We start from the raw sequence: 72,089 nt of genomic DNA, 5'->3' as shown, positions 1-72,089 counted from the left end.
TCTGCTCGATTGCCGACAACCATCATCACCGCCATCACCCTCGTTCTTCTCCTTCTCTTCTTCTTCTTCTTCTCCGCGCCGCGCTATCGTCTCGCCGAGCCTCCACTGCGTGCGCTCCGGGCCGAGGAAACACAGCGCCGCCGAGCCCCCGACGTCGCCATCGCCACCTCCCACTCGTCTCTTCCCTCTCTCGCCTTCGCGCGTCACCGATCGCTGAGCTACCGCGCGCGCGTAGACCGAGCGACACACCGCCGCCGCGAGCTCGCCGTGACCGCCGCCGAGGAAGTAGACGCCGGGAACACACAATCGAGCGACGAGGACACCGAATTCGTGAGAATCTCGGTAAGAATAAGCTAAACCAAATTGATTTTTTTTTCTAAGAAATTAGGGTTTGAAATTCCAAATTGGGGATTTTCGAATCCGAGTTGATTTCGGTTAAATTGATTGGTTTTTATCGTTCATTGAACTTGATTGATGTTGTATATAACCTGAATTTGAAGTGTTGATTTCGGATTTCTTGTTTTGGACTCAATTTGGCCGAAAATGATGAACTAGGGTTTGAATTGGGGCTTTTGATTTCTGCGAGTTAATTGGTGTTTCTGGATATGTGAATCTGATTGTTGTTAGTATTTGAGGCTTTGATGATGACTCGTTATGAATTTTGAATATTTTGGTTGGATTTGATGCTTGGCCGTGAGTAGTTTTTGGCCGTGAGAATGGAATTTGGCTGTGTGATTCTTGAGACTGATTTGAATTGTTGATGTTCTGATTGTATTGAGGCTGTAATGAGAAAAATTGAGAATCCGGATGTTTTGGTTTGGTTATATGCTTGACCGTGAGTTTGTTGGTTATGTTTTTGGCCGTGTGAATTTCTGCTTGTGTATTGGTTGGCTAGGTGATTCATTTGTGGTCGTTTGGTATTAGAACGTTTCTGGATAATTGGATTTCGGATTAAGTGTACTTAATTTGGTGTTGGGTTCGGGATTTTTGAAATCGGGATTTGGATTATGAAACTGATAAGAGTTGGAATTTAAGATGTTAACTCGTCGTTGGGTTCCAGGTTTGAATTACAGATCTTGACGGACGGACGGGAACCAGACGAGTCAAGGGCAACGAGATCAGTTTCTGAAGATATCAAGTGAAAGAGTTATCGAAATAAAGCTCGATTAACTCGTGAGTTTTAAATCGCTTATAGCGTTTAAATACTCTTAAATATGTACTTTCAGTATTTAAATAAATAATTTATAACTATTTATTTAATAATGGTTATGAATTTAATTTAATTATTCGTTTGGAATTCTCGGTTATTTTTAATTTCGGATTATTTGATTTATTTAAGACTCGTGATTACTCGTTGAACATTATCTCGTATCACTCTCGATATGAGGATACGCGAGTCTTGAATAAACCTCCGAAAAACCGGGGAATAATAAATTAAATTCTCGAATTCCGAACCGACTCTAATCCCGAAAACGAACCCTATTATCTTTAAGTAAACTCGAATCCAATAACTAGCGGATGTTCAACTCCGGATGCTAGTTCTCTCGACGTCTCGACAAGTGTCTCGAAGAACGTGAGAAGCAGGACATCTTCAGGAATCGTCGAGCTTTCTGTCAAACAATTCCAGGTAAGTGAGGAGACATAAGTCAACTACTTACCAAGGGTATAACCCTGTTTGTTTGTGCATTTGCTTGCTAGTAAACAAGAGTAGGTAAAAGCCTAAAATGAATAAACTCGAAAGCTAAGGCTTCGGCCACTCTTGCTTGAAAACTTAGTTCGGGTACGCCCGTTAGGTTCAAACGCTAACTTGAACCATCCATGTTTGCTTGTGTATAGTTAGACTCTCTTCTAACTCTAGGAAGTAGGTTAGAATCGAGAGGACGGAAGAGCGATAGACTCTCGAATTCAATCGGGAGTAGAGAGTTCGAAAGTCACATTTCGAGCTTTCAACCTAAAACACTTAACGAGTTTCAAAGGGAAATAATAATTTCTTTCGGGGTTTATCCCGTTACGCTCTTCCGTATATAAGTTTAACGTGTACGCTGCTAGCTGCAGGGTACCCAAACTTTAATTAAACTCGTGTCGGTGGTACCCACAAGTCAACGACTTGTGTTTGTGGCAGACCTAGGTGGTCTGTATGGCGCTGAGTACTCAAAACTGGGGAGAACCCAACGGTAACGGGCAGACGCCACGAGCGAACCCGATGGTAATGGGCAGTCGCCTAGAGTGAACCCATTCAACAATGAGCAGTCGCCTCGAGTGAACTCATTGTCGTGCCAAGGGGGCACACATGCGCCGACGTCAGATGAAGATGGTACCACTAGTGGATCCCAGACAATCTTAAAACACCCAAGCCGCCGTAAGACTGCTGCTCGAGGTCTGAGGCTGGCTTATTGTCGTTGTGGAGATCGTAGCAGAAGTGGATGTACGATCTTGCTGAACGACAAGTGAATAGATAGAGTGTGATATCACGCGTCAGTCATGCTCTAATGTTATGTTCTAGTTATATCTAGCAATCATTCTGCATGTTTGTGTATTTGTTTGCACGTCACATGGCATTAGTCGTTTTACTTTATAGATAGACTCCCACTTACTGAGTCAATCGACTCATAGTTTTATGACCCTTGGTAATGTAGATAAGGGAAAAGCTGGTAAGCGGGAAACGAGATTGAAGACCGAGACCGAGCGCGTATTGCCTTGACCTATGGGCTATGGGGTTTCTTGATCGGGGGTTAGTGTCTTCTGTTAAAACGTTCCGGAACATATTTGTATAGGAGTCGCTATAAGACTCTAAGTTATAAAAGCGAGAAATTTCCCCGAATTTTCGCAAACTATTTTATTATGTTTAATATATGTGTTTATATTATGAGTTATGTACAGATTTGAGTTGATCAGTCGCGGTTCGTGGGCGAGCTATCGCTTGCGGGTCGTGACAGAGGCATTCACCTGTCTCGCTGCACAAAAGCGCAAAGTAAAAAATTACTACAACTCCAAGATCAAGAGGTGAACCTTTGCAATCGGAAGCCTTGTACTCAGGCAAGTGTTTCAAAACACCCAAGTACAAAGGCACTAGTGTCCTCGGTCCAAACTGGGAAGGACCCTACAGAGTCCGCAGAGTCATACACGATGGGACCTACTACATCGAGTACATGGACTAGACACCGATCCGTCACCCATGGAATGCGGAACACTTGAGGCAGTATTAACAATAGCCAGCGCTTCAAAATTCACCTTATCAAAGTTTTCGATCCTCAAGATAGCACTTGTAAATCCAAAAACTTGGGGGGCTAGTGACATAGGCAACGCGTAAGAAAATCCTCAAGAAAACATGATCCACCAAAGAAAATCCTTAAGTTTCAATCCGAACACAAACGGGAATAACGACTTAAGTCACCATACATGGTGCACCCTAAGACGCCTCTGCGGCACGCCGTAAGATATCCAAGAGATGCAGGCTAAAGTTGCCATACCACGATGCACCTAAAGTCACCATACACGGTGCACCCTAAGACACCTCCGCGGCGCGCCGTAAGACATCCAAAAGATGCCGGCTAAAGCCACCATACATGGTGCACCCAAAGACGCCTCCGCGGCGCGCTGTAAAACATCCCAAAGGTGCAGGCTAAAGCCCCCATACACGGTGCACCCTAAGATGCCTCTGCGACACGCCGTAAGACATCTAAGAGATGTAGGCTAAAGTCACCATAAGGAGCATCCAAAGTCGTCTAACCACGACGGACCTAAAGTGACCATACACGGTGCATCCTAAGACACCTCTGCGGCGCGCCATAAAACATCCAAGAGATGCAGGCTAAAGTCATCTAAACATGACGCACAATAGCCGCCATAAGGCGCACAAAAGCCGTCTAACCACGATGAACCTAAGCCACCATAAGGCGTACCAAAGTCATCTAACCACGATGGACCTAAGCGGCCATAAGGCGCACCAAAGCCGTCTAACCATGACAAACTCAAAGCCGCCATAAGGCGTACTTAAACCATCTAAGCACGACGTACTTAAAGCCGCCATAAGCCGCACATAAGCTGCCATAAGGTGCACTTAAGTCGTCTAACCACGACGCACTCAAAGTCGCCATAAGGCGCACCTAAGGCGCCATAAGTTGCACTTAAGCCAACTAACCACGACGCACTCGAAGCCGCCATAAGGCGCACCTAAGTCGCCATACTAGGCGCAACTTAAGCCGTCTCACACGACGCACCAAGTCGCCAAATGCGACGCAGTCAAAGATGCCAAACACGACGCGCTCATGTCATCACGACATTGCGACAGACTCGTCCCAACTCAAAGAAGCGACAGGTTCGCTCGGGAACAAGGACGCAAACCATACAGTGATTCGCATGCCTCAGGCCAAACCCCCGCAAAGGAAAACATGCCAACACGATTGCTAAGGGAATGAGAGCCAAATCTTGGCAAGGCAGAAGACTTGTCGAAACAATCGACAAAGACAACATACCTGCCAAAATACACCATGGCTAATCGGAATGGGAGCGCGGACTACCAATAAAAATTAGTAGACTTGTTCAAAAGATCAGAAAAAGAAAGCATTCAAACTCGAAAGAAAAATATATTTTATATAAAGGAGCAACTGCTTCGAAATTCCTACAAGAGTAAGCGCTAATGCAAGTGCGCCGAAAAGGAGAAAATCCTAAAAAGCAAGCGCTGAGACAAGTGCGCTGAAAAAGGAAACTCTTAAGGAAAGCAATGCGCTAACCACTTGCGCGGAAAATAAATAACTACTCGAAATTGACATGGTCGTCTCCGCCACTAGGAGGCTCGACCCCATCGAACGGCGGGAATAAAGAATCGAAGAGGGCGAAAGTGACCCCCCGAGAGATACCTCGGCCGTTGTAGCTTCCCGACACTCCACCGCTGCGGCACGCCTTGCCTCCTCAACCCCGACATTGAAGTCATCTTACAAGTCAGACCCAAGTTGCTTCGGTGCGGTCTGCTCCGCATTTAGTCGAGCAACCTCCCCCGCCAAAGGGTCGCGCTCGCGCTCCGCCCGACGTAGACAGCCTCACTGGACGCAAGCTGGCCCTGTATGATGTTCACCTCATCCGTCAGAGTGTCCAACTAGCGTACCCCCAATCACGCGAGGAGCGGCTGGACATGGGCTAATAGGGCAATTGCAGCCCGCATTGGAGACTCGCCACGGTCACCGTGGCAAACCCCACCGCGGGAAGAACGATCGATCATCCGCTAAAGGGCGGAGAAGCACCACGGACATCAGAATGGCGTATGCCTCCCTAAGATCGACGTACGCTACGGAGGTGATCAAGCTCGGAGCATCGATCCTCGAAAAGTCGAAGCCCTCTGGAGTAGCAAAGCCTTCCACGGGATACCACTCCTTCCTCTCCAAAGACTTCGTCGACACATTCGAATCCATGTCTGAGACCTCGGACCTAGCACACCTTGGCCCCGTAGGAGAGCCTTCGGACCTCAAAACGGCTGAAGCAATCACCATCACCTTCCTCGGGCGCTCTGCGGTACAACCTGCCCCCTTCCCCTCGGGACAAGTCTTTGAGTCGCAGCCAAGATCATCCGATTCCGGCACAAAGACGTCCATACAGTGGATTTCATCGAGAACCAACTCTGGCAGGCAAAGCCAGCAAGGCGGCATCAACACCTTCCTCCGACACGCCCTGAGCATTCAAGCTAGACACTCAGCCCATGGCGCCAGACTTTGGCACGTCGCCCCCTCCCCCTCCCTAGTCAACCAGGTTGATCACGAGGCGGGGCGTAACATCTCCCGGCATACCACGCCGACCGGCTCTCTCATCCTCGCCGCACCAAGTCAGCGCGCTCACCTCCTCCCGCTCCATAGGCTGAGTGACGGACGCAGTCGCGCCCACCTCGCGCACTTTGAGCCACTGCTCGACTCTACTTGGATCCTTCTCCACGTGCATGGGAATCTTCTCCAATCTCGAAAATAGATCGCTCTCTACATGCTTAGAGTCCTGAAGCAAGTGAGAAAAATCCACCTCGGGATCCTCGGTTGAGAGGGGAATGGAATTTCCATTATGCAGTAGTATAGAGAGACAAAAAAGTGAGAAAAAGCACGTGTAGTTATGAAAAATATGTAGAGTTGTGCTCTTATTTATAGGCACATAAGGGCTTGGAAAATTTTGATTCCAAAAGTAGGAATCCTAATCCTACTCCAACAAAGGAGGGAAAAGGAAGCAAGAAAAAGGAAAAAAAATCATCCTTGGGCCGACCATGCCAGGCGCTACGAGGCCACCTACGCGGCGCCATGCCAGTCCGACGCGCAGCGCACCCCCTAAAAAAAAAAGCTTCGCGACGGCAAAGCTCATGGAAATCAGTTTTCCAACAACCAGCGTAAAACAACTAAAGTTTATCGCCCGGGTCTCCCGAAAAACGAACTTGGGGGGCTAATGTTGTCGGTCGTTCTCGAAAAATCTGAAACATTAAATTTCGTGCGACATGCGCAAAATCCCAAACTATAAACGCCCAACGAGTCGGGTCGCTGAAAAACGCCCACAACGGCTAAGACCTATTCAAACGGCCTAAAAGTCCAAGCCCAAACTCGCAACGGAGCAGGGTTCACCATTGCGCGCTCCTCGAAAGGAGCGCGCACTTGGCGCACTCCTCAAAAGGATACGCGTGCGGCGTGTAGAACACTTGGCGCATCGCGCCACCTAACCGACGCGCCGCGCATTGCTCCCGCCCATTGCGTGCGTGCCCCGAAACCATCTCGCGCGCTCGAAACCCGCTTCCCACTCCCCGAGCTGCATCAAGAGGCCTTCCTAGGTCTCCTCATTCACTATAAATTCCTCATCTCAGTGAGGGGGGAGACACATTTATTCCCTCCAAGATTACTCGCTCTAAGAGTTTTGAAACGCTGCCGGAGACTTTCTACGCACAATTTCCTCTGATCGAGCTCTTAATCTAGCGTACAACCTGCGCCTAGGGTGTTCTACTAAAAATCCCCTACATCTCCCACGCACAAGCTGCGACCGCAATTTACTACTGAAAATCCCCTACGTGTCCAATGCACAAAACTGCGTCCGGAATTCTCCTTTGAGAATCGCCTACGTCTCCAAAGAGAGAAAACACACATTCTCTCTCGGATCACTCGATTCTAGAGTCCCGAGATGTTGCCGAAGAATCCTCTACGCTCCGTGTCTTCTGTCGAGGATACCCTCCAGGCTCCGCGCCTAACACAGAGTATATACCTGCCTTGAACTACATTCTGACTTGATCCCGCAACGAGGGTACGTAGGCAGCTCACAACAAGCGCAATTACACCCCTCATTCACCCCATTCTCTCCTAAGAGAACACCTTTGACTGGAGAAACCTCAGCTTGAGACTTTTGATTTCATACCCTTGACGCGGGTGCGGCCACTTGGTCCGACTTTGGGTCGAACCGCCCGAAGCTTTAAATCGTTGTTCATTTTTGTGCGACAACAGATATTACAAAAGAATCATATTTTCCTTCATTTCTCTTTAGAATATGAAGAAAATCACTATTCAAGTCATTTTCTCGCACATTCACTCATATGCACATTTTGGCACCACAAATGCCTTATTATCAACCTTCTTAAAGTGTTTAGAAGTTTTTTTGACACCATATTCACAAGCTGCTCATTTTACATATAGGAAGATCCATTATTGTCCCATATTTTCCTAATTCTTCACTTGATTTAGGAAAAGGAGCAAGAAGGAGCCAAGCCATCCGATCCATGGAAGGAAGCCATTCGGAGGTTCCTTGCCGCCCAGAACCACTAACCAAAGGACCCTATGAGATCTTGGCCTTTCGGGCTTGTCCCCATCCGCCTGGATCTCTTTGTGGCTGAGGGATGTTGTCCCTAGCATCACAGACTCCCTTCTCGAATAACCTTGAAATTTGGTATATTGCGGTTCCTACCCCTCGATACCATTAATTTTTCTAGAACCTAAGGAAAGAGATCTCCATCTCACGACGTGTGTAGCCGGACTTCTCCGTGATATGCACGTCGCATGTTGTGTGAAAAACCGCATTAACAGGCCCTTTTCATGAGCTCATCGCCAATATCGTATCTCTCAAGTACGTCCTCGCACAGAGTATATTGTCCTAGTGCCTTCTTGCTCATGTTACTTCTTGTAATGGGCAAGGTCCAAGGCCCTCTCCTTGGATACAGGATGCCTTCCTAAGCCTCTGAGGTCATATAAATACTCACTCAAACCAAGGTTTAAGGTAATGTACTTATATCTTAGAGAAACTATGCAAAATCTATCTCTCTCTCTCTCTCACTTTAAGAATGAGACTAAGATCTCTCCCTAACTTATATTCCAGACTAGTGCAAAGCATCAGAGCGCACGTTAGAGGAAATCCATATGCGCTCTCTCAACTTAATTTTTTTTTCTCCTATCTAGATGAAATAGATCTAAAACTAACTTCATGAAGAGAAGCTCAAGACTAATAACCGATTCCTCACTTTTTGTTGACCTTTGAAAGAATCTTTAGAGGCGGTGCGTTATCGTGTCTGTGATGAGTGCATTTTATACGTGCAAATCTATTGTTCCCGAGCATGAACTTAGCGAGTTCTCAAGTGTATCTGAGGTTATTTGGAGTTTTCAGAGAGAATTTCAGGTTTTAGGTGTTTAATTGAGCATTAGGACATTGTGGGAGTCATTTAGAAGAAAATGGGAGTCAAAACGAGCTAAAATGAAGTTACAAGAAGTCAAAGCTGGTCAGCAGACCGGTGCGACACGCTGGCCTTCACCGCATTGCAGTAAAATCCGGGAACAGAGCGATGTAAATTACATTATGCATCGTGGCGCGGTGAAGCTTGAGCAAGTCGCGGTGCGGTGGAGTCTGGCGCGGCGCGCTGGCGACGATTCCTAATGTGTGTATTTTCCAATTTTAGCAAATTTGGGTCATTGGATCTCATTTAAAGGCTCCGAAAATAACCCCTAAGCCTATATATTCTACTTTTGTAACCTAAAAACATAGTTCTGATTATATTTTAGTTTTTTTTAGAGTGTTTAGCTGAGAGAGAAGAGGAAACCGGAGAAGAATATCACCGCTCGTTGACGACTGACAACCATGAATTAGCGTTTGTCCTTCTAATTTTATTCCTTGGAACTCCCTTTTATTCATGCTTTATTTTGATACGGTTTTTATGGAGTTTGTTTATTTATTTTGTGTTTCTGTTACTCTCGACGCCATGAACTGAACCCCTTAAGAGTGTTGACTTAGCTTTTCTTATTTATGGTTATGGATTCATTATTTATTGAACGATGTATTTTTCATGTTCTTTTTCTCTATCGCTTTATTTAATTCCATGCTTATTGCTTGTGTGAGAGTCGCAACCTCATTCATGATTTTTAGGATTGACTTGATACTTGAGAAAGATTAGGTTGATCGTGCATAAGAATTAGATAATTGTAGTACATTTCTAGGCTAGAGATAGCTAGGCTGCTATAGAGACGTCTGAACACTCTTGATTGTAATTCTTGTCGTATTTTTAGGGTTTGAGATCGAGAGATGAAAACCCGGTATTGACGTAGGCTGTTAGATGCTCGAGAGAGATATAACGATAATATTATGTGAGTGTGATTAGTGAAGAGAGAGAATTGAGAAATCGTGCGTTATTATAAGAATACCGACCATAGGAGAGTTTAGTGAAATCGTTGGCCTTGCATTCCTCATATCCGTTCACCCTTCGTTTAATTTGTATTTTTATTTATTTTCTGCAAATTAGTTCATAATCATCCTTCGTAGTCATGTGTTCGATTCGTTGCTAGTTAACAAAGTTTCGGTGAAGCAAAGTCCTCGTGGAATCGACTCGTTCTTACGATTTTACTACTTGAGCGACTACGTACACTCGCGTACGAAAATATCACAAAAGTCCGCCTGATCAAATTCACAATGCACTTAAACCTAACAAAAAAAAATGACGAAAAATGACATTTTTTGTATGTGGCATCTTAGGTCTGCGCTTGCATCAGTGTGCGCTTTTGAGTGTTAATCTAAAAGTCAGCTGATACATCTCTAATTTTGAAATTATCCAGTCATTTCTAATTAAATTAGAAATTATCTAGTCATTTCTAATTAGATCTAATTCGAGTGCAATTTTTCACAATTTCATAATAAACAAGGAATTCCCTTATGTTTTTGTGGGACGAAACACGGATATTTCATCTTCGAAATTTCCATTTTGCTAGTTTTACGTTTTGGTGTAGCGGATCGTTATCATTCTTATTCGCGTAAAATTTTGTTTTAGTATCTTTGCCCTTTATAAATATGATTTTCCAATGAACAAAGGACACAATGAGTTGTTTCATTTGGCACTATCAGACGGTGCCAATTGATATTCATTTCATATTTTTCAAAATCAGAAATTTTCTGCTTCATAGTAAGTAACCAAATCCGTATCGAGACTACTATATTATACATACAACAAAAAGGCACCAAAAGGATAGAATGATGTTCATTCATTCGCACTCACAAGTCAATAGAGGCATTTGCAGAGCCACAATATACCAAATATTATTCAACACTTGCATCATTATTTACTTGTTTAAGCACAACAACCATACCAAATTTCGAAGCCCGAGCCCTGAGCCAAAGTTAGCCTTCCACATCCGGCGACGGCGTGTCGGATATAGAAATCAGCTCTGACCGGAACAGGTTGTCCTCTCCATCGGAGTCGTGTGTGGCACTGGCTGCACTCTCTCCATTGACCTTAGTCTCGGTCAACGGCTTTGGGCTCAGAACTTTTTCAGGTAATGCGTCCGAAATGGAAATGAGCGATTCTCTGGTCGCTTCGTCACGACGCTCTTTTCCTGAACCTGTCTTATCCATGGAATGTCTAATTTTCTTCTTCTGAAACACAATTTAAACCATGTAAACCAATTTAATTCTTAAGCTTTTCTTCTACATACATGCTTTGGTATACATCTCATCTAGTTCTATTTATTTTTTAGCTCCATTTTTTTCAGATTGAAGAACTCAATCCTACTAGTCTCTTATAAATGAAAAAATTTATAAATTACACAGCTGCTTTCCTTCGCCATAACCAGGAATTCCATGGCTTAAAGAGAGATTATTCAAACGTCATATATTCGAAGCTTTATATCTTATATTTCTTCAATCTAAAAACTCTACAAGAACGAAAAATCTTCCAGGAAAAATTAAAGAAATTGAACTCGTCCCTTTGTATACGTATATAATATTTGTAGAGACGATAGAAAAGCACAAATTTAGCGGAACTCTGATATTGAAAACAGTGAGGCAATCAAAGACTCGTTTCTTCAATATGTCACAATCAAAGCTTTCAACTGTCCATTATTACAGACTCAGATTCATCGACACCTATTTAAAACAAAACTGTTGACCATACATCAGAATTTACAATTCCGGTAATCAAATCGAAATTTAAGAAGTTTTGAGGATCGATTCTCTTCTTAATTTGCTAACTCGTTCTATCTTGATTCTTCATCCGCTAACGAACAGTACGTATCAATCAATCAATTAAAAGTATAGCAATCAAAATAGTTAATGTCACAAGAAAGATTCAAATAATTTATAGTAGGCTGATTTAGAAGCTACAAACCAATTTCATTTTTCAACATCATATAGAGATCAGATCGAGAGAGAGAGAGAGAGAGAGAGAGAGAGAGAGAGATTCTTACCGAACTAGAGCAGGTGTGCTTCGATACCGAATCTGAAAATAAGTACCGTTCGATTTAAGTTTGTGTATATCTTTTGCTTTGATAAAAACTTTTTTTCCATTATTTTAAGGGGGAAGAAAGTGACATAATGAAGATATTAATAGAAACTCCTTTCAGGACCTCGTTGAAGAAGAATCCGGAGCTTGACATTATTTTTTTTATTTAGAGATATAGAAAACAGTAATAGATGCATCAAATACGCAACAATAATCCTAAGAATATATATATAATAATCCTAAGAATATACACACACACATTATATATATATATATATATATATATATATATATATATACACGTGTGTGTGTGTACACGCAACATATTTCGAGAGTGTGCTTAAGATAAGAATAGATGCATTGGATAATGTAGATAACTTTCAATGGGAAATTTGGAAAAGTGTTTGTTGAAAGTTGCAATATTTAGTTTTTAAAAGGGGCCAAGGGGCTATATATATAGCCCAATAAAACTTAAATTCTTGTAAAATAATCATATTTTGTCAATTATAAGTAAATTAGGTCAAGTAAGATTAATCTATGTTGAATTAAATTTAATCTCAACGAACTATAAAAACAGAATGTAAGTTTTATGAATGCTGAATTAAAATTAATCGAGACATGATTAAAAATCATAATACTCTCAATTAGCTATTTTGCTACACCTAATGAAACTATGACTATTTTACAAAGTCATAGTTTTAATCGGTTACTTCATACCATTTTTTCTTTTTAAAAAGATGTAAATTTTAATTTGGAAAATATATGCCTTTTGGAAAAAATATTACTAGACACATACATTTCAAATTTAAGTTTTCTCTTCTAGTCTTCACCCTCCACTCTCATATCATCACTTTGTCTTTCAGTATCTCCCTTATCGTGACGGAACCATGACGATTTTAACCACGCTCGCCACCATCCTCGCCCAAAGCACACACGCTATCTATTCACCATCCTCGTCTCTATCAAGTAAGTGTGTGGCAAAAATTTAAAAGTTTTATGGATGCAGTTCAAAGTTAATGGTTTTGAATAAATTTGGATTATTGTGATAAAATTTTTGATTTTCTTTGCTCGGATTTAGTAAGTAATATAAGCTTAGTGAATGATTTAGAGTTATAGTTCAGTTTCACGATTGTTTTGGTAATTATCTGAAAATGGGTATCGGATTTTAGTTTGGTTGCCGTGTTTTGAGTTTGTTCTTCTCGATGTTCGTTACAGACACCTGCGGTTTCTTGCGGTGGAATGTAGTTGCGGTCTGATATGATGGTCTGCGATGATCTTCGACTGCTGCGATGGTATGCGATGACCAGCGGCTTGTTGCAGTCAACTGCGGTGACCGGCGACTAGCTGCGGCGGTCTGCGATCTTTGTGAATTGATGCGGTCATCTGTTGTAGTTTGCGGTAATCTACGGGTATCGTATATCTGATTTTCAAATTTTATTAGCTAATTTTTTTTAATAAAAATTAATTTTAGATTGCAATGAGTAGTCAAGATGACATGTATTTCTCGACGAATTTGACCCATCGAGGTAGTGGTTGTCTTGCCGGAGTAAAAAAGAAGTTCACGTAGTTAGGTTTACTTGAAAGAGTCAAAGAGTCGCCTTTCGCTAATTTCTTTGAAATCTCGGACTTGGAATTTAATGGCGTACTAGATCATCATCTTCTTCTTCAAAGGATTGATACTTGGAAGGTCGATTAGATCCATTTCAAAATTAGGGAAAAAATTTGCATGTAAGTAATCTCTTCTCATGTTCATAAAACATAAAATTTGCGTGTAAACTAATAAAAATAGAATGCTTTCGGATTTTCGAGGTTAGGGTATGTCTTAAATACTAGCTTATCAATGGCAGATGGTCCGTCTAATTAGGAGAGGAAAGCACATATGTCCCTAGACTTGTGCGAGAATAATTTGAACGGCAAGAAAAAGGTTCCATAAATCACATTACATGCAGCATTCATGACAAGGAATGTGAATAATTTCATTCCAGACGACGCTTTGAAGCTTGGATTTCTCTTGACTGTTGAGGGATAATTTTTTGGATCTAACCCCCCAAAAGACAAGAATGAAGAGCTCTTATTACTGGCGAGCGATCTTTAGTTCTTCTACATGTTGGCATGGGGTAGAATTTCATAAGGGGCCACATTTTCAGGACTTTCAGTTGACCTAAACAAGTATAGGGAAAAATTCAAAAACGAAAAAAAGGTTTCTTATACTCTTCTCGAAAATGCTCACGCATTACAATATTGGGCATTTCAGGCCATTCCAGAGATAGAGCGCGCGATTGCCACGACCACATATCCAAAGGTACCTCGGATGCTTAAATGGAGCTCGAAGAAAGAAAAAAGCATTGAAAAGTTGGTCTTGGTATCTGTCATTCTCAACAAATCTCGGGTAATGTTTCGTAACCCTTTTAGGTATTATTATATTGAGAATATTTGTTACATTGTGTTTGATTCATATGCCAGAACTGATTTCAATGGCATTGCTTAATTTGTGAGGTCTCGAGAAAGAAATGTACAACAAGGTGTTGATCACATTGAAAAAACCATATTTCCCGGGAGAAGAAAGAAATGAGGTAGACGAGACTGGCGATAGAGAAGGTGATCCGATAATGAGCGCTTTGTATTTGGCTTCGTTGTTTGATGTAGCGAAGTCGAGTCTAAATGATTTTTTTGATTATTTCTCTGTGCGGGGAAGTCAGATGTATCCCCAACCTGGCACCTTGCTTTGATGATGCTTCGTCGACTTTCAAAGACCAGGTCTTGTCGGATGTCATGACTTCGGGATCCGCCTTAGGAAGTTCAACTAGGAAGTCGGCAAAACTTGGAATTTGGCGCAGATCCTAGTCCAATATTCGGTATCGTACTCGCTAAGTTCGACGACCCCTTTGTCAATATTCTCGACTAGTTAGGACTATGAAGGAATGTTATGAGTGGTTGTGTTGTCATCACGATTATAGTGTGAGATTGGAAATAAGGTCACAGTTTACAAGCTCTCATGACCACTGCCAATGCCAGCTTTTCCATAGCGGGTAATGTGTTTCAGCGACGATGAGCGATCTGCTTACATAAAATACAGGTCGCTAGTCACCGCGGTCTTCCTTTACTAGCCCTCCACTTACTATCGCGTAGAGAAAGTGTTGGTGATTATAGCACCTTGATAACCAAATTAGTTGCAGAATTAATTAATTACACTAACAAGAGCTAATTAATATTATGGTTATCTAACAAGATCTAGATTTACTTATTATTTATTCATGAAAGCGATGTCAAGCAACCAATAAGAGCAAGGTTTAAAGATTCAGAGAAACTCACATAATTTGGCTCAGCTACAGAATCTTCAAGCTTTCACTACTCCTTCTCCAGTCTTATAAACACTATCTTCTAGCTCTAACTCCTCAAGGATCTGAACTCAACAATGATGACACCGTAGTCTTCCGAGATGTAATCTCTGAGGCTAACAAGAAAGATGAGTGGGCACAATCTTTATCTCACTACGATCTAGAACGAGGTGTTTAGATTGTACCGTGTTTAAGGGATTGGAATCATGGAGTTCCAAGATGGGGATAGAGAGGTCGGCCAAGAGAGAGGGAGAGAGCTCTTGTGTTGGAATTGATCTAGGGTTTAAGAAAAAGTTTAACGCTTCGTTAAGCGGCGGAATTTTAAAAATTTTATTTTTCAAGTAAAACAGTTTTTACTAACCTAGACAAAGTCCAAGCACATGTAAATAAAACTAATATGAGCATAATAAATTTACTAACCTCTTTAGAAGCTTGAACGTTGATGAGCATTCGGAAGGTTGAAAACGTTCGTCTCCCTCGCAGCACGTCTCTCTTTCTTTCCTCAGCAACTCGAGCAACCACGAAAGTTTCTATCACTAAATCACTCGAAATAAAAAGAATTAGTGAGTGGGCACTTTTAAACACTACGATTAAGAACGAGTCTTGAAGTCGCAGAGCTAAACTCTAGGTCAAATGAGGACCTAGGTGCCAAAACAATAAAACGAAATTGACTAGAGAGAGAGAGAGAGGGGCGACCACAAGGTCTAGAGAGAGAGGCTCTCAATCTCTAACTTATGTGGAATGAGAAAAATGAGAAGAATGAGGCTCCTATTTATAGGGGAGGTCTTACCTTCAACAAGGTAGTTTCCTCTTCTATAGAATATCACATATTCATGAGCCAATTTCCTCTTTTCCTCTATTGAGTCACACGGCCAACATAGGCTTCAATAAGCCTTGGATTTGTTTCCTATTTTGTTCCATGCATTGCCTTTGACTCTCTCTTGGCCGAAATACTTGTTTCCTCATAGAGGAAATTTGTTTCCTCTTTTTTCTTTTGGCAAGTATCTTGATACATTTATGCACAAAATATTCTCTCTTTCTTTGGGTATGTTGGGCGCCCAAGTGGTCTAGAAAAGGCTTCTAGAAGCTTTTCCATTTATTCATGACAACATGAAAAAAGCCCATTAAGAATTTTCAATTAAATTCTTATGAAATGAAATTAATCCACAAGGCCCAATAAATCTAATTTTGGCCGAGTGTGGAACCGTATTGGTAATTAGTAAACGGAGCAATTCAATAACCCAACGCCGTGTGTTTTTCTCTCATTGATTTTCATCATATTTTTATAAATCTTTTAATCTCAAAAATAATTTTTTTAACTTTATATTTTCTTTTACCACTTGACGTTTGTTTTGAGTTTTCGTTCTTAGTTTTGCCTCCTCTTGGATACGACTCCGCATTTTTTATGCTACCAACGACCGCTTAGGAACTGCGTAATTTGGGCGTGATCAAATTTTTGCGCCGTTGCCGGAAAGGTTCGACAATTAAATTCTTGAATTAAATGAAAAGTGGTTAGTATTCTCTTTTATTTATATTTTTATCTTATTACTAAAAAAATTGTATACGTTTTGTTTTTCTTTCTTTCTTTTCAGATTATTAGAATATGTATTAGTTTGGTCTTATTGCTATTGATTTGTTCTCATGCTCTTGCTAGTTATAGGTTTTTATTCTAGTTAGTTTTATTTGTATTATTTAGAGTAGTTATTATTGTTATTTCTTTTTTTTATTCTTAGAATTTTATTTTTAATTTAGTTAGATTTAATTATAATAATTTTGGTAATTTCTTTTGGATTATTTTATCTAGGTTTTCAAAAAAAAAAAAAATAACAAACAAAAAAATATTAAAAAAAACAGTGAAAATAAACGGGTATATGAAACACTGAGTCTTGTTCTATATAAAGATTGGTTGTTGAATAAAGTTTACTTTGCAATCTCCTCAAAGCTAGTCTGGAAACCTCTGGGAGTTCTATCTAGAAAGACTTAAGTCTAAATTGGGATCATAATGACCTTTCTAGTTGACCTAGGAACATTCTAAGTACATATGATTCGCACTATTACATATTTATCCACAAACCAAAAAAATTAAAAAAAAAACAGAGAGAGAAGTGAATGACCCAATTTAGAGACGAACTATGTCGTTTTGCTAAGAAAACCAACGAAGACCTTGACCATATTTAAGAAACACCTAAGTTTTTGTATCTCTCGTCAACTTCCACTTCTAATTCTTTCTGTCATCCATCTTCTCTAATCTCATTGACAAACAATTTCTTCAACCCAATGGATCGAAGAAAATCATGTCAAAACTCTTAACGAGTACTTGGATTCGGAGCGAACTGCTATCCCATCATCCATCATCTTCAATCCTAACACGCCAAATCATGAGTTCAAGCCTGGCATTATCCAACATTTTGCCAACCTTTCATAGGCTAGAAAATGATAATCAATACGTGCATGTTTGAGAATTCGAGGAGGCAGTAGTAACTTTCTATAGCCACCTAGATGTCGCTAGCATCATGAGGTTGATATTCTTCCCATTTTCCCTCAAGGACAAAGCGAAGAGCTGTTTATTCTCTTTAAGACCAAAGTCTATTAGAACCTGGGAGGAGATGACTATGTTATTTTTCAACAAGTTTTTACCCAACCATAAGACTAATGGTCTAAAATGACATATCTCAATGTTTAACCAGAAAGCTAGTGAATCACTTCGCCAGGCTTGTGATAGATTTAAAGATCTGTTGAACACGTATCCACACTATGGATTGAGAGTTAGCGCCTAGTGAGCTACTTCTCTGATGGTCTTACTGGTGATGAAACAAGTCAATCCAGTCTATGTGCAGTGGACAAATCTTGGACAAAGATCTCGATGAAGCGATTGAGCATCACAACGAGATAGTTGAAATGATTGGGGGGGGGGGGGGGGGGGGGGGGGGGGTGGTCGTGCATGGAGTGTATGGGTCGTCTTACGCTCGGGATCATCAATCATTTTGGGATTCCTTGCTGCATATCATCTCTAATGTTAGGAGACCGTGGCTCGTGATCGGAAATCTAAATCAAATTGCTTTGCTAGATGAGAAGATGGGAGGAACGCGAACTACTTGTAGGAAGTGTGGAATTTTAAAAAACTTCTTCACTATGTCAAGAGGAGTAGATTTGGATGGTAGTAGGGATCATTTTACTTAGTGTAATGAGAGGCAATCGGATGCTAGAGTGAGAGAAAGGCTGGATAGGGCTATTGCTAGTCTGGATTAGATTATGAAGTTTAGTTCGGTCGGGGTCAAAATTCTTCTGAGGGTGGGTTCGGACCATGCTCCTATTATTATGGATAGTTATCATCACGATGTTCAGGCTTGAAAACCTTTTCGGTTCTTTGTGGCTTGGGCCGAGGATCTGGGGTGTCAGGAAGAGGTGAGAAAAGTGTGGAGTAGAGTTTCTAGTGGGTCTAGAGGTAGCCGGTTTGTGCAAAATTTTGGAGAAATAGGGATCTGTCGACAAAAGTGGCAAAGGAAGAGTTGGAATGATTCGCAGCATAAGAAGGAGGAGTGTGAGAAGGAATTATTCTGGGTCCAAAATCTTCCTTCCACTCATTTCCTTGTTTATAGGGAATGGGAGATTCAACAAGACATACTCAAGATTAATGAAGTTGAAGAAATGTGTTGGCGGAAAAATTCGAGAGAGTTGTGGCTTAAGCACGGGGATGCTAATTCTATGTTCTTTGACACAGCCATGGTGGTTAGGAGGAATCAAAACGTCATCGGGATGCTCAAGAAGGATGACAGAGAAATTATTGAGTCTAGGGTCCTTATCGGAGAGTATGTGGAGAAAACGTTTGAGGAGCTATTCAAGTCTTCTTCCCTAAGATGTCCAGATGATCTCGAAGGGCTTATCCACCCTATTGTCCATGGGAATGAGAATGAGATCCTCTCGGTCGTGCCTTCGAATGATGAAATAAAGAACACCGTGTAGGACATGAATGGTCTCAAAGCTCCAGGCCCGGATGGGCTGCAAGGAGTTTTTTACAAGAAGTATTGGGACATCGTCGGGGAGTCTCTTATGCAACTCATGGAGAAATTCTTAAGGTCCAAAAGACTGGACCCGGAGTTGAGCTTCGCGTTTGTTGTGCTCATTCCAAAGAAAGGTGATAAGGATTCTTTTGATAATTTAAGACCTATAAGTTTATGTAACTTTAGTTTTAAAGTCATCACAAGAATCATTACCGCTAGACTCCGGCCTTTTCTTGATAGAATGATTTCCTCGTACCAATCGGCTTTTGTTCCCGAGTGTTCGATCGCCGAAAATACCATTTTGGCTCAGGAAGTTTTGACAAAATGAAGAAGAAAAACGGGAGGACCAGAATCATGGGCATCAAGATCGATATGAGCCTATGATAGGATGGAGTGGTCTTTTATTTTCTGGGTGCTTCAGTGCTTTGGGTTCTCGGAAGACTTTGTGAGGCTCATCGAACAATTTGTGAGTTTGGCATCGGGTTCGATGCTTCTCAACGGGGTCCCTTTCTCCTTATTTATTCATTCTCGCGTCCGAGGTTCTTAGTCGGCTCTTGTTTAGAGTTAAAAGAATTGAATTGAATCATGGGATTGAGATTGGTAGAGGAGTTTCGAATCTATCTCACTTAATGTTCGTGGATGATACAATTATCTTTTTCCGGGTGATTGAGAGTGAAGTGGAAGAAGTTTGGAAATGTGTGGAGAAATGCCAACTTTGGTCTGGGCAAGCGGTGAATATTAAGAAATCCGGAGTCTTTTTCCCTAATAATTGTTTCGAGGAATTGAAACGGAGTTTGGCCAACTATCTCCACATGGAGTATAGCTTCACTATCTAGGGAATCTGCTTTTCATAGGTAAGAATCTCTCAAAGGTCTTTGAGTATATTAAGGAGAAATTTCAAGGGAGGCTTGAGGGATGGATGGCTAAAAATATTTGTAAGGCAGGGCGATCTACTCCTGTCAAAGCTGTGGTGCAAAATATCCCGATGTACGCTATGGAAACTTTTCTTACGCCAAAGACCTTTTGTCAAGGCCTTGATAAAATGTCCCAAAAATTCTGGTGGAGAGGTAGCAGTGGTCAGGATAATTATTTGGCCCCAATTGCTTGGGATCGTCTGTGTCAACACAAAAGAAATGGAGGGCTTGGGTTTAGAAAATTCCAGGATAGCAACCAAGGTCTTATTTCCAAACTAAGCTAGCATTTGACCGCCAAGACTAATCTGTTGTGGGTGGACCTGTTAAATAAACGCTATTGTGCTCACCATAATTTCTTGGAGGTGGAGATGAAGATGGTCAATTCACCGGGGTGGAAAGAGATCCTAGCGACTAGATAACTTATTGGGGATAACAGCTGCTACGCTGTTAGGAGTGGGATAAGGGTCCACATGTTCGAGGATCGGTGGTGCCTTACTAATAGAGTCATTCAGCGGCCGGCTACTAGGAATCCAAATTTTAAGCTAGTGGAAGAGTTGATTATGATTGGCAGTAGAATGTGGGATGTCAGAAAAATACAAGAGGTGGGAGGGAGAGAGATAATCGAAAAAATCCTGGCTATTCTCCCTTTGCACGAGCCTCGAGAGGATAAGTTGGTGTGGTTGGGGTCTGAGACAGGGGTCTTCTTAGTAGAATCAGCGGCGAGGACATTAGGCAAAGATGAGTTCGAACTAGGGGATAAATTTTGTGGAAAAATTTGTGATGCGGGTCGAATTCTGCGTCCAAATCTGTCGGTCCAACTTCAGAGGGCCGTTTCTTTTGACTCGGTAATCCGATGTACGCGTACAGCATATCAAATCGAAGAGAAAGACGAGATCTTAAATACAGCACCGACAGTTTGTTAAAAATCGAATCCCAGACCCAGTTTATTCTGCTTCGAAATATATCCGCCCAAAATGAAGTCTTGGACAGCCCAATTTGAATCCAGGTCCACAAATCAACACAATCAGCCCACTTCTTCTTTATTTGGACGTCCACTATAGAAGGCTTTTCATTTTCTACAAGTCTTTTCATTTTCAAACACTTTTCACTTACAAAACTTTTCATTTCCAAAAGACTTTTCTTTTCCTAAGTCTTTTCGTTTTCATTTGAATTTATGTTAGTGTTTAGAGTTTTAATTATGTCTTTTGGTATACTTGTAACCATCATTTGAAGTTGTATTTATAGGCAACTCAATCTGAATGAAAAGGAATCAACATTTCTAAAAACACTTTTGTGAGAAATTACTCTCTAATTTCTTAGGTTCTGAATCGTTGAACTTATCAAGGCAAATAACTTTGTGGCGTTCTTCGAGTTCTAGACTTATCAATAGTTTCATTCCATAGACTATTGTGACGTCTTTCATTCCCACCCCCCCCCCCTCAATCTTATCAATAGTTCAAATTACAAACTATTGTGGCGATTATCACTCCACCCAAAACACCAAACCGACCCTTCCTTTCAACCTATCCAAAAACCACCAAAAAATTCCCTACAACAACAAAACAGCAAACCTTCATCCGAATTGAAGCAAAGACTTATTGAGGCAACCCACGTAATTCCGCAACGATTTGAGCTTCGTTCATCGCAAAGGCAGCGAGGTTCACATCAATTTGGAAGTTAAAATTTCATGAGAAGTATAGGTTTTTGTTGTGGAGACTGGCCCAAAATTGTTTCCCGCTGGGCTCCGTTCTGGGAATCGGGGAATAGGGTGGGATGTCTTGTGCCGGCTGTGTGGTTTCCAGGGAGATGGTGGGACATTTGTTCTTTGGCTGCTACTTTGCTAGCCAAGTTTGGTTCAGCGAGATTCACAGCCGGAGATGGGATCTCGCTCAAATTCCAGATGGCAAGATGACGGTTCACCTGGTTCTTGATGCCAACGATCACTAGAACAGGATCTTGGACGAAGCCGATGGTTTCATTATTAATGCATGTATTATTATAGAAGAATTTTGGAGCTCCAAAAATCTGAGATGTGCCGAGGGAGTGGATGTGAACTTGATTTCGAGGATTTCTCGTATTCGTGCCAAAGCTCAAGATCATGCTAGGATCATACAAATGGCTGAGCTACGCCCCCGTCTTTCGCCATCAAACAACAACAGGGAGATGTGGTTCCCGCCTAACTCAGGTATAGTCAAATTAAACTCGGATGCTTCCTTTCATCTTGGGAAGGCTGGGGTCTGTGTTATTGCTCGAGATAGTGCGCGGAGAATCCTTTGGCTGTGGGTAGAGAGTGTCAGGGCCAGATCAAGCCGAGCTCTATGGGGTGCTTTCGGCGTGCATTCTTGCTAGGACTAATCATATAGAGAGAGAGTGGAGTTTGAAGGAGATAACCAGAGAGTTATGGCGAGTGGGAAAAGTTCCTTGAACTGGTCAATTTTTTGTTATTTTGTTATGTTTTGGATGTTAATTATTTCTAGTTTTTTATTTCAAATAGACCTCGAGGAACTCGAATGTCGCAGCCCATGTAGTGTGTAAATGGGCGGCACAATCTCGAGTTTCCGGATACATTGATTTGAGGGATCTCCCGCCCCTTGTGCGGGAGAAGTGTGATGGGTAGTCACGGTTGGAATGCGATGCATGGCGTGTCCTTTTTCCTTTTCGTCGCACCCTCGTGGGGGCGGAGAGTGATGTATTTAATAAAATATTCTAATCCTTTCATAAAAAGAACACTTTTGCAATGATTGATTTAATCAATGTAATGACACATTCATTTTTTGTTTAAAGTTTTTTTTATGATTAATGTCTTGCCCTTAAACAACTTACAACACAAGAAGACACACATTTTGATATGCATAACAAACTATTCTAATAATTATTTAAAATACAGTATTCACAATCTTAGGATAAAAATGGCATTTGATCCAAGAATTGATTGTTAGGAGAACTCATGATGTATGGTTATGAGCCATATAGAGCTGGTGACTCTATAGTTCTTCCTAGATATCTTTTATACGTTTAATTATGACTTGTGCACTTCTAAAGAGTATAAGTTAAAAACCATTTAACTCTTATACTCTTATAATAATTATGTATGAATATATTCATGGTTACCTAATCATGAAATGAGACATGTTTCCTTATGGCTAGTCATCTTTATTTGATGAGACAATAATAAAGTTCTTTTAAGGGTAATCTAGCAATGTAGCCAATTTCAAACATGATTTTAAGGATGTAGCCAACGTTTGGTAAATTTTGTAATCTAGCCATTTACATAAATAAACGGTTAGAAAATATCGAAAATACCCTTATGTAACATAAATCATAGAAACCAAAATAGTAGTCAACGTTTCAGCCAGCCGAAGTTTATCGTGCATAAAATAAACGGAAATTAACTGAAATTAACAAAGCAGCGGAGATTAAAAAAAAATTAGAAAGAAATAAACGCTCAATAACCAACTTTGCCAAATATAATTTTTTTAAAAAATTCTAAATATATACACGTGTATTAACTTCGAAAATTCGTATTGAAAATTTGATCGGCGTGTGAATAACACCGTATTAAATGCGTATTAAAGGAAATGAAAGAAATATCAATTGATAACACCATCGACAACTTCAAACTGGTGGGCATTGATCGGCTCTACCTTGACATATGTAAATTTACCATAATTAACAAAGCAGCGGAGATTAACAAAAAATTAGAAAGAAATAAACGCTCAATAACAAACTTTGCCAAATATAGAATTTTTTTTTAAATTTCGAAATATATACACGTGTATTAAATTCGAAAATTTTGGTTGATCAAACGTGGGCTACAAGTTTTGTAAGAAAATTCTAGTAGAGGATATTATAGTAATTAACATCTTACATGATTAAGACACGTCATCATTTTTGGCGAGAGTGAAAATTTGGACGAAACGTTGGCTAGATTACAGTTTCAACGTTTCAGGTGGCTTAGTTCGACTAATTTTTCTTCTTTTAGTAAGAACCTCTGATTAGGCAGTTGGTGAAATGAGTTAGTCATAGTAGGATGATGAGACTCATAGATATGTGATTCATATGCAAGATTGCATAAATGAAATGTATATAACCCCATATTTTGTTCCTGAGTGTATGAATAAATAAACCAAGCCTGGTATTCAATTGCAATTACTCGTTGAATTAAGCATTGTGATTTGGTAATCACTATAGAATGCTTATGTTTTATTTGGTAATAACAAAGGAGTCGGAGGAAACAATAACTAGAAAGGGTATAATGGTAAATTTATAATTCCCATACATTTAATGATATCTATGAACGTTAAGCATATGAACTATTCACTGGAACCCAATGACTTAAGGTGTAGTGCATAGAGTAGAAAAGTAAAACAACGAGAGAAGAGATTTACATTTTCGATTCTTTAGAGGAGTCAATTGACATTATGAATGAACATTGGAAAATGATGGAAAACTTTACATACCTATTTCAAAGTCCGTACCATATGTGAAGTTATATGGCTGATGAACTCCTGTATCAATTGATTCAATGCCATATTCAACAACAAAAAATTCTGACTTTAGAAACATTTTTTATGGCGATATCAATAGTAAATTTGACGTGTCTAACTCATCCTGTGGGAGACTTGATCCTCCTACCACCTTGGTAGTTTCATTTTCAATATCTCGCATCATCATTATTGTGTATAGTATACAATAAAATAATAAATATTAAGATGGTTTAGGTATCAAATTAATACTTGTCTTCAAACTGTTGTTCAAATCTCGGCCATCTAAATCATCATCCTCACGTCACATTCTCCAACTTGAGTTTCATTATTACTTTCAATTTTTTTTACGAATTCTACTCAAAGTGAACTTCTACAATTTCTTTCATCACGATCCATCAAGAAACTGTTTACATATTCATAATAATCTATCTAAATAGGATCTAATGCATCCAATAAAGTTAACATAAAATTTAGTTTCAAGTCTAATTTACTTTTGTTCACTTTGAGTATCAGATATAAAATTTTCAAATAAGTCGGCTAACTTGATCTCGGCATATATCACGATGGCAACATGCCTATCATTCTTTTCGCTTACCCATTCATGTGAGTCTTCTTCTTCCTTCCATTTTCCATCGTAACAAATCGCTATTGTATTCTCCGTCATTTTCTGCAATTTGATCATTTAAAATAAAATTACTAATGATCAAATTTATAGAGTGATTTGGTTTATATTTCATATCTACTACTCTCTAGTCTATATGCTCTACTGCATTCTACCGCTTTAGTCCCCCACATTGCATAAATAAACTAGGCAATCCTTGTTAGATCCGAATATCACGGGTGTAATCCATCACCTAATTTCACGACCGAATCACGTTGAATAAATAAGAAAGCCTAAATCAATAGCGGAAGCGTACCTGATGAATCCATGACGGTTGGTCTTCTAGATCAACACGTATACCTTAGAGAGCCCTTTGTTTCTTGTTTCACTCTGACGACGGGATATCAGAAAGTGACAAAAGACATTACGTGTGACCTAGGGACCAGCCGTATTTATAGGCAACCATTAGGTTAACCTAGCGGGCTTCCTATTTCAGCCCATCATAGAAATAGAAGTCATAGTGGTCTACACATTAAAGGCCAACAACCTATTAGATACATTAAAGCCCAATATCCGTACACAAAATTAGATCACTTTTAACGGGCATCTTTATTGACAGTTCACAACACATAATTATTTAACATATAAGCCCAACGTTGGATTGAGGATCCAACACGTTGGATTAAAGATCCAACAATCTCCCACTTGGACTATATGTGCAACCTTATAATTATGTATCGCAAAAATAACCGAAAGAGCTCAACTTTACTGTCATTACCAAATTGTATCTCATAACCAATCCGGTCCATCAACCATATCAACATAGGATCAAAGCGGCATTCGCTACATCTATCGTAGTTATACCCATCAATGGTCACGTATATCGATACAACTGAACGACATGGATCATGAAGTGGATGTGTAGTATGGAAATTTCATGTTATGTGACCTCAACATGCCTATTTCCATTTGGTCCTCCTTAAACCTTAGTGAGATCAAACCATATACTAGAAAAACAGAGTCTAAATAAATCAAAAACTTAATTTCTGCAAAAAACCTCAATAATCATAAATAAAATCAAACATGTCTATAACATAAAAGCACTAAAATAGCAAAACAACAAACTCCCACTAGAACTGAATATCTTGAGCTGAAATAACACCCATATGAGCAGTGTGCTCGTGAAACACTTTGGGTGGTAGTCCCTTAGTAAGCGGATCCGCAATCATGGAGTTTGTTCCGATGTGCTCGATAGACAATTGTCTACTCTGAATTCTTTCTTTCACAACTAAGAACTTGATGTCGATGTGTTTCGACTTCGTGGAGCTCCTGTTGTTGTTGGAGAACAGTACAGCGGATTTGTTGTCACAATATAACTTGAGTGGTCTATCAACACCATCTACTATGCGCAGCCCAGTGACAAAATTCCACAACCATATCCCCTTATTGGACGCCTCATAACAAGCTACAAATTCCGCTGCCATAGTGGAAGATGCTATAAGTGACTGTTTAGCACTCTTCCAGGAGATAGCACCTCCATCTAGCAAGTAAATGTAGCCCGATGTAGATTTCATACTGTCTTGGCATCCCGCAAAATCAGAGTCAGTATACCCGATGATCTCGATCTGATCTGACCTCCGATATGTGAGCATGTAGTCTTTTGTACTTTGTAAGTACTGCAGGACCCGCTTAGCTGTTTTCCAATGGTCCATCCCTGGGTTGCTTAAATATCTGCCTAACATCCCTGTAATATACGCAATATCCAGACGCGTATAAACCTGAGCATACATTAGACTTCCTACCGCCGAAGCATAGGGAATCGTCTACATTTCCTTTTGTTCAAAATCATTCTTAGGACACTGATTGAGACTGAATTTGTCTCCCTCAGCCACGGGGGTATCACCTGGTTTACATTCCTGCATGCCATATCTTTTTAGAACCTTTTCGATATACCTTTTTTGTGATAATCCAAGAATCCCCCGAGAGCGATCTCGAAATATCTGGATTCCTAATACAAAAGAGGCGTCACCAAGATCTTTCATCTCAAAATTCTTAGCTAGAAATCTCTTGGTTTCGTGCAATAAGCCTATATCGTTGCTGGCAAGCAAAATGTCATCAACATATAAAACCAGAAAAATACACTTACTCCCACAGAACTTATGGTATATACATTCATCCACCAAGTTCATTTCAAAACCGAACGAAATAATCACTTGGTGAAATTTGAAATACCATTGTCGAGATGCTTGTTTGAGTCCATAGATGGATTTCTTAAGTTTGCAGACCAAATCATTTGTGTCTTTGGACACATAATTTTCTGGTTGCACCATATAGATCGTTTCTTGGATGTCACCATTGAGGAACGCAGTCTTCACATCCATCTGATGTAACTCAAGATCAAAATGCGCCACTAATGCCATTATAATTCTAAGAGAGTCTTTCGTGGAAACCGGAGAGAAAGTCTCTTTATAGTCGATGCCTTCTTTCTGTGTGAAACCTTTTGCAACAAGACGAGCTTTGTACCTTTCCACATCACCTTTCGAATCCCTTTTGGTCTTAAATATCCATTTGCAACCAATGGGTTTCCCAGCTTCTGGTAATGGTACAAGGTCCCAAACGTCATTATCCTTCATAGATTTCATCTCTTCATTCATGGCATCGATCCACATTTGAGAATCAGAACTTTTCATGGCTTGAAGGAAGTTGATATGATCATCTTCGTTCACTCCAATGTCATCCTCATGTTCTTGAAGAAATACAACATAATCATCTGGTATTGCACTTCTTCTTTCTCTGGTGGATCTTCTTAATGGCATATGTTCTTGAGGTAGTAGAGTTTGTTCTTCTGGAACAATTTGTTGATCAAGGGGTTCCCTAATATTGTCTTGAATTGGGTCTTGAACAATGTCAGGAGTTAAGTCATGATCATTGTCAATACCACCTATGGGAATATTAACATATTCCTCTTCCAAGAAAAATTTTCTTACTGTATCTCCCCCTACAAACTCGACATCCTCAAAGAATTGAGCATTTCCTGTCTCAAAAATTGACCTAATTGTGGGATCATAAAACTGTACCCCCGGGATCTCTCAGCGTATCCAACAAAATAGCAGCTCACAGTCTTTGAGTCCAGTTTCTTTTCATTAGGCTTATAAGGCTTTGCCTCAGCTTGACATCCCCAAATGTGCATATGTTTTAGACTAGGCTTCTTGCCCGTCCAAAGCTCGTAAGGGGTTTTGCTCGCTGCCTTAGTTGGAACCCTATTAAGGATATATGCTGCAGTCTTTAGTGCTTCTCCCCAGAGCGATTCAGGTAAAGTAGAATGAAAAATCATACTTCTTACCATGTCTTTAAGCGTTCTGTTTCATCTTTCAGCAACACCGTTCATAGTGGGCGAACCCGGCATAGTGTATTGTGGGACGATACCGCATTCCTCTAGGAATTTAGCAAACGGTCCTTGATGTTGTTCACCTGAACCATCATATCTATCGTAGTACTCACCACCACGATCAGATCTGACGTTTTTAATTCTTTTGCAGAGTTGATTTTCAACTTCAGCTTTGAACTTCTTGAACACGTCTGGTGACTGTGACTTTTCATGAATAAGATATATGTAGCCATATCTTGAAAAATCGTCTATGAACGTTATAAAATATTGCTGACCATTCCAAGCAGATGTTGGAAAAGGTCCACAAATGTCCCTATGTATGAATAAGTTCTAAGACGTCCAGAGTCCTGTTGGCTTAAAATCTCCTTTTATTGGTTTGTTTTCCTTTTATGCAATTTACACATATATTGAAGTCCGTGAAATCTAAGGGATCTAGAATTTCGCATGACACAAGTCTCTCTATTCTCCTTTGAGAGATGTGACCTAATCGTTTGTGCCATAACGCGGCCGAATCCTCGCTAGTTAATTTTCTCTTTACACCTCGGGTACTTAAATGCAAGGATTCATTAAATAAAGCATTTATCTCAATGGAATATAGATTATCATATCATGATAAAGAACCGGAACCAACCATATTTGAACTGTGAAACAAACTAAATTTTCCATTCTCAAATGAACAAGAGTAACCACATTTGTCCAAACAAGAAACAGAAATCAAATTCCGTCTAAAAGACGGTACCACAAAAGTTTCATCAAGATCCAAATAAAATCCAGTCTTCAACAATAATCTAAATTTTTCAATTGCTTCAACTTCAACCTTCTTGCCATCGCCCACACAGATGTGTCTTTCAGCATCATTTGGCTTTCGGAAATGGAGGCAACCCTGCATAGACACACTGATGTGAGTGGTTGCACCAGAATCCATCCACCAGGTGTCCTTAGGTACCGAAGCTAAATTAACCTCAGAACAAACCAAATTAAGAAGCATACCTTTCTTAGCACGCCAAGCATGATAATTAGCACACTGCTTCTTTACATGCCCTTCAGCTCGACAGAAGAAGCAACCAGTCTCTTCAGGGTTATCTGGTTGCTTTTGATGTTTCTTCTGAGGTGCTGTATTCGCAGCTTCCTTATCCTTCTTTCTTTTCTTTCCCTTGTCCCCGCTCTTGGAGGTCGAGGCTAGGTGAGCACTTTCTGTCTTATCTTGCTGCAACCTTTCCTCTTCCTGAACACAATATGAGATGAGCTCATTAAGAGACCAAGTCTCTTTCTGACAATTGTAGCTCACCTTAAACTGGCTAAATTGTGTTGGAAGAGATATCAGAACTAGATGCACTAGCAAGTCCTCAGAGAGTTCAAGCTTAAGTGCTTTCAGCTTTGAAGCAAGATGAGACATCTCTAGTATGTACTCCCTGATACTGTCTTTACCCTTATACTTCATTGAAATCAGACTTGTCAAGAGCGTACCAATTTCAGACTTTTCGTTCTTGACAAACCTTTTCTCAATATCAGCAAGGAACGCCATAGCGGTTTTGATACTATCGGACATTGTGCCACTGAATGCTTCTGGAATGGCCTTCTTCATGATCATCATGCACATGCGATTCGATCTCTCCCACTTTTCCATCTCCCTCTTGTCATCAGAGGTACTCTTGTTCGTAAGTGCCGGAGGAGCTTCAGTTCGTATCGTCAGGTCAAGATCCATGACCCCGAGAACAATCAGCAAGTTCTCCTTCCATGACTTGAAGTTGGAGCCATTCAGCAAAGGAATTGAATTGATGTTGGCAGAAATATTTCCAGGAGTCGTAACTGATACAAAGAACAATAAACAAATAAACAAACAAGCTCAGAGAAAAACCTAAACCGAAACTCAAAATTCAAATTCAAATATGGTAAAACCCATCTCAAGATACCGTGCACTCCATCAATATTATGTCTTTGGACAAGAATAATGACTTGTAAGTGATATCTTGGTGCACTAATCAAATACTGATAATAATGAACATATCAAATAATAAATCTTCCTTTGGGCCGATCTACTATTCACATGTAAAACCGAAGAATCATCACGTATTTATTAGCGCAAACATACATGCAATTAAGTTAAACATTTACCTTCATTTGAGCCGATAAATATTCACAAAAATTACATGTACAATACCTTTAATATTTTAATATAAATAAATTTCCACAAGAGAGGCCACTTTGGTGATATGTTGTTTCAATTAATTTATTTTAAAATATATATACTAAATAATACCATGATTTGAATTTAATTTAACCTTTTTTTTATGGGCTGAACCCACCACTTTAAATAAATGAAGGCCCAATAGGCATTAATCTGAAAAATCTAGGGCAATCAGGCAGCTATCCTTTTAACCACACGGCCGTCTCTGCCTATTGCCATTGATCTGAACTGCTTATGCGATTAATATTTCTAATGATCTTCCATACTAAGGCATAAAAGTAAAATAAAAACATAAGTCTTTATAATCAAAAGAAACCGAAACCCAACATCACATATGTATAGACATACGCATATTTTGAATGGAATAAAATAATGTATATGTTAATGTGTATACAGACTGATGTCAAAGCCAACATCGCAAAAGCCAAAACTACAAAAAAAAAAAAAAAAAAAAAAAAATTTCTATGGAACCTGATGATGTAATCAAATATCATCACAAAAGCATACTCATGTTATATGAGTTAAACGATCAAAAGGAGATGATAATTATAATGAATACAACATATTATCGCAATAGCAATGACACTATACACAATGATCGAAACTGTAAATATTCTGATGCACGATTGTGACGAATACACGCAATAAACATATACCGAAATTAATCGATCAAACAAAAGAAAAAAAAACTTTTGCATTAAAAAACTGATGATACCAAAAAACAAAGAAATTAAAAAAACCGTAATTTCTTAAGAATTCAAACATGATTGGCTCTCATACCAATTGTTAGATCCGAATATCACGGGTGAAATCCATCTCCTAATTCCATGACCGAATCACGTTGAATAAATAAGAAAGCCGAGAGCCCTTTGTTTCTCTCTTGTTTCACTCTGACGACGGGATATCAGAAAGTGACAAAAGACATTACGTGTGACCTAGAGACCAACTGTATTTATAGGCAACCATTAGGTTAACCTAGCGGGTTTCCTATTTCAGCCCGTCATAGAAATAGAAGCCATAGTGATCTACACATTAAAGACCCACAACTTATTAGATACATTAAAGCCCAATATCCATACACAAAATTAGATCACTTTTAACGGGTCATCTTTATTGACAGTTCACAACGCATAATTATTTAACATATAAGCCCAACGTTGGATTGAGATCCAACACGTTGGATTAAAGATCAAACAATCCCATCATATGCAAGGTATGTTCATTTCCTTCCATCTGATTGCGGACTAAGTGCGTGACACAAATGTATTTCATGTTTTTAATCTAATATTGTTTGATTGCTGGGTTGAAGAACCGAAATTCTTGATCAAGTCCCGAACAAGTATTATGTGAAACAAAATGAAACATCAATTCTCTGGGTTGGACTAAATGTGTGTGTGTGTGTCTGCTTTGTGTTTGACTAAATGTGTGTGTGTGTGTGTGTGTGTGGAAATTAGCTTTCGGATAAGAGAAAAGTGATCGTTCAAGATTTCAGAGGAAAAACATTGGTGTCCATAAGGGAATACTTTAGGAAAGACGGCAAAGATCTCCCTACTTCAAAAGTTTATTTTATATTTCATTTATATCTAAATTTTAGAGCATTATATACTTTTCATTTGTTTTAGTGATGTGAATCTAGGTGAGGTAACTATTCCAGTGTGTTGTTTGTTTGATAATTTGATATAAGCTAAAATAGCAGGTATATTTATCATTTCTCTGTTTTTTTCTTCGTCAAGTTATTTCTTTGTAGTGCTATTTTTTAAAAAAAAGAAACATCTTTGTAGTGCTATTAAAAAAATAAATCTGTATTCTCCCATTGTAGAAGTGAAAGTAGTTAGCAAGCTATAAAGAATGATTCGGTACAATGCTAGGTATTGGATATCATACAATCAAGTACTTTACAGTGTGGTTAAATACAGTAGAAGTTATATTACTCTATAAACAAGAGGGATTAGAGGAGAAAAGGATATGAAAATCCCAAGCCTTTAGTTGAAGGAAGAAAATCCATTGGTGAAGATGGACATTACCATTTCTAGTTTTTCAAGTAAAGTTTCGCGAGATTGCGGATAAGCTGGCTTCTTTATGGGATAAGTCGGTGTCTCTTAAATCTCTTCCCTGGCGTAGTGATTAAAATTAAAAACATCAAGAATGAAATTTAGAATCGTATAACTGAAGAATGAAATCTTAGTGATTAGATTTCAGTCATTAAACGAGTAAGTTTGTAATCAACAGAATAGGAAGCTGTTATAATGAGGGCATAATTGCAACACCAGAAATATGTACGGAGTAAATAAATATATGGCCATTTTGATAAACAATGAGTTTGAAATGGCCATTTTGATAAACAATGAGTTTAAAGTGGCCATTTACTCTAAGTTCTTCTTTTCCTTTTAGAGTAGTGCATAGCCATACCCAGCTCTTTCCTTTTTCTCATTTGCTGGTAATGTTAAAATCTTAGGTATTGGAATAGTATAATAGTAAGGGGTTTACCATAGTATAAATAGTGTAAAAAACAAGGGCTAACAGATACAAGCCTGAATTCCCAATATACCCTTGCATTATAATTAATTTTCACCGTAAGGTCTTCATAGTTTTGCCGATGAACTAGGCTCCACAACTCAAGAGTCTAAGACTTCTGCTCTGCTAGGACTATGATAACCGTCGTGATAAAATAATAACTCCAAACATCTTCCACGTGTTGGCAAACAACAAAACGTTACCAAGAAGAAATTCCAAGTGTTAGTTGGTCATGATGTGTTGGATCATAGGGTATGTTTCACACCCTTGTTAGTAATTTTGGGTTTAGTTTTGTAATCCGTACTATAAGAACATTATTTCTCAGGGTGACAGAAAATGAATGTTTGGTTTGTAACGTTTCTAAATGATAGACGTCTGAATTGTTACGGAAATAATGCATAGCCGTGTGACCTTAGCTATGCACTTGTCTTTAATGTAAAATTATAGGGTAAACGTTTTTAAAATAGGTTGGTGGGATTGGTGTTGTTTCGAAAAATTTGTGCCGTCTGCTGATCTGCTACTTGTACTTCATTGATCGAGGAAATGCTAATGTTTATAGTATAATTTTCTCCCAGGGATTAGTTTAACTGAGGAGCAATGGTCAGCCTTTAAAAACAATGTGCCTGCCATCGAAAAAGCCATTAAGAAGTTGGAATCACGGACTGGGTGATTATCAATCACATAACTCCATGTCTGTTAAGTTATCTCTGAATCTCGTCTTTTTGGTATCTCCATTTGGTTTGTTGGCTCTTAAAATTCTGATGTTCCTGGTCTTTTCTCTACACATCATAATGCTGTATCGGTTTGGTTAGACTTAATATGAGAGATTGAACTTCTGTTCCGTTGGCTTTTTAATTCTGTTATATGTTAATGTAATTTCTATTTTATGAAATTAGGAGGCTAATGGTGGTTATTTCGAACCTCGCCAGAACAGTTGTCTTTTTATATAAGCTTTCTTTGCCGTTACACCTAATTTGCTAGAGTTTTGTTTCCCCCCAACAATGTGCATAGAGATTGACAGAAATCATATATGGAAAGAGTTGAACAGACTCGTAAATGGTACCTATATTTATATGCTAGTGATAGTTCCCCTGAATTAATTTTTGTACTAAAATAGTCCCCAAGCTATTGATCTCGTAGCATTTTAATCCTTAATAATTTATTTTAAATTAAATTTAACATTTTAAAAACTTAATTTAGAATATGCTTACCTAAGTAACTTGTTAAATTATATATATAGTCAAAGCTATAAAACGTTCGATTTTTTTTTTATATAAGACTTTGTTCTAATATTACTTTTTCTTTAAAAATGATGAACAATTTATTTAAATTTATTTTATGCTTTTAAAAAAAATCTTATTCTCTCTTTCTAAATTTATAAATATGTTTTAAGTTTAGCGGCACAGAAAATATTTTTTTTTTTTTCACTCAAATATGACTAGAGTATTACAAAATCATTAGTTAGAGGATTAATATAGCTCCAAAAATGAGTTTATAGATGAAAATGTGACTCCAATAATAGTTCTTGAATTATCTGCGGTGAAACTCCTTGAGGTAATTAACAAATATATTAAAAAAAAAACAAAATGTTTAAAAGTATATTAAATATTCATTAATAATGAACAACAACTGAATAATATATTGGCTCCATTTAGCATTTTGTGCTTTTATAAAAAATTCTTTAAGATTTTGAGGATTTTCTGTAGTAAAAAGTTTTTTTTTTAAAATAAGTATTTAGCATAAAAAAAAACTATTTCTCAAAAGCTACGGATTAAATGTTGTTTTACCAAACAATTCGGTTAAACTTAAAAAAAAAAAAAAAAAAAAAGAAGCTAAAATTAAGCTTAATAAGTTTTGGAGTTATAGTATAGGAAATAACTTTATGATAGTTTGTTGTCGTTTAGTTTGTATTGTAAAGTTATTGTCGTTTTTCCTTTTTAAACGTTCGTTTAACTTTGTTTAAATACAAGGATTTTCTCGGTTCCAATAATGAATTCCTTTTTTTTTTTCTTTCTTTTCACTTCTCTCTCTAAACGTATCGAATTCATAGTTCTCTTTTTTTTCCCTCTTCTTGACAATCGAGTTCTCAAACTCAATATGGTATCAGAGCAGATTCGCTTCCTCTTAATCGCTCTTTCTCTTTTCTCGATATTAATCTCTGAAGATCTTTGCATCCATGGCAAACACAGAGTTCTCATCAATGGAGAATCTTCCCACCGGAGTCACCGAAAATCCTCGTCCTTGGTCAACCATCGAGGACCAATTCTCGACGTACTATATCCATCATTCCGACTTGAATGAAGGTAGTCTCGTCCTGCACCAATTACATGCCGTGGAGTCGCGCGATGATGATCGTTCTTGAAGCCAAGAAAAACTAGGCTTCATCGATGGCACAATCACAAAACCGTCTGCAGAAGAGCCGGATCTCCTTCGGCTTTAGAGTCGCAATAACAGCACAATCATCACCTAGATCAGAACTCAGTGAGCAAGGAGATCGCATCGAGTCTTCTTCTTGGCGGCACTGCAAGAAGCATCTAGAGTGATCTAAAAGATCGATTCTAGCAAAGCAATGGCCCACGGATCTTTCAGCTACGCCGTGAATTTGTCAATCTCACTCAAGACCAGAATTCGATAGGAGTGTTCTTCACAAGGCTCAAATCCGTTTATCAAGACCTCTGTGAATTCGACCAGAGTGTACATGTGCATGTACTTGTGGAGGCAAAGAGAAACTGAGTGAATTTGTTGAGTCCGAATACGTTATGCAATTCCTCATGGGGCTCAATGAAACATACACTCACGCGCGAAGACATGTGCTTCTAATGGAGCCAATTCCTCCGATAAGTAAGGTCTACGCGATGCTTTCACAAGAAGAGACAACGATCGATTGGAGTGGATACAACGAATGATCAATCCAATTCTCTGGCCATGGCTATGCGCGATGATCAAAAGAAGCTCAAGACTCAAGCTAAACATCGTCCTCTTTGTTCTCACTGCAAGATGTTAGGGCATACCGTGGATAAATACTACAAAATCCACGGTTATCCACCTGGATACAAATTCAAGGCCAAAACTCGAGCTAATGTTTTGGAAGCATCAAGATCTAGAAGAGTTATTGAAGGATCTATCTCTACTCAAGGCGCTTCGACTCTATCCACAAATCAAATCCATCAGCTTATCAGCAACCTCTCCAACCAGTTGACTACAACAACTCAGACCACCAGTGATGTCAACATGACGTCCTTCCAAGCAAGTTTGAACAGTTTGGTCAACTCTATACACTCACAATATAGTTCTATTATTGGTTCTTGGATTCTTAACTTAGGTGCCACTACGCATATTTGTGCTAAGAAGTCTTTATTTCTTAGATTACAGTCTTTACAGAACTCTACAGTTACTTTAACAAATAGCATTGTGATACCTGTGCATTCCATTGGTGATGTCAAACTTAGTTCTGATCTTGTCCTTTACAATGTTTTATATGTGCCTGTTGTCGGTCATTTTCGGAAAACCTGGGAAACCAAGAAAACGCGTTGTTCAAAGGGCCAATGGTCAGGCCAGAGGTCCTAAAGAGCGGCAAGCCTTCTGACACGAGTCGATGGGTAGGTCCTCGTGCCGAACTTTCAGCTCCTCGAGTCGAGTCGTTCTCCTCGGATCGAGCCTTGCTTCTCGAGTCGAGTCATACTCTTCAGGTCAAGATAACTCCTTGAGTAGAGTCATGTGTCCACGAGTCGATTGTCGGATCCTCGTGTCGACCATGGTAGCTCAAGTAGAGACTTTATGTTTCACGCGACTTGCGTGAAATCTCGAGTCCCGAAGGCTCGACGGGCCGGGACATCAAGGGCCTCCAAGGCCCGAAAACGGCCGACGAGATGAGCCATATGCCCCTCGAAAGAGGCACGCGCTGCGCTAGGGGGCTGCGCGCCGCACACCCCTGGGTTCAGCGTGCGCGCTGTCCGAAAGGCACGCCTCGCACGCGCAGCGCGGAGCGCGCCGCGCAGGGGCTTCTGCGCGCCGCGCACCCCCCGCCGCTCCTCCTTTCGAGGAGAGCGTGCTCTCCAGTCCCACATGGATGAGAAACAAGCCTCCTAGCCCCTTCCAACTACTATAAATACCCACTTTCCTTGAGGGGAAATCCATCATATTCAATCTCATTCATTCACTTGATATTCACTCTTCTCTCTGCTTCTCTGGATGCCACCTTTGGCCTGAAGCACTTTCTACAAGTTTTCTCGTTCTCAGAGGTTCCGAAGCACTCTCGGGGACTCTTGGACGTTGCTACCTTTGATCGAACGCCGAATCTAGTACCCAAGCGTGGTCCCAGGGTTTTCCACCAAAAATTCCCTACGCTTCCCGCGCGCCCGCCACGACAAGGGACTTTCGACTGAGAGTCTCTCCCTCCTCCAAGGGAGAGAAAACACACATTCTCTCTCTGGTCACTCGATCCTAGATTTCTGAGACGTCGCCGAGGACTCCTCCGCGCTCTGCCTCCTCTGTCGAGCACACCCTCCAGGCTCCGCGCCTCATTCAGCGTTACATACGCCTTGAACTACGTTCTGACCTGATCCCTGCTCACGAGGGTACGTAGGCAGCCTACACAAAAAGGCACGGTCACTCTCCCTATTCACCCCTTCTCTCCTCCGAGAGGCCCTCCGACTGGAGGAAACCCAGCTCGAGGCTTTCGAGTTCACACCTTTGACTCGGGTGCGGCCACTTGGTCTGGCCTTGGGTCGAACCGCCCGAAGCGTTTAATAGTTGTTCATTTTTGTGCGACAACATTTTGGTGCTAGAAGGAGGGGACTTCTCGACTTGTTCAGCCCGAAATCCCTTCTGTCCATCTTCTTCTTTTCTCTTGAAAACTCGACTTTCTCGGACTCGAGAAAAGATGAGTAGTCAGCCACCCATACATTCTGAGGGCATTAACAACCCTGATAACGCATGGTGATGAAGAGTCGCTCCTTGAAGAGAGCTTGACCCGTTCACCATCTCCATCTCCAGATAGCAGGGACGACCGCATCATGGAGTTGGAGGAGAATATCCGCCAACTAAAGGCGAAGAATGCGAGGTACCACAGCCGACTGGCTACAAAACGACCTATGCATAACGCTGTGATCCCTTATGGGGATCTCAATGAGGAAAGTCGCGACCGCGATCCTGATTATGAGGGCACTGGCGATTCAGAGGATATCGAGACTTCTCTCACGAAGGACGGGGGACTCCCCGCCGTGAATGAAGTCGGTCCTTCAAACCCCTCACCCAAGACAGGGGATGTACCTGCGGCCTCCCAAGAGGGGAACTCCCGACGTTCGGCCCTTGACCGACTTGGTCAAAGGGAGAATGTTGCGAAAAGTCACGGCACGCGAAGAGCGCGCCGTTGTAGACGAAGCTTGCGCCTCCGTGCGGCAAGCCCCGATCTCAGGGATCATCTTACTGCTCAGCGCAACGAGCGTGGCAATGACCTGAGAGAGCGACTAAGCTCTCGACCGAACATTCCCCTGGTGGCCCCAACTAACAGGAACCGCCGCACGGGTCAAGGATCCAATGAGAGGCGGTAATTGACTCCTCCCGAACAGGGAGTTACTCCAACTACCGGTCTCGATGTGGTCAATTCCTCACCTTTCGCTGCCCAGATACTGGCCGAGGTGTGCACGAGAAATTTCCCTATGATGGAAAAGCGGATCCCACTTACCACATCCATCATTATGAAACCTGGATGATGATGCAGGGTGTCGCTCCCTGTGCCATGTGCCAAGCTTTTAGTCTTACCCTCGCCGGACCCGAGTTCGAGTGGTCCAAGAATTTAAGGCCGGGAAGTATCCACTCGTTCAAAGACCTGAACGACATGTTCCTAGCACGGTTCGCTACATCTATGGTCCAAAAGAAGACCAAAATGTACATGTGGTCAACAGGCAAGAGAGTGGCGAGTCTCTTAGCTGATATCTCGTCCGATTCACTGAATAATCGAATAAGGTTGACCTCTTTGACGACGGTGATGCAATTGCCGCTATCATTGAAGGCTTGCGCACAAGTGACTTCCTCAAGTCCGTCGTCAGCCGTGTGCCTTCTTGTTGGAATTGATCTAGGGTTTAAGAAAAAGATTAAACGCTTCGGGAAGCGGCGGAATTTTAAAAAAATTTCTTTTCAAGTAAAAACAGTTTTTACTAACCTAGACAAAGAGCAAGTACATGTAATTAAAACCTATTATGAGTATAGAAGTTTACTAACCTTTCTTGAAGCTTGAACTTTGTAGAAGCTTTTGGAAAGTTTGCAACCTCGTCTCCTCGCAGCACGTCTCTCTTTCTTTCCTCGGCACCTCGAGCAACCACGATAGTTTCTATCACTAAATCACTCGAAATAAAAGGAATCAGTGAGTGGGCACTTTTAAACACTACGACTTAAGAACGAGTCTTGAAGTCGCAGAGCTAAACTCTAGGTCAAATGAGGACCTAGGTGCCAAAACAAAATCGAAAATAAACTAGAGAGAGAGAGAGGAGTTCGGCCAAAGTTCTAGAGAGAGAGTCTCTCAAATCTCTTAAACTTGGATGAATGAAATGTGAGGAATGAGGCTCCTATTTATAGGAGGAGGATTACCTTCAAAAGGTAGTTTCCTCTTTTCCTATTGCCTTGCACGTCCAACATGCCTCATGAAGGCTTAGGATTTGTTTCCTCATTTGATTTCCTCTTAGTTGGCCGAAAATGCACTTTCCTTCTTAAGGAAATTTGTTTCCCCTTTTTCTTTTGGCAAGTATCTTCATACATCAATGCACAAAATAAACTCTCTTTCCCACTATGGCATGAACGAAATTCAGCCTTATTTTCCTTGGGTTGGACGAAATTTGAGCTTCTAGAAGGAGCTTCTAGATGTTTCTTCATTTGTTCATGACAACATAAGAAAAGCCCATTAAGAACTTTCAAGTAAAATTCTATGAAATGAAATTAATCCTCAAGGCCCAATTACACTAATATGGCTGAGTAATATTTATTTCATTTGTCATCATATGACAATGTCAAAAAAATTTATTGACATTTTTTTCGTCCTATGTCCAAAAAGACAAAAATACCCTTTTGACAATTTTCGTAAAACTGTCTCGTTCTTGTTTTGACTTAGCTTTCAGTTTAACTATTCCTACTCGATGTGATTCGTGACAGTGACCTCATGGACCCAAATGAACAAAGCTTGAGCTAAACACTTGGACTCAAAAGTTCACAAACCTTTTCCAAGTTTAGCTTAATGCCAACTGACTCCACTAAAGAGTTGACACTGAAAATCTCTCGGTTCAAATGAATTTATTTTCTACTCAAGAATTCACCTAATTATAATGAGCGGATCCACTGAATATTATCTATGTTTACCCTTCATGAATGACATCAACTAGTCGGGATTTACTAAATTACCATTTTACCCTTCTAGCTGTTATTTCCTCAACTCCTTTGTCGCTTGTGAATAAGTTAGAAACAATGTATTGACGAGGAGCTAACAAGTCACATTGTTTCATCCAAAAGAGTCAGGACTCAATTTGGACACTGGCCAGTTCATTTATTCACACTCCAAGGAACAAAGCATGAGGTGACATACATTGCATTTCAGCAATCTTGTACATGAATTCCATATCTATGAGAACTTCACAAAGTTACTCATGACAGACTCACAACTTAGTACTTCACCAATAGGCCTTGTTCGGAATCACATAGTGAGTCCGAACTTTGACTTTCTCAAATGAGAATACTAAGGTGTGAAATGGCATGTCTCATTTCAGGATTAAGGTAAGCATGATGCAATTCATACATAGTGACTTCGAGACATAAGAGGTTAAATGGTTTGTTCTTATATTGTCTCTAGAAGTGCACTGGTCAATTCAGTACCTTCGGAAGATACCTAGAAGAACTATAGAGTCCCCAACTCTCAATGCCTCATAACCAGACATCATAGATTCTTCTAACAATCATACTGAGGTCAATAGTCCTTTGACCCTAAGATTGCGAATATATCGTTTTAAGCAAACTACGAAGAGTTTGTTCATGCAAATCTACATTTGTCTCTTCGTAAGTTGTTTAGTTTGTTTATGGACTAAAAGACTAAGGTTTTATCATAAAGCTTCAGACAAGGAAGATTGAATGAACGTTTCAACTTTTTATTAATGAATAAGCAATTACAAGCAAGAGTCTTCATGAGACTATATTACATCAAATGTACGCAAATAGACACTACTACTCTTCTTGTGGGCACCATTGATAACAAACTCCCACTTGACTCAAAGAAGATGTGAGTAGTCCTACATGCCCAATCCCTCTCGAAGTTGGTCGAAGACCATGTTCGCTAGGGCCTTGGTGAATGGATCTGCCAGAGATCTACTTCACCTCCACGTCTCCGCGTTGCGCGATCTCTCGAATCAAATGGTATTTCCTCTCAATATGTTTAGAGCGCTTATGGCTTCTAGATTCCTTTGAGTTAGCGACAGCCCCACTATTATCACAATAAAGGGTCATGGGCTCGTCGACGTTTGGAACAACTTCCAAATACTTAAGGAATTTTCTAAGCCATACAGCCTCTATGGATGCTTCACAAGCAGCCACATATTCTGCTTCCATTGTGGAGTCAGCAATGCAAGATTGCTTAATACTTCTCCACACAACAGCTCCACCATTAAGGATGAACACAGATCCCGAAGTGGATTTCCTGGAATCCTTATCCGCTTGAAAATCGGAGTCGGTATATCCCGTCATAGTCAGGTCAGTACCTGAGTATGTAAGCATCAAGTTCCTAGTTCTTCGAAGATACTTAAGAACATGCTTAACAGCAATCCAGTGCTCGGGTCCAGGGTTGGATTGGAAACGACTAACTACGCCAACGGCGAAACATATATCAGGTCTAGTGCAAAGCATAGCATACATGAGGCTTCCTACGGCAGAGGCGTAAGGAATCTTCCTCATGTCTTCAATCTCTTGTGCAGTCTTGGGAGACTGGTCCTTAGAGAGTGAAACTCCATGCCTAAAGGGTGTTTGACCCCTCTTGCAGTCTTGCATCGAGAAGCGATCCATCACCTTATCAATATAAGATGCTTGAGAGAGCGACAGGGTTCGGTTTTTCCTATCTCGAAGGATTTGGATTCCCAGAATGTACGCGGCTTCTCCTAGATCCTTCATATCGAATTGCTTTGCTAGCCAGACCTTAACCTCAGATAACTTACCCACGTCATTACCAATGAGAAGTATATCATCGACATATAGTACCAGAAACACAACTTTGCCTTCGTGTATTAACTTGTAAACACAAGGCTCATCTATTGATTGTTCAAAGCCGAAGCTCTTTACAGTTTCATCGAATCTAATATTCCATGACCTAGATGCTTGCTTTAGTCCATAAATGGATTTAAGCAACTCACAAACCTTGGTCTCTTGACCTTTATCCACGAAACCATCTGGTTGAGCCATGTAAATGCGCTCGTCAAGATTGCCATTCAGAAAGGCTGTCTAGACATCCATTTGCCAGATCTCATAGTCGAGAGCTGCAGCTATGGATAGGAGTATGCGGATGGATTTAAGCGTCGCGACTGGCGAGAAGGTTTCTTCATAGTTAATCCCTTCTTGTTGGGTATACCCCTTCGCCACAAGTCGTGCTTTGAACGTCTCGACGTTCCCATCAAGACCCCTTTTCTTCTTGTATATCCACTTACACCCTACGGGTTTAATCCCTTCAGGAAGGTCTACAAGTTTCCAGACTTTGTTGACATACATAGAGTGCATTTCAACTTTCATGGCGTCAAGCCAAAGGTTTGATTCAGAACAAGCCATCGCTTGGCTATAGGAAACAGGGTCATCCATGTCGGAGACGGCTACAAGAGAGTCTCCATAAGACATGTACCTGTCAGGCTGTTGAACAGCCCTCCCACTACGTCGAAGTACTACTTGACGAGATTCTGATGAGTTAGGTTGTGTTTCAGTTGGGGTAAGAACAGTTCTTACAGATGAGGTAGAAGCTTCCTCACCCAACTTTTCTTCAAGCACAATTTTGCTTCTAGGTTTCGCATCCTTCATAAAGTCCTCCTCAAGGAAACGAGCATTCGTGCTAACGAAAGTCTTATCGTCCTCGGGACTATAGAAAGTAAAACCTTTGGTTTCCTTCGGATATCCTACAAACAGGCACAATTCTGACCTACTAGCCAACTTGCTAGTCTTTTGCCTCAGCACGTGTGCAGGGCAACCCCAAATTCGGATGCGGCCAAGATTCACTTTACGGCCAGTCCATCGTTCATAAGGAGTACCAGGAACCGTTTTGGACGGAACTTGGTTCAGAATGTAGGCGGCTGTTTCAAGGGCATATCCCCAAAAGGAAAGCGGGAGTGATGAGTAACTCATCATTGATCTAACCATCTCCATAGGAGTTCGGTTTCTTCTCTCTGACACTCCGTTTTGTTGAGGTGTGCCAGGTGCGGTAAGCTGAGAAGCGATACCTTCTTTCTTTAAGAAAGTCATCGAACTCTCCAGACATATACTCACCACCTCGATCAGATCGAAGGGTTTTGATCACTTTGCCAGTTTGCTTTTCCACTAAAGCCCTAAAGACCTTAAATACGTTAAAGGTCTCGGATTTGTGTTTAAGCAAATAGACAAACCCATATCTTGAGTAATCATCAGTGAAGGTAACGAAGTACTCGTTTCCTCCACGTGCCTGTTGGTTGAGCGGTCCACATACATCAGAATGTATTAGTTCCAGCAACTCAGTGGCTCTTCGACCCTTATCGGAGAAAGGTCGCTTAGTCATTTTTCCTTCTATGCAGGATTCACAAGTAGGTAGTGAACCTATTGCAGAGGCTTGGAGTGGACCATCCCTCACAAGTTTCTTAATCCTATCTAGACTGATATGACCAAGTCTTAAGTGCCAGAGGTATGTTGATGTTGTTAGATCGGAGGATTCAGAAAGTTTGATCCTCTTTGGCTCCCTAATTAGATCATTATCTATTTCGGTGTCTAAAAGAGAAGGTTGAGTGGGATAGATGTAGAAAAGAGCATTCTTCATACATGCATCAGTGACAAAAGAATTATCAGGAAACGAAATACGAATTCCATTCTTAATGAACTTTAAACAATAATCTTGCTCACGAAGACGAGCAACGGATATTAAGTTCTTCCCAAAGGTAGGAACAAAATATACATTATTCAAGTTTAAAGTGCGGTCTTCAAAAGACAGCGTCACGGATCCCACAGCCTTTGCAGACACCAGGCTCCCATCACCCCATTTGAAACAGAACTCGCCTTCCTCTAAGCTTTTGGTTTTCTTGAAACCATTCAAGGAACAACAAATATGGTTAGTAGCAGCGGAGTCAAGAATCCACGTTGATACATTATCAGCTACTAAGCATGCTTTGGTAACTAGTACAATACTATGTTCCTTTGCTTTGAGATAGGCGGGACAGTTCTTTTTATCGGCCTTGGAAGGTCTGTTCTTAGTTCCAGAGGCGGAGGCTTTGTGCTCAGTAGCATGTGCCTCTCCTTGATTCCTCTTTGTCTTAGTGAGACCTACAGCAGTGTGAAGTTCCTTCATAAGCTTGGTAACAATGTACTCTAGCTTGTTTATGAAGTAGTTCATCTTGGAGGTATCAAGAGATGCGGGGAGAGTTTCTAAGATCATATCTATGATATTCTTCCCATCAATCTCAGATCCTAGGATTTCCATTTTATTCAGAAAACTAATGATCAGTATCATGAAGTCTCCAACAGGAGTCCTAGCCTGCATATGACAGTTCATAAACTGTCGGACTGCTTGTAGCCTTGTTTGATGCCTTTGCCCTCCAAACATCTCAAGGAGATTGTAGAGCATGTCAGCGGCAGTCTCGATGTCACGATGTTGCTCTTTCAGCATATTGTTCATAGATGCCAAGATATAGCACCTCACAATCTCATCGGATCGAAGCCAGGCCGCTAGGGCGTCATTGTCCTCTTGAATTGAATCATCATTCGTCAGAGGAGGACACGGGGTGGTGAGTGGGCCATTTGTGCTTGTTAACGGTAGGTATTATGTCGAGGTTACGTTTCGAATCTACGTAGTTTTCGTTTTCGAGTTTGTTCGAGGAAAGAAAGATTGAGAGATGGTTGAGAGACATATTGCCTATGTAAGTTGAAACAAGTTTATGATTAGTCTTTGGTTTAGGATTTAAGTTTTATTAAGACTTTTGTAAAATCCAAAGGTGTTATAAACCAAACGATAATTTACTCCCTCAAGAGAAGGCCGCAAAAAATCTCCATTTATAAGTAAATGACACATCATTAATGCTAAGCCAAGATGTCAATACATCTATTTTGACTAGCCACCTTTTAAATTGGTTTGATCACTCACATCCTTTCGCAGAGCCTCAAGGGAGGATACTAGGGATTGAGCCTAAGTGTGCAACCAACCACTTAGTCCAAAAGATCAGCTTTGAAAAACAATCCCCCAAGGGGAGGCCTTGCCATCATTGCATCACTCTCGGACGTAGCTCATTGAGCAATGATCGAAGCAATAACGCCTTGGAGTACTCACATTTAAGTGAGGGTCGCAAGAGCGGCTCTTAGTCCCACGTTATTGCATCTTTCACTAGTGTTGGGGATCGTGGGTTACAAACAACGAATATAACCCTCCCACTTAGTTTTTGGAGTTGGTTCATCGACTCTTATAAGTTCGGAAACAAATTTCCTAGTTAGAGAGCGACAGAGCGGACAACTAGAAGAGAATCCTAGATCGACATGTTCAGAGCAGTATTAGTGCATAAAGGCACAAGGTACATACTCGATCTTTTCCTATTTTCTATTTCGGGAAAGTGCGTGGGGGAAGTGTGAACTTCAACTCACTCGAACACTTGAAAGTTTGAGATTACACATCTTTTAGGCTTGTCTACAAGGAGACCTCCCACTCAAATTTTCAAGAGCATATAGATTTTGAACATATGTGATATAGATATAGTTTTGAAAACATTTTGAAAACTTATTTGAATTGGATGACAAAATATTTTCAAGTTTGAAAGTGAAAACGGTTTTTCAAAATTCAAACTAGTTTTGTAAAAATTCAATTTCAATTAATCTTTCCAAAATCAAAACTTTTAATCTTTACACATCATGTTTATAATCATATGAAAAACATTTTGCTCAAGAAAATTTTCTCATTAGAGTTCTATAACTCATGGTAGTGGGGTTTGAAAATCCGGATTTCTAAAAAACTGGAGTTTCAGATAGCCGCGCACCTCGGAGTAAAATCGCCATATCTGGCGGCTCCGATGTCCTTTTGAGCCGAAATCGGTGGCATTGGACAGAGGACAGACAGAGCTTTACTTTGATTCAAGAATAATTAAATTTCGATTTCTGAGCAGAGAGTTATGCCACTTTTAATGCGGGTTTACTCCAGCTCGAAGAAAAAGAAATAAATTAAAGCTTGGTCCTACTTAGGTGCGAAAAAGAATCAAGTGTAACGGAACGTTTTAAGATGTTGTTTAAAGCTTTTATTTGTGTTTTATTAGCAGGGTAATAACATAGAATAAAAGAAATAACAACATGCATAAAACGATTCAAGTAAAAATAAGAAACTAGCAAGATATCAAAACTAGTCAAAAAAATTTACTCGAAATTTCTCAAACCTTTAAAACACGTTTTTCAATATAAAAAATTAAAAAATTTTAGAACTGATTCTAATGTGTTTTAAAAACATCCCAAAATCATAGAAAACCAACATGGTTTTTAATTTAAAGGCATGAGCAATAAATTAAAAAAAATCTAAGATTACAATTCTAACTTGTCACAAAATTAGTAAACTTTCGAAAACGATTTTCAAGCTCATAATTTTAAAAACATGTACATGCATCTCTTTGACCATAGCTCTGATACCATTTGTTGGAATTGATCTAGGGTTTAAGAAAAAGATTAAACGCTTCGGGAAGCGGCGGAATTTTAAAAAAATTTCTTTTCAAGTAAAAACAGTTTTTACTAACCTAGACAAAGAGCAAGTACATGTAATTAAAACCTATTATGAGTATAGAAGTTTACTAACCTTTCTTGAAGCTTGAACTTTGTAGAAGCTTTTGGAAAGTTTGCAACCTCGTCTCCTCGCAGCACGTCTCTCTTTCTTTCCTCGGCACCTCGAGCAACCACGATAGTTTCTATCACTAAATCACTCGAAATAAAAGGAATCAGTGAGTGGGCACTTTTAAACACTACGACTTAAGAACGAGTCTTGAAGTCGCAGAGCTAAACTCTAGGTCAAATGAGGACCTAGGTGCCAAAACAAAATCGAAAATAAACTAGAGAGAGAGAGAGGAGTTCGGCCAAAGTTCTAGAGAGAGAGTCTCTCAAATCTCTTAAACTTGGATGAATGAAATGTGAGGAATGAGGCTCCTATTTATAGGAGGAGGATTACCTTCAAAAGGTAGTTTCCTCTTTTCCTATTGCCTTGCACGTCCAACATGCCTCATGAAGGCTTAGGATTTGTTTCCTCATTTGATTTCCTCTTAGTTGGCCGAAAATGCACTTTCCTTCTTAAGGAAATTTGTTTCCCCTTTTTCTTTTGGCAAGTATCTTCATACATCAATGCACAAAATAAACTCTCTTTCCCACTATGGCATGAACGAAATTCAGCCTTATTTTCCTTGGGTTGGACGAAATTTGAGCTTCTAGAAGGAGCTTCTAGATGTTTCTTCATTTGTTCATGACAACATAAGAAAAGCCCATTAAGAACTTTCAAGTAAAATTCTATGAAATGAAATTAATCCTCAAGGCCCAATTACACTAATATGGCTGAGTAATATTTATTTCATTTGTCATCATATGACAATGTCAAAAAAATTTATTGACATTTTTTTCGTCCTATGTCCAAAAAGACAAAAATACCCTTTTGACAATTTTCGTAAAACTGTCTCGTTCTTGTTTTGACTTAGCTTTCAGTTTAACTATTCCTACTCGATGTGATTCGTGACAGTGACCTCATGGACCCAAATGAACAAAGCTTGAGCTAAACACTTGGACTCAAAAGTTCACAAACCTTTTCCAAGTTTAGCTTAATGCCAACTGACTCCACTAAAGAGTTGACACTGAAAATCTCTCGGTTCAAATGAATTTATTTTCTACTCAAGAATTCACCTAATTATAATGAGCGGATCCACTGAATATTATCTATGTTTACCCTTCATGAATGACATCAACTAGTCGGGATTTACTAAATTACCATTTTACCCTTCTAGCTGTTATTTCCTCAACTCCTTTGTCGCTTGTGAATAAGTTAGAAACAATGTATTGACGAGGAGCTAACAAGTCACATTGTTTCATCCAAAAGAGTCAGGACTCAATTTGGACACTGGCCAGTTCATTTATTCACACTCCAAGGAACAAAGCATGAGGTGACATACATTGCATTTCAGCAATCTTGTACATGAATTCCATATCTATGAGAACTTCACAAAGTTACTCATGACAGACTCACAACTTAGTACTTCACCAATAGGCCTTGTTCGGAATCACATAGTGAGTCCGAACTTTGACTTTCTCAAATGAGAATACTAAGGTGTGAAATGGCATGTCTCATTTCAGGATTAAGGTAAGCATGATGCAATTCATACATAGTGACTTCGAGACATAAGAGGTTAAATGGTTTGTTCTTATATTGTCTCTAGAAGTGCACTGGTCAATTCAGTACCTTCGGAAGATACCTAGAAGAACTATAGAGTCCCCAACTCTCAATGCCTCATAACCAGACATCATAGATTCTTCTAACAATCATACTGAGGTCAATAGTCCTTTGACCCTAAGATTGCGAATATATCGTTTTAAGCAAACTACGAAGAGTTTGTTCATGCAAATCTACATTTGTCTCTTCGTAAGTTGTTTAGTTTGTTTATGGACTAAAAGACTAAGGTTTTATCATAAAGCTTCAGACAAGGAAGATTGAATGAACGTTTCAACTTTTTATTAATGAATAAGCAATTACAAGCAAGAGTCTTCATGAGACTATATTACATCAAATGTACGCAAATAGACACTACTACTCTTCTTGTGGGCACCATTGATAACACTTCTACCATGGCCGAGTTAATGCCTCGAGCTGACCTTTATGGAAATCGAAGATTACCTCGATGGCCATAAGAGTAACAATGAAAGCTCTTGCCGTCGAGACGAACCTAGCCACGAGCAAGGCGACTCCCGTAAAAGACGAAATAAGGGGAGTCAGGCTTCCAATAGCCAACCCCCCGTACCCAAGAAGATGCGACTTGCGGAAGACTTTAAAGGGTATTCGTCATTCACACCATTGAACACGACACCAGATAGGATCCTGACTTTGGCACTTTACAAGTTCACTCCCCCGGCTCCAATGAAAAAGATCCCGCGACTCGCGATCGATCTAGATATTGTGAGTTCCATCAGGAATATGGTCACTTGACCTCCGAATGCTACAATCTCAAAGGGAAATCGAGGCTCTGATCCAACAGGGTGAGCTAAAAGAGTCCGTGTTGCGCATGATCAGCGCTGCGGGCCCCACTACAAGCAGAGCACAGTCTGGCAAAGGAGGAGAAACAACCGCCTCTGCCGACCGAGCCACAGTTACTGCCACTGCCAATCCGCAGTTCCACGTTGTGACCACCATACTGGAAGGTCCACAAGGTGGAGATTTAGCCCGACAACGGAAGAAATTCCTAAGGGCTGTGACTCAAGAAGACGCTGCTATGCACATCAACCTTACATATAAGGAACCTCTGTCTGTGTCTCACGAGACGATGTACTTCACCAACGAAGAGGCCAAGCAAGTTGTGCATCCGCACAATGACGCAATAGTGCTCAAAGCCCAAGTGGCTAATAACCTGGTGAAAAAGGGTTCTCATTGACAACGTCAGTGCTGCCGATATAATCTTTAAAACCACCCTAGAGCGCATGAAGCTCGGGGGGCTACGCCTAACTACGACCCAAACGCCCTTATTTGGGTTCACATGGGAGAGAGTCAAGACAAAAGGCACCATCGATCTGCCGGTCACCTTCGGAACTCCCGGAGGCATTGAATTCGTTCACATGATCCCATTCCAAGTGGTTGATCAGGAGTCACCCTATAATGTCATCATTAGGCGACCCATGCTGAACCGACTGAGTGCTATTACTTCTACGTATCACCTGCTGGTGAAATTCCCCACTGAAGAGGGAATCGGCATCATGGCTGGAGATCAAACCAAGGCTAGAATATGCTACGTACAAGGAGTCGATGGCAAATCCGCCGGAATATTGGTTAACACGATCTTCCAACTGGAAGACGGTTGTCCATGCGACCTAAGGGACGCAAGGAAATTCGGAGAACTCGATCCTCGAGACGAAGTCGAGAGACGTAAAGTGAAAATCGTCGACGATCTAACGCTGGTCATTCTAAACGAATCTAAACCTGACCAGGTTGAAAAGATTGGCACCCAACTTCCACTCGCCATCAAGACTCAACTCACCGCCTTCCTCAAGGAATTCAAGGATGTATTCGCATGGACTCATGCGGATATGCCCAGAATTGATCCCGAAATAATAGTGCACCGATTGAACAACGACCCAAGTGTCGCTGAAAAAGTGCACCTTAGACGAACGTTCAATCCAGCTGGTCGATGCCACGGCTGGCCATGAACTCCTGAGCTTCATGAACGCTTATTTGGACTACAACCAGATTAAGACAACCTTTGTCACTGATCGAGGCCTCTACTGTTATAAGGTCATGCCTTTCGGCCTTAAGAACGCGGGAGCTACCTACCAACGATTGGTTAATCGGATCTTCGCCAATCAAATTGGCAAGACCATGGAAGTGTACGTAGATGACATGCTCGTTAAAAGCCTACAGGTAACTAATCACGTACACGACCTAAGGGAGATGTTCACAATCCTCCACCGATACAAAATGAAACTCAACCCCAACAAGTGTCTATTCGGGGTTGAATCCGAGAAATTCCTAGGATACATCGTCAGCCGACGAGGGATAGAAGCGAATCCCGAAAAGATCAAGGCACTCCTTGAAATGAAGTCTCCAAGACGAATCAAAGAGGTGCAAAGCTTGACCGGTCGGATTGCTGCACTGACGCGCTTTGTGTCCAAAGCAACTAACATGTTTCAACCATTCTTCAAAGCTCTAAAGAAGACAGACGGTTTTGAGTGGGCCGATGACTGCGAAAAAGCCATCCAAGAGATGAAGGCCTACTTCGAGTCCCCACCATTCCTCTCCAAACCAAAAGAGGGCGAAGCGCTATATATATACCTCGTCGTCTCTGAAAGAGCCGTAAGCGCCGTTCTTGTCCGCGAGGAAGATAGGGTCCAATGACCGATCTACTATGTGAGCAAAGCCTTACTTGATATGGAGACGCGCTACACCGAGATAGAGAAACTTTATCTAGCTCTCGTGACGACAACTAAGAAGCTACGTCCATATTTCCAAGCTCACCCTATCTCGGTGCGAACTGAGCACCCGATCGGTAAAGCTCTTCAGAAGGGAACATTGACTCGCATGACAATCTGGTCCCAAGAATTGAGCGAGAACGGGATCGAGTTCCACCCAAGAATGGTTATAAAGGGTCAGGCCTTAGCCTTATGACAGAATTCTCTTACACTCCCGATATGGGAAAAGCAGAAAATGACTCAACCAATAACGCAATGATGCGGAAGAGAAAGGTTGACCCAATGGGACCCATCTAGGAATTGCACGTAGACGGAGCATCTAATGCTCGGGGGGCTGGCACCGGAATCATTCTAACTAACCCCGATGGGGAAAAGTTAGGATACGCCCTCCACTACGGTTTCCAGGCCTCCAACAATGAGGCCGAGTATGAAGCCCTTATCGTAGGGATAGAGCTAGCACAAAAACTTGGCGCAAAAAACTTGCGGATGTACTGTGACTCGCAGTTGATCGTAAACCAGGTTAAAGCAGATTATGCCGCCAAGGAGCCTAACTAGGTTGCTTACCTGGCGAAGACAAACTCCAAACTCAATGCCTTCTCTTGGATCAAGATTCTCCAAATCCCGAGGGAACATAATTCAGAGGCCGACGCTCTTGCTCGCCTCGGATCTGGCATCGACGAAGAAAGATTGGGAACCGGCCCCATCGAGTTTCTTCCACGACCATCCGTCTCCCGAGATGAAGTCGGAACTATAAAAGATATGCCTCAGCCGACTTGGATAAACCCAATTATCGAATTTCTGCGAAGAGGTGTACTTTCCAAAGACCGCAAGGAAGCAGATAAATTGAGGGTCCTAGTATCCATGTACACGCTTCGAGATGACATACTCTACAAGCGCGGTTATTCAACACCGCTGCTCTGATGTCTCAATAGCGTCTAGTCGACCAAGGTCCTCCGCGAAATACACGAGGGCATTTGTGGGAACCACGATGTCGGAATCTCCCTCGCGCTCAAAGCGCTTAAACAAGGCTATTTTTGGCCTACCATGAAAAAAAATGCCTGTGAATGGGCGAGGCGCTGCGACAACTGCCAACGCTTCTCCGAAATCCCAAGACAGCCACCGACCCCACTGAGCAGCATCGTTGTCCCGCGACCCTTTGCTAAATGGGGCGTGGACATCATTGACAAACTCCTTAGAGCGCCGAGACAATAAGAGTATGCCATAATCGCCATCGACTACTACACCAAGTGGGTAGAGGTTGAGCCATTAGCCAGAATCACCGAAGCAAATATGACGAACTTCATTTGGAAAAACATCATATGCCGGCACAGCATCCTTGTCTCGATTGTGACCGATAATAGCGCACAATTCGACAACGCCCGAGTAAAAGACATCTGCGGTCAACTCAAGATCAGTAAGACATTCTCCTCGCCGCGTCATCCGCAAGCCAACGACCAAGTCGAGGCAGTCAACAAGACTATTAAGAACAATCTAAAAAAGAAGCTCGAAGTCAAGAAGGGCGCCTGGGCCGAAGAGCTACCTTTCGTCCTGTGGGCTTACCGTACAACTGCACGGAATGCCACCGGAGAAACTCCATTCTCCCTCGCATACGGGATCGAAGCTGTGGTGCCGGTAAAAACCGAGGTCCTCACATTCCGAGTTGAGACATTCAACGAAGAAAACAACGACGAGGCCATGCGCCTAGAGTTAGACTTGATAGACGAAAAGAGGTCAGAAGCGCTCACACGCCTCGCTGCACAAAAACGTAAAATCGAAAAATACTACAACTCCAAGATTAAAGGGCGAACCTTTGCCATTGGGAGCCTCGTACTCAGGCAGGTGTTTCAAAATACCCAAGGGCAAGGCGCCGGCGTCCTCGGCCCAAACTGAGAAGGACCCTACAGAGTCCGCAAAGTCATACATGACGGGACCTACTACATCGAACACACGGACGGGACCCCGATCCGTCACCCGTGGAATGCGGAACACTTGAGGCTGTACTACCAATAGCTAGCACTTCCCCCATTTTATTGCTTTGATTTCCCACATTCAATAAGGCTTGCGTGCCAATGTTTTAGGATTTTTTAATTTTTCGCAATCATAATAAAGTTCGAGGTTTAATTTTTTTAAAAATCCGCTTTATAAAAGTTTTTTGGGTAACAAAATAAAACGTATAACCCAAAAACTTAGGGGGCTAGCGAAAGTAAGGAAAAACCCTCAAGAAAACATGCCCCACCAAAAAGAAAAAGAATTTAAGTCTCAACCCGAAAACAAACGTGAACAAAGACCTAAGATGCCTACATGGCGCACTTAAGATACCTACATTGCGCACGTAAGACGTCTACATGGCGCAACCAAGTCGTCCCTCGCAACGCACCTAAGATGCCTACATGGCACACTTAAGACGCCTACATGGCGCAACTAAGACGCCTACATGGCGCGACTAAGTCATCCATCGCGACGCACCTAAGACGCCTACATGGCGCATGTAAGACACCTACATGGCGCAACCAAGTCGTCCATCGCGACGCACTTAAGATGCCTACATGGCGCACTTAAGACGCCTACATGGCGCACGTAAGATGCCAACATTGCGCAACCAAGTCGTTGTTGTCAACGGTGCCCACAAGAAGAGTTTTAGTTTGTATTTATGTACATTTGATGTCATATAGTCTTACGAAGACTCTTGCTTGTAACTGCTTATTTATTAATAAAAGTTGAAACGTTCATTCAATCTTTCTTGTCTGAAGCTTTATGATAAAACACTAGTCTTTAGTCCATAAACAAACTAAACAACTTACGAAGAGACAAATGTATATTTGCATGAACAAACTCTTCGTAGTTTGCTTAAAACGATATATTCGCAATCTAAGGGTCAAAGGACTATTGACCTTAGTATGATTGTTAGAAGAATCTATGATGTCTGGTTATGAGGCATTGAGAGTTGGAGACTCTATAGTTCTTCTAGGTATCTTACGAAGGTACTGAATTGACCAGTGCACTTCTAGAGACAAGATAAGAACAAACCATTTAACCTCTTATGTCTCGAAGTCACTACGTATGAATTGCGTCGTGCGTACCTTAATCCTGAAATGAGACATGTCATTTCACACCTTAGTATTCTCATTTGAGAAAGTCGGAGTTCGGACTCACTATGTGATTCCGAACAGGGCCTATTGGTGAAGTACTAAGTTGTGAGAATGTCATGAGTAACTTTGTGAAGTTCTCATAGATATGGAATTCATGTAAAAGATTGCTGAAATGCAATGTATATCACCTCATGCTTTGTTCCTTGGAGTGTGAATAAATGAACTGGCCAGTGTCCAAATTGAGTCTTGACTCTTTTGGATGAAACAATGTGACTTGTTAGCTCCTCGTCAATACATTGTTTCTAACTTATTCACAAGCGACAAAGGAGTTGAGGAAATAACAGCTAGAAGGGTAAAATGGTAATTTTGTAAATCCCGACTAGCTGATGATATTCATGAAGGGTAAACACTGATAATATTCTGTGGATCCACTCATTACAATTAGGTTGAATTCTTGAGTAGAAAATAAATTCATTTGAACCGAGAGATTTTCAGTGTCAACTCTTTAGTGGAGTCAGTTGACATTAAGCTAAACTTTGAAAAGGTTTGTGAACTTTTGAGTCCAAGTATTTTAGCTCAAGCTTTGTTCATTTGGATCCATGAGGTCACTGTCATGAATCACATCGATTAGGAATAGTTAAACTGGAAGCTATGTCAAAACAAGAACGAAAATAGTTAAAAGGGTATTTTTGTCTTTTGAGACAAAGGATGAAATGAATGTCAATAAATTTTTGACAAGTTCATTTGATGACTTAATGGCACTCGGCCATGACTTGATCATTTGGCCTTGTGAATTAATTTCATTTCATAAGAATTTTATTGAAAATTCTTAATGGGCTTTTCTCATGTTGTCATGAACAAATGAAGAAGCTTCTAGAAGCTCCTTCTAGAGACATAATGGGCGCCCAAATACCCAAGAGAAAGAGAGAATATTTTGTGCATAAATATATCAAGATATTTGCCAAAAGAAAAAGAGGAAACAAATTTCCTCTATGAGGAAACAAGGAATTCGGCCAAGGCTAGAGAGGAACAAAATAGGAAACAAATCAAGGCTTCTAGAAGCCTTATGTTGGTCGAGTATCTCAAGAGGAAATAGAGGAAATTGGCTCATGAATATGTGATATTCTATAGAAGAGGGGAAACTACCTTATTGAAGGTAAAGCCTCTCCTATAAATAGGAGCCTCATTCCTCATATTTCATTCATCCTAAGTTCTAGAGATTTGAGAGCTTCTCTCTCTAGAACCTTGGCCGATCCTCTCTCTCTCTCTCTCTCTCTCTCTTCAATTTCGTTTTTATTGTTTTGGCACCTAGGTCCTCATTTGACCTAGAGTTTAGCTCTGCGACTTCAAGACTCGTTCTTAAGTCGTAGTGTTTAAAAGTGCCCACTCATTGATTCCTTTTATTTCGAGTGATTTAGTGATAGAAACTTTTGTGGTTGCTCGAGGTGCCGAGGAAAGAAAGAGAGACGTACTGTGAGGGAGACGAGCGTTGCAACTTTCCAAAAGCTTCTCAAAGTTCAAGCTTCAAGAAAGGTTAGTAACCTTCTATGCTCATAATAGTTTTTATTTACATGTGCTTGCTCTTTGTCTAGGTTAGTAAAAACTGTTTTACTTGAAAAAGAAAATTTTTAAAATTCCGCCGCTTACCGAAGCGTTAAACTTTTTCTTAAACCCTAGATCAATTCCAACAAATGGTATCAGAGCTATGGTCAAAGATTAGCATGTACATGTATTTAAAAATATGAGCTTGAAAATCGTTTTCGAAAGTTTACTAATTTTGTGACAAGTTAGAATTGTTTTCTTAGATTTTTTTTAATTTATTGCTCTTGCCTTTAAATTAAATATCATGTAGATTTTCTATGAGTTTGGGATGTTTTTAAAACACATTAGAATCAGTTCTAAAATTTTTTAATTTTTTATATTGAAAAATGTGTTGTAAAGGTTTGAGAAATTTCGAGTAAAATTTTGTGACTAGTTTACTTGTCTTACTAGTTTCTTATTTTTACTTGAATCGTTTTATGCTTGTTGTTATTTCTTTTATGCCTTATTATTACCTTGCTAATAAAACACAAATAAAAGCTTTAACAACCTTCATAAAACGTTCCGTTACACTCGATTCTTTTTCGCACCTAAAAAGGACCAAGCTTTAATTATTTCTTTTTCTTCGAGCTGGAGTAAAACCTGCAGTAAAAGTGGCATAACTCTCTGCTCAGAAATTGAAATTTATTGATTCTTGAATCAAATTAAAGCTCTGTCTATCCTCTATCCAATTCCACCGGTTTCAGGTCAAAAGGACATCGGAGCCGCCAGTTATGGTGATTTTACTCCGAGGTGTGCGGCTGTTCCGAAACTCCAGTTTTTAGAATTCCGGATTTTCAGCCCCACTACCATGAGTTATAGAACTCTAATGAGAAAAATTTCTTGAGCAAAAATGTTTTTCATAAGATTATAAACATGATGTGTAAGATTAAAATGTTTTGATTTTTGAAAGTTTAATTGAAATTGAATTTTTACAAAACTAGTTTGAATTTTGAAAAACCGTTTTCACTTTCAAACTTGAAAATATTTTGTCATCCAAATCAAATAAATTTTCAAAATGTTTTCAAAACTATATCTATATCACATATGTTCAAAATCTATATGCTTTTGAAAATTTGAGTGGGAGGTCTCCTTGTAGACAAGCCGAAAAATAAAAAATGTGTAATCTCAAACTTTCAACTGTTCGAGTGAGTTAAAGTTCACACTTCCCTCACGCACTTTCCCGAAATAGAAAATAGGAAAAGATCGATTATGTACCTTGTGCCTTTATGAACTAATACTGCTCTGAACATGAATATCTGAACTTAAATCCTAAACCAAAGACTAATCTTAAACTTGTTTCAACTCTTATAGGCAATATGTCTCTCAACCCTCTCTCAACCATTCTTTCCTCGAATAAACTCGAAGGCGAAAATTACGTCGACTAGAAACGTAACCTCGACATAGTCCTTATTGTCGACAAGCACAAATGGGTTCTCACCACCCCATGTACTCAAACGAATGACGATTCGACACAAGAGGAAAAAGACGCCCTGACGGCCTGGTTCCGATCCGATGAGATTGCGAGGTGCTCTATTTTAGCATCAATAAACAATGTGTTGCAACAACAACATCGTGACATCGAGACTGCCGCCGATATGCTCTACAATCTCCATGAGATGTTTGGAGGGCAATGACGTCAAGCTAGGCAACAAGCGGTCCGACAGTTTATGAACTGTCGCATGAAGGCTGGAACTCCCGTTAGAGATCATATGATGTTGATCATCAGTTATCTAAACGAAATGGAGATCCTTGGATCTGAGATTGATGGGGGAGACTAAAATAGACATGATCTTGGAAACTCTCCCCGAGTCTTTGGATACCTTCAAGCTGAACTACTCCATGAACAAGCTAGAGTACACTGTTATCGAGATTATGAAGGAGCTTCACACCGCCGAGGGACTCACTAAGAAAAAGAGGACTCAAGGAGAGGTACATTCTACTGCCTCCACCTCTGGATCTAAGAAGAGACCTTGCAAGGCCGAGAGGAAGAACCAACCTAAGGTTCAAAAGATGAAGAAGACGCCGAAGGCTCCGAAGTTGGACAAGTCTAACGACAAGTGCCACCACTGCAATGAGCCTGGTCACTGGCGTAGGAACTGTCCTGCCTACCTCAAAACCAAGGAAAAAGGTATTTTACTTGTTACCGAAGCTTGCTTAGTAGCTGATAATGTATCATCGTGGATTATTGACTCCGCTGCTACTAACCATATTTGCTGCTCCTTGACTGGTTTTAGGAAAAGCAAAAGCTTAGAGGATGGCGACTTCTGCTTCAAGTGGGGTGATGGGAGCGTGGTGTCTACGAAGGCTGTGGGATCCGTGACGCTTTCTTTTGAAGACCGCACTTTAAATTTGAATAATGTTTATTATGTTCATTCCTTTGGGAAAAACCTAATATCTGTTGCACAACTTTTCGAGCAAGATTATTATTTAAAGTTTATAAGGAATGGAATTCGTATTACTTTTTCAAATTCTTTTGTCACTGATGCATGTATGAAGAATTGTCTTTTTTACATTTATCTCACTCAACCTTCCCTTTTAGACACCGAAATAGATAATGATCTAGTTAGGGAGCCGAAGAGGATCAAACTATCTGAATCCCCCGATCTAATAAAATCAACATATCTCTGGCACTTAAAACTTGGTCATATCAGTCTAGACAGGATTAAGAGACTTGTGAGGGATGGTCCACTCCAAGACTCTGCAATAGGTTCACTACCTACTTGTGAATCCTGCATAGAAAGAAAAATGACTAAGCGACCTTTCTTTGATAAGGTTCGAAGAGCCACTGAGTTGCTGGAACTAGTACATTCTGATGTATGTGGTCCGTTCAGCCAACAGGCACGTGGGGGATACGAATACTTTGTTACCTTCACTGATGATTACTCAAGATATGGGTTTGTCTATTTGCTCAAACACAAATCTGAGACCTTTAACGTATTTAAGGTCTTTAGGACTTTAGTGGAAAAGCAAACTGGCAAAGTGATCAAAACCCTTCGATCCGATCGAGGTGATGAGTATATGTCTGGAGAGTTCGATGACTTTCTTAATGAAGAAGGTATCGCTTCTCAGCTTACCGCACCTAGCACACCTCAACAAAACGGAATGTCAGAGAGAAGAAACCGAACTCTTATGGAGATGGTTATATCGATGATGAGTTACTCATCAATCCCTCTTTCCTTTTGGGGATATGCCCTCGAAATAGCCGCTAATATTCTGAACCAAGTTCCGTCCAAAACGGTTCCTGGTACTCCTTATGAACGCTGGATTGGCCGTAAAGTAAATCTTGGCCGCATCAAAATTTGGGGTTGCCCTGCACACGTGCTGAGGCAAACGACTAGCAAGTTGGCTAGTACGTCAGAATTGTGCTTGTTTGTGGGATATCCAAAGGAAATCATGGGTTTCATCTTCTATAGTCCCGAGGATGATAAGACTTTCGTTAGCACGAATGCTCGTTTCCTTGAGGAGGACTTTATGAAGTATGCAAAACCTAGAAGCAAAATTGTGCTTGAAGAAAAGTTGGGTGAGGAAGCTTCTACCTCATCTGTAAGAACTGTTCTTACCCCAACTGAAACACAACCTAACTCATCAGAATCTCGTCAAGTAGTACTTCGACGCAGTGGGAGGGCCACTCAAAATCCTGACAGGTACATGTCTTATGGAGACTCTCTCGTAGCCGTCTCTGACATGGATGATCCTGTTTCCTATAGCCAAGCGATGGCTTGTTCTGAATCAAACCTTTGACTTGACGCCATGAAAGTTGAGATGCACTCGATGTATGTCAACAAAGTCTGGAAACTTGTAGACCTTCCTGAAGGGATTAAAGCCGTAGGGTGTAAGTGGATATACAAGAAGAAAAAGGGTCCTGATGGGAACGTCGAGACGTTCAAAGCACGACTTTTGGCGAAGGGTTATACCCAACAAGAAGGGATTGACTATGAAGAAACCTTCTCGCCAGTCGCGATGCTTAAATCCATCCGCATACTCTTATCCATAGCTGCAGCTCTCGACTATGAGATCTGGCAAATGGATGTCAAGACAGCCTTCTTGAATGGCAATCTTGACGAGCGCATTTACATGGCTCAACCAGACGGTTTCGTGGAAGAAGGTCAAGAGACCAAGGTTTGTGAGTTGCTTAAGTCTATTTATGGATTAAAGCAAGCATCTAGGTCATGGAATATTAGATTCGATGAAACTGTGAAGAGCTTCGGCTTTGAACAGTCAATAGATGAGCCTTGTGTTTACAAGTTAGTACACGAAGGCAAAGTTGTGTTTCTGGTGCTATATGTCGATGATATACTACTCATTGGTAATGACGTGGGTAAGTTATCTAAGGTTAAGGTCTGGCTGGTAAAGCAATTCGATATGAAGGATCTAGGAGAAGCCGCGTACATTCTGGGGATCCAAATCTTTCGAGATAGGAAAAACCGGACACTGTCGCTCTCTCAAGCATCTTATATTGATAAGGTAATGGATCGCTTCTCGATGCAAGACTCCAAGAAGGGCCAAACACCCTTTAGGCATGGAGTCTCACTCTCTATGGACCAGTCTCCCAAGACTGCATAAGAGATTGAAGACATGAGGAAAATTCCTTACGCCTCTGCCGTAGGAAGCCTCATGTATGCTATGCTTTGCACTAGAACTGACATCTGTTTCGCCGTTGGCGTAGTTAGCCGTTGACATTAAGCTAAACTTGGATTGTGCATGTTTGTTGGATATCCAAAGGAAACCAAAGGTTTCACATTCTATAGTCCCGAGGACGATAAGACTTTCGTTAGCACGAATGCTCGTTTCCTTGAGGAGGACTTTATGAAAGATGTAAAACCTAAAAGCAAAATTCTGCTTGAAGAAAAGTTGGGTGAGGAAGCTTCTACCTCATCTGTAAGAAATGTTCTTACCCCAACTGAAACACTACCTAACTTATCAGAACCTCGTCAAGTAGTACTTCGACATAGTGGGAGGGCTACTCAAAAGCCTGACAGGTACATGTCTTATGGAGACACTCTCGTAGCCGTCTCTGACACTGATGACCCTGTTTCCTATAGCCAAGTGATGGCTTGTTTTGAATCAAACCTTTGGCTTGACGCCATGAATTGTAAATGCACTCAATGTATGTCAACAAAGTTTGGAAACTTGTAGACCTTCCTGAAGGGATTAAACCCGTAGGGTGTAAGTGGATATAGAAGAAGAAAAGAGGTCCGGATGGGAACATCGAGACGTTCAAAGCACGAATTGTGGCTAAGGGTTATACCCAACAAGAAGGGATTGACTATGAAGAAACCTTCTCGCCAGTCGTAATGGTCAAATCCATCCACATACTTCTATCTATAGCTGCAACTCTCGACTATGAGATCTGGCAAATGGATGTCAAGACTGCCTTCCTGAATGGCAATCTTGACGAGCGCATTTATATGGCTCAATCCAGACGGTTTCATGGAAGAAGGTCAAGAGACCAAGGTTTGTGAGTTGCTTAAGTCCATTTATGGATTAAAGAAAGCATCTAGGTCATGGAATATTAGATTCGATGAAACTGTGAAGAGTTTCGGCTTTGAGCTGTCAATGGATGAGCCGTGTGTTTACAAGTTAATACACGAAGGTAAAGTTTTGTTTCTTGTTCTATATGTCGATGATAAATTACTCATAGGTAATGATGTGGGTAAATTATCTGAGGTTAAGGTCTGGTTGGAAAAGCAATTCGATATGAAGGATCTAGGAGAAGCCGTGTACATTCTGGGGATCCAAATCTTTCGAGATAGGAAAAACCAGATTTTTTCGCTCTCTCAAGTATCTTATATTGATTAGGTGATGGATCGCTTCTTGATGCAAGACTCCAAGAAGGGCCAAACACCCTTTAGGCATGGAGTATCACTCTCTAAGGACCAGTCTCCCAAGACTGCACAAGAGATTGAAGACATGAGGAAAATTCCTTACGCCTCAACCGTAGGAAGTCTCATGTATGCTATGATTTGCACTAGACCTAATATCTGCTTCGCATTTGGCATAGTTAGCCGTTTTCAATCCAACCCTGGACCCGAGCACTGGATTGCTGTTAAGCATGTTCTTAAGTATCTTCGAAGAACTAGGAACTTGATGCTTACATATTCAGGTACTGACCTGATTATTATGACACGATATACCGCCTCCGATTTTCAAGCGGATAAGTATTCCAGGAAATCCACTTCGGGATCTGTGTTCATCCTTAATGGTGGAGCTGTTGTGTGGAGGAGTACTAAGCAATCTTGCATTGCTGACTCCACAATGGAAGCAGAATATGTGGCTGCTTGTGAAGCATCTAAAGAGGCTGTATGGCTTAGAAAATTCCTTAATTATTTGGAAGTTGTTCCGAACGTCAACGAGCCCATGACCCTTTATTGTGATAATAGTGGGGCTGTCGTTAACTCAAAGGAACCTCGAAGCCATAAGCGCTCTAAACATATTGAAAGGAAATACCATTTTATTCGAGAGATTGTGCAGCACAGAGACGTAGAGGTGAAGAAGATCTCAACGGTGGACAACTTGGCAGATCCATTCACCAAGGCCCTAGCGAACAAGGTCTTCTACCAACATTGAGAGGGATTAGGCATGAAGGACTACACACATCTTCTTTGAGTCAAGTGGGAGTTTGTTGTCAATGGTGCCCACAAGAAGAGTTGTAGTCTTTACTTTTGTACATTTAATGTAATAAAGTCTCACGAAGACTCTTGCTTGTAATTGCTTATTTATTAATAAAAGTTGAAACGTTCATTCATCCTTCCTTGTCTGAAGATTTATGATAAAACCTTAGTCTTTAGTCCATAAACAAACCTAACAACATATGAAGAGACAAGTGTATATTTGCATGAACAAACTCTTCATGGTTTGCTTAAAACAATAAGGATCAAAGGACTATTGATCTCAGTACGATTGTTAGGAGAATCTATGATGTCTGGTTATGGGACATTAAGAGTTGGAGACTCTATAGTTCTTCTAGGTATCTTCCAAAGGTACTGAATTGACCAGTGCACTTCTAGAGACAAGATAAGAACAAACCATTTAACCTCTTATATCTCGAGGTCACTACGTATGAATTGCATCATACTTACCTCAATCCTGAAATGAAACATGTCATTTCATAGCCTACGTATTCTCATTTGAGAAAGTCAGAGTTCGGATTCAGTATGTGATTCTTAACAGGACCTATTGGTGAAGTACTAATTTATGAAGATTTCATGAGTAACTTTGCGAAGATCTCATAGATATGGAATTCACGTACAAGATTGCTGAAATGCAATGTATATCACCTCATGCTTTGTTCCTTGGAATGTGAATAAATGAACTGGCCAGTGTCCAAATTGAGTCATGGCTCTTTTGGATGAATCAATGTGACTTGTTAGCTCCTCGTCAATACATTGCTTCTAACTTATTCACAAGCGACAAAGAAGTTGAGGAAATAACAGTTGGAAGGGTAAAATGGTAATTTTGTAAATCCCGACTAGCTGATGATATTCATGAAGGGTAAAAATAGATAATATTCAGTGGATCCACTCATCACAATTTAGTTGAATTCTTGAGTAGAAAATAAATTCATTTGAACCGAGAGATTCTCAGTGTCAACTCTTTAGTGGAGTCAGTTGACATTAAGCTAAACTTGGAAAAGGTTTTTGAACTTTTGAGTCCAAGTATTTTAACTCAAACTTTGTTCATTTTGATCCATGAGGTCACTATCACAAATCATATCGAGTAGGAATAGTTAAACTAGAAGCTAAGTCAGAACAAGAACGAGACAAGTTTTACGAAAATTGTCTAAATGGTATTTTTGTCCTTTTGGACATAGGACGAAATGAATGTCAATAAATTTTTTAACATTGTCATATGATGACTTAAACCACTCGGCCAAGTTGAATAATTTGGGCCTTGAGGATTAATTTCATTTCATGGAATTTTACTTGAAAATTCCTAATGGGCCTTTCTTATGTTGTCTTGAACAAATGAAGAAACATCTAGAAGCTCCTTCTAGAAGCATGTTGGCCGTCCAACCCAAGAGAGAAAAGAGAGATTATTTTGTGCATTGATGTATGAAGATACTTGCCAAAAAAAAAAAGAGGAAACAAATTTTCTCTACATGGAAAGCTAGGTGGGCGGCAAATCAAGGCAAGAAAGAAGCAAGATAAAAGAGGAAACAAATCCAAGGACTTGCACACCTTATGTTGCACTTCCAAAATGAAGGGAATAAGGGCAAATTTTGCTCATGAATGATATTCTATAGAAGAGGAAACTACCTTGTTGAAGGAAATTCCTCGCCTATAAATAGGGCTCTCATTCTCATTGTTTTCTCATTCCAAAGTTTTAGAGATTGAGAGCTTCTCTCTCTAGCTTGGCCGCCCATCTCCTCTCTCTCTTTGTAAGTTTCTCTTTCGTTTTTGTTTTGGCACCTAGGTCCATATTTGACCTAGTGTTTTAGCTCTTCGACTTTGAGACTTGTTCTTGAGTCGTCGTGTTTAAAAGTGCCCACACACTAATTCCTTTCTTTCTCAAGTGATTCTTGTGATAAAAACTTTCGTGGTTGCTCGAGTTCCCGATGAAAGAAGAGAGACGTGCTACGAGGGGAGACGAACGTTTCGACAATCCTAAGGCTTCTCAACGTTCAAGCTTCTCAAAGGTTAGTAAACATATAATGCTCAATTATAGTTTTAATTTATATGTACTTGCTCCTTGTCTAGGTTAGTAAAAACGTTTTACTTGTTTTAAAGAATATTTTTAATTTCCGCCGCTTGCTCAAAGCGTCGCCCTGAACATCCAGGCTGAATGTTGGCACGCCATAATCAGGCAGGTCACGCGCCCCCTCGCCAACTAAGTTGATCACGAGACGGGGCGCAGCGCCTTCAGACACAAGCTAACCGACACCCTCGTCCGTGCTACGCCCAGTCGGCGCGCAGTCCTCCCGAGGCTGAGGTGCGGACGTGGTCGCGCTCAACTCGCCCTCTTCAAACCACTGTTCCACTCCACTTGGATCCTTCTCCACGTGCAAGGGAACCTCCCCTAATCCCGAGAAGAGGTCGTCCTCTGCATGCTCAGAGTCCTGAAGCAAGAGAGAAATATCTATCTCAGGATCCTCAGTTGAGAAGGGGAAGGTAATATCCATCGTGCAAAAGTGTAGAGACAGAAAAAGTGTAGAGAAAGAGAGAAAAATAAAGTGGAGAAAATAAGGGGGGGTGCCACTATTTATAGACTCCTGGGAGGGTAGGAGTCCAAATCCTACATACACAAGGTGGAAAAAAGAGGAAAAACCCGTCAAAAGTGAACTTTTGCCACGCAAGCGTGTCACCCCCGCGCGCGGCGTGCACATCGCGCAGTGCGCGTCGTACGACCTGCGCGATGTGCCGCCTGGGGTGCGTGCCACGCACCACCAAAAAACATGGTGTATCCTCGCGACGGCGAGGACTTTGGGAATAAAGTTTCCTCAAACACCCGGCTGCAATGACTAAAAGTTAATCGCCAGGAGCCCTCCCGAGCGACGAACTTGGGGGGCTAATGTTGTCGGTCATTTTCGGAAAACCTGGGAAACCAAGAAAATGCGTTGTTCAAAGGGCCGATGGTCAGGCCGGAGGTCTTGAAGAGCGGCAAGCCTTCTGACACGAGTCGATGGGTAGGTCCTCGTGCCAAACTTTCAGCTCCTCGAGCCGAGTCGTTCTCCTCGGATCGAGCCTTGCTCTCGATTCGAGTCATACTCCTTGGGTCGAGATAACTCCTTGAGTAAAGTTATGTGTCCACGAGTCGATCCAACAGGCTCGACGGGCCAGGACATCCAGGGCCTCCAAGGCCCGCAAACGGTCGACGAGATGAGCCATATGCCCCTCGAAAAAGGCACGCGCGCGCTCCTTAAAAAAGGACACGCGCGGAAAAATTCGCACGCCACGAAGGAAAGGCGCGCGCCATGCGAGGAGAGATGCACGCCTCACACCACGGGGTCAGCGCGCACGTGTGCCGTCCGAAAGGTACGCCGCGCACACGCAGCACGAGGCGCGACGCGCACCCCGCGCCGCTCCTCTTTTCGAGGAGAGCGCGCTCTCTAGTCCGATGGAAAGAAACAAGCCTCCTAGCCCTATCCGACTACTATAAATACCCATCTCCTTGAGGGTAAACCCATCCTATTCAATCTCATTCATTCACTTGAATATTCATTTTTCTCTCTGCTTCTCTGGATGCCACCTTTGGCCTGAAGCGCTTTCTACAAGTTTTCTCGTTCTCAGAGGTTCTAAAGCACTCTCGGGGACTCCCGGACGTCGCTCCCTCTGATCGAACGCCGAATCTAGTGCCCAAGCGCGCTCCCAGGGTTTTTCACCGAAAATCCCCTACGCGTCCCGCGCGCCCGCCACGACAAGGGACTTTCGACTGAGAGTCTCTCACACCTCCAAAGGAGAGAAAAACACACATTTTCTCTTGAGTCACTCAATCCCAGAGTTCCGAGACGTCGCCGAGGACTCCTCTGTGCTCCGCCTCCTTTGTCGAGCGCACCCTCCAGGCTCCACACCTCATTCAGCGTTACATACGCCTTGAACTATGTTCTGACCTGATCCCTACTCACGAGGGTGTTGGAATTGATCTAGGGTTTAAGAAAAAGATTAAACGCTTCGGGAAGCGGCGGAATTTTAAAAAAAATATTTTCAAGTAAAAACAGTTTTTACTAACCTAGACAAAGAAGCAAGTACATGTAATTAAAAATCAATATGAGCTAAGAGTTTACTAACCTTTCTTGAAGCTTGAACTTTGAAGAAGCTTTTGGAAAGTTCGCAACGCTCGTCTCCCCTCGCAGCACGTCTCTCTTTCTTTCCTCGGCACCTCGAGCAACCACGAAAGTTTCTATCACTAAATCACTCGAAATAAAGGAATCAGTGAGTGGGCACTTTTAAACACTACGACTTAAGAACAAGTCTTGAAGTCGCAGAGCTAAACACTAGGTCGAGTGAGGACCTAGGTGCCAAGACAAGAAAAAATCGAAAATAAACTAGAGAGAGAGAGAGAGGATTTTCGGCCACAATGTCTAGAGAGAGAGTCTCTCAATCTCTAACTTGTGTGGAATGAATGGAATGAGAAGAATGAGGCTCCTATTTATAGGAGAGGTCTTACCTTAAATAAGGTAGTTTCCTCTTCTATAGAATATCACATATTCATGAGAAAAATAACCCTTATTTCTTATTCCATTTGGGCGCCCAAGGCAGCCTTCTAGAAGGCTAGGATTTGTTTTCTTTTTTGTTCCTTGGCTTGCCTATTACTCTCTTGGCCGAAATACCTTGTGCATCCTTACGCAAATTTGTTTCCTCTTTTTCTTTTGGCAAGTATCTAAATACATTTATGCACAAAATAATTTCCCTTTCTCTTTGGGTAGTGGGCGCCTATTATGTCTAGAAAAAGGCTTCTAGAATTTTCTTCACTTGTTCATGACAACATAAGAAAAGGCCCATTTAGAATTTTCAATAAAATTCTTATGAAATGAAATTAATTCACAAGGCCCAATGATCAAGTCATGGCCGACTGACATTAAGTCATCAAATGAACTTGTCAAAAAATTTATTGACATTCATTTCATCCTTTGTCTCAAAAGACAAAAATACCCTTTTAACTATTTTCGTTCTTGTTTTGACTTAGCTTCCAGTTTAACTATTCCTATCGATGTGATTCGTGACAGTGACCTCATGGACCCAAATGAACAAAGCTTGAGCTAAACACTTGGACTCAAAAGTTCACAAACCTTTTCCAACTTTAGCTTAATGCCAACTGACTCCACTAAAGAGCTGACACTGAAAATCTCTCGGTTCAAATGAATTTATTTTCTACTCAAGAATTCGACCAAATTATGATGAGCGGATCCACTGAATATTATCTATGTTTACCCTTCATGAATGTCATCAGCTAGTCGGGATTTACTAAATTACCATTTTACCCTTCTAGCTGTTATTTCCTCAACTCCTTTGTCGCTTGTGAATAAGTTAGAAACAATGTATTGACGAGGAGCTAACAAGTCACATTGTTTCATCCAAAAGAGTCAGGACTCAATTTGGACACTGGCCAGTTCATTTATTCACACTCCAAGGAACAAAGCATGAGGTGACATACATTGCATTTCAGCAATCTTGTACATGAATTCCATATCTATTAGAACTTCACAAAGTTACTCATGACAGACTCACAACTTAGTACTTCACCAATAGGCCTTGTTCGGAATCACATAGTGAGTCCGAACTTTGACTTTCTCAAATGAGAATACTAAGGTGTGAAATGGCATGTCTCATTTCAGGATTAAGGTAAGCATGATGCAATTCACACATAGTGACTTCGAGACATAAGAGGTTAAATGGTTTGTTCTTATATTGTCTCTAGAAGTGCACTGGTCAATTCAGTACCTTCGGAAGATACCTAGAAGAACTATAGAGTCCCCAACTCTCAATGCCTCATAACCAGACATCATAGATTCTTCTAACAATCATACTGAGGTCAATAGTCCTTTGACCCTAAGATTGCGAATATATCGTTTTAAGCAAACTACGAAGAGTTTGTTCATGCAAATCTACATTTGTCTCTTCGTAAGTTGTTAAGTTTGTTTATGGACTAAAAGACTAAGGTTTTATCATAAAGCTTCAAACAAAGAAAGAATGAATGAACGTTTCAACTTTATTAATGAATAGATAGACAATTACAAGCAAGAGTCTTCATGAGACTTTATTACATCAAATGTACAAAATAAAGACTACAACTCTTCTTGTGGGCACCATTGACAACAAACTCCCACTTGACTCAAAGAAGGTGTGTGTAGTCCTTCATGCCTAATCCCTCACGATGTTGGTCGAAGACCTTGCTCGCTAGGGCCTTGGTGAATGGATCTGCGAGGTTGTCCACCGCTGAGATCTTCTTCACTTCCACGTCTCCGCGCTGCACGATCTCTCGAATCAAATGGTATTTCCTCTCAATATGCTTAGAGCGCTTATGGCTTCTAGGTTCCTTTGAGTTAGCGACAGCCCCACTATTATCACAATAAAGGGTCATGGGCTCGTCGACGTTTGGAACAACTTCCAAATACTTAAGGAACTTTCAAAGCCATACAGCCTCTTTGGATGCTTCACAAGTAGCCACATATTCTGCTTCCATTGTGGAGTCAGCAATGCAAGATTGCTTAGTACTCCTCCACACAACAGCTCCACCATTAAGGATGAACACAGATCCCGAAGTGGATTTCCTGGAATACTTATCCGCTTGAAAATCGGAGGCGGTATATCGTGTCATAATAATCAGGTCAGTACCTGAATATGTAAGCATCAAGTTCCTAGTTCTTCGAAGATACTTAAGAACATGCTTAACAGCAATCCAGTGCTCGGTTCCAGGGTTGGATTGAAAACGGCTAACTATGCCAAATGCGAAGCAGATATTAGGTCTAGTGCAAAGCATAGCATACATGAGACTTCCTACGGTTGAGGCGTAAGGAATTTTCCTCATGTCTTCAATCTCTTGTGCAGTCTTGGGAGACTGGTCCTTAGAGAGTGATACTCCATGCCTAAAGGGTGTTTGGCCCTTCTTGGAGTCTTGCATCAAGAAGCGATCCATCACCTAATCAATATAAGATACTTGAGAGAGCGAAAAAATCTGGTTTTTCCTATCTCGAAAGATTTGGATCCCCAGAATGTACACGGCTTCTCCTAGATCCTTCATATCGAATTGCTTTTCCAACCAGACCTTAACCTCAGATAATTTAACCACATCATTACCTATGAGTAATTTATCATCGACATATAGAACAAGAAACAAGATTGCTTAATATTTCTCCACACAACAGCTCCACCATTAAGGATGAACACAGATCCCGAAGTGGATTTCTTGGAATCCTTATCCGCTTGAAAATCGGAGTCAGTATATCCCGTCATAGTGAGGTCAGTACCTGAGTATGTAAGCATCAAGTTCCTAGTTCTTCGAAGATACTTAAGAACATGCTTAACAGCAATCCAGTGCTCGGGTCCAAGGTTGGATTGGAAACGACTAACTACGCCAACGGCGAAACAGATGTCAGGTCTAGTGCAAAGCATATCATACATGAGGCTTCCTACGGCAGAGGCGTAAGGAATCTTCCTCATGTCTTCAATCTCTTGTGCAGTCTTGGGAGACTGGTCCTTAGAGAGTGAAACTCCATGCCTAAAGGGTGTTTGACCCCTCTTGCAGTCTTGCATCGAGAAGCGATCCATCACCTTATCAATATAAGATGCTTGAGAGAGCGACAGGGTCCGGTTTTTCCTATCTCGAAAGATTTGGATTCCCATAATGTATGCGGCTTCTCCTAGATCGTTCATATCGAATTGCTTTGCCAGCCAGACCTTAACCTCAGATAACTTACCCACGTCATTACCAATGAGTATTATATCATCGACATATAGTACAATAAACACAACTTTGCCTTCGTGTATTAACTTGTAAACACAAGGCTCATCTATTGACTGTTCAAAGCCAAAGCTCTTTACAGTTTCATCGAATCTAATATTCCATGACCTAGATGCTTGCTTTAGTCCATAAATGGATTTAAGCAACTCACAAACCTTGGTCTCTTGACCTTTATCCACGAAACCGTCTGGTTGAGCCATGTAAATGCGCTCGTCAAGATTGCCATTCAGAAAGGCTGTCTTGACATCCATTTGCCAGATCTCATAGTCGAGAGCTGCAGCTATGGATAGGAGTATGCGGATGGATTTAAGCATCGCGACTGGCGAGAAGGTTTCTTCATAGTCAATCCCTTCTTGTTGGGTATAACCCTTCGCCACAAGTCGTGCTTTGAACGTCTCGACGTTCCCATCAGGACCCATTTTCTTCTTGTATATCCACTTACACCCTACGGGTTTAATCCCTTCAGGAAGGTCTACAAGTTTTCAGACATTGTTGACATACATCGAGTGCATTTCAACTTTCATGGCATCAAGCCAAAGGTTTGATTCAGAACAAGCCATTGCTTGGCTATAGGAAACAAGATCATCCATGTCAGAGACGGCTACAAGAGAGTCTCCATAAGACATGTACCTGTCAGGCTTTTGAGTAGCCCTCCCACTACGTCAAAGTACTACTTGACGAGATTCTGATGAGTTAGGTTGTGTTTCAGTTGGGGTAAGAACAGTTCTTACAGATGAGGTAGAAGCTTCCTCACCCAACTTTTCTTCAAGCACAATTTTGCTTCTAGGTTTCGCATCCTTCATAAAGTCCTCCTCAAGAAAACGAGCATTCGTGCTAACGAAAGTCTTATCGTCCTTGGGACTATAGAAAGTAAAACCTTTGGTTTCCTTTGGATATCCTACAAACAGGCACAATTCTGACCTACTAGCCAACTTGCTAGTCTTTTGCCTCAGCACGTGTGCAGGGCAACCCCAAATTCGGATGCGGCCAAGATTTACTTTACGGCCAGTCCATCGTTCATAAGGAGTACCAGGAACCGTTTTGGACGGAACTTGGTTCAGAATATAAGCGGCTGTTCCGAGGGCATATCCCCAAAAGGAAAGAGGGAGTGATGAGTAACTCATCATTGATCTAACCATCTCCATTAGAGTTCGGTTCCTTCTCTCTGACACTCCGTTTTGTTGAGGTGTGCCAGGTGCGGTAAGCTGAGAAGCGATACCTTCTTCTTTAAGAAAGTCATCGAACTCTCCAGACATATACTCACCACCTCGATCGGATCGAAGGGTTTTGATCACTTTGCCAGTTTGCTTTTCCACTAAAGCCCTAAAGACCTTAAATACGTTAAAGGTCTCGGATTTGTGTTTGAGCAAATAGACAAACCCATATCTTGAGTAATTATCAGTGAAGGTAACGAAGTATTCGTATCCTCCACGTGCCTGTTGGTTGAGTGGACCACATACATCAGAATGTACTAGTTCCAGCAACTCAGTGGCTCTTCGACCCTTATCGGAGAAAGGTCGCTTAGTCATTTTCCCT

The 72,089-nt window shown here is 40.9% G+C and overlaps 2 protein-coding genes and 1 long non-coding RNA gene across 3 annotated transcripts; 2 read left to right on the top strand and 1 right to left on the bottom strand.

Moving 5' to 3' along the window:
* Window positions 1-10,301: 10,301 nt before the first annotated feature.
* LOC149390393 (uncharacterized) lies at window positions 10,302-11,946 on the bottom strand. Its single transcript, XR_016300047.1, has 2 exons — window positions 11,661-11,946; window positions 10,302-10,851 (listed from the first exon to the last, which is right to left on the bottom strand). It is a non-coding gene; the product is annotated as an uncharacterized LOC149390393 (long non-coding RNA).
* Window positions 11,947-18,999: 7,053 nt separating this feature from the next.
* Window positions 19,000-21,895, top strand: LOC149390392 (uncharacterized). The gene is made up of 5 exons (XM_089619765.1): window positions 19,000-19,109; window positions 19,221-19,347; window positions 19,456-19,536; window positions 19,631-19,851; window positions 21,751-21,895. The coding sequence occupies exons 1-5, from the start codon at window positions 19,000-19,002 to the stop codon at window positions 21,893-21,895; spliced, it is 684 nt and encodes a 227-aa protein (XP_089475891.1).
* Window positions 21,896-31,191: 9,296 nt separating this feature from the next.
* Window positions 31,192-34,166, top strand: LOC149390391 (RNA polymerase II transcriptional coactivator KELP-like). The gene is made up of 4 exons (XM_089619764.1): window positions 31,192-31,253; window positions 31,801-31,825; window positions 32,067-32,171; window positions 33,686-34,166. The coding sequence occupies exons 1-4, from the start codon at window positions 31,192-31,194 to the stop codon at window positions 33,794-33,796; spliced, it is 303 nt and encodes a 100-aa protein (XP_089475890.1). The 3' UTR covers window positions 33,797-34,166.
* The last annotated feature ends 37,923 nt before the right edge of the window (window positions 34,167-72,089 follow it).

The sequence above is a fragment of the Urtica dioica genome, chromosome 7 (assembly GCF_054948205.1).
Source record: "Urtica dioica subsp. dioica isolate 48M chromosome 7, U.dioica_male_clone48M_v1_H2, whole genome shotgun sequence".
NCBI classification, from domain to species: domain Eukaryota; kingdom Viridiplantae; phylum Streptophyta; class Magnoliopsida; order Rosales; family Urticaceae; genus Urtica; species Urtica dioica.
The sequence above is the reverse complement of the archived record's forward strand: the minus strand, read 5'-3'. Positions and strand labels throughout refer to the sequence as shown.

What these genes read in the sequence shown, in the direction of transcription:
- LOC149390392 (XM_089619765.1), top strand. Translation starts at nt 19,000, where the DNA reads ATGAATGGTCTCAAAGCTCCAGGCCCGGATGGGCTGCAAGGAGTTTTT. An exon ending in CTCATGGAGAAATTCTTAAG is followed by an intron (nt 19,110 to 19,220) that starts GTCCAAAAGACT and finishes ATGTAACTTTAG; the next exon opens with TTTTAAAGTCATCACAAGAA. An exon ending in GTTCGATGCTTCTCAACGGG is followed by an intron (nt 19,537 to 19,630) that starts GTCCCTTTCTCC and finishes CATGGGATTGAG; the next exon opens with ATTGGTAGAGGAGTTTCGAA.
- LOC149390391 (XM_089619764.1), top strand. Translation starts at nt 31,192, where the DNA reads ATGACACTATACACAATGATCGAAACTGTAAATATTCTGATGCACGAT. An exon ending in CACGATTGTGACGAATACAC is followed by an intron (nt 31,254 to 31,800) that starts GCAATAAACATA and finishes GTTGGATTAAAG; the next exon opens with ATCAAACAATCCCATCATAT. An exon ending in AAGATCTCCCTACTTCAAAA is followed by an intron (nt 32,172 to 33,685) that starts GTTTATTTTATA and finishes TAATGTTTATAG; the next exon opens with TATAATTTTCTCCCAGGGAT.